This window comes from Xyrauchen texanus, chromosome 36, assembly GCF_025860055.1.
Source record: "Xyrauchen texanus isolate HMW12.3.18 chromosome 36, RBS_HiC_50CHRs, whole genome shotgun sequence".
NCBI lineage: Eukaryota > Metazoa > Chordata > Actinopteri > Cypriniformes > Catostomidae > Xyrauchen > Xyrauchen texanus.
This window is the reverse complement of record NC_068311.1, coordinates 4,918,992-4,991,080: the sequence shown is the minus strand read 5'-3', so window position 1 is coordinate 4,991,080 and position 72,089 is coordinate 4,918,992. Positions and strand designations below refer to the sequence as shown.

The following is a 72,089-nucleotide window of genomic DNA, read 5'->3' as shown; positions in this document are numbered from 1 at the left end:
TGCTTGTTCACCAAGTCGGCAAAAGTGTCAGTGAAGAGCATGTTTGATATTAAATATGAGACAAGTGATGTTTGAAGAAAACAAAGAAAATTAAAGGTAATTATCACTTGTGGGCAGAATATGTTTATTAAGCATAATTTCCAATCAAGCTGTTAGTTTTTTCAAATTATGCAGAAACTGAAAATATTATTTCATTGTGTATATTTAGGATACATAAAATGTTAGCTATGATATTAGCCCTAGAGCAAGACAAAGGATGAGCCATTTTATTAAAAATAATAAAATGTATTTCCATCTGCGTCATTTCTACACTGAATTCTATTAAACACAATAAAGAATGGAGAAAATGACACTGTGGTGGGAAATTTCATAACTTTCAGAAAAAATATATTTATTTCCAAATGATACAAATCTTCTGTGGTCATGTACATACATGTTGGGCATTGTAAGTAGACAAATTGTTAAAAATAGTGTGTAAAAAATGTTTTAGGAGACTACTTGAAGTCCACTGTGCTAAAAGTGCCCAAAGTTAAAGAAACACCTAATAATGAATTTTAAAGAAAATACCTTTTCTATAATCTAACCATTTCATGTTGTACGTGACAAAGGCGGTCTGTTGTATCAAGTTGCTTTTTGTATGATGTGGTAGTTTAGTGTCTCAATGTCTTACTCAGAAGTACAGTTAAGTACATATTTGTATTGCGAAGTAAAAGTATGTGAATTAGGTTGCCGGCCATGTATATTTAGACTTCAGTAATTCTTTCGGCTGATGACAGAGAGCATGATGGGAAATGGGCATGGGATGGAAAAATCATGGCCAGTTGAAATGGCCAAACCATGAGAGATTATAGACACTTGAAGGGTGAGGGTGTTTGGATGAATGTGTTTGGGGGGATCATCACAAAAGTGGTCTGAGTTTTTTTTTATTTATTTTATTTATGAAAGTTATGTAATGGGTCCTTTCATATGACTCAACTCATTCTGATGTATATACACACACACACACACACACACACACACACACAAACTTAACAAGTAAACTGTATCCTACTACTTAGAAATTCCATTGCATTTTTTCCTCCACCCAATTTGCTCAATTCGACGAACACATAAACACAGCACCGTTATGCACAGCTAAGCAATGTCCAAACAGGATTTTACCCTCTGAGATTTTCCCTCCATCTATACAACACACAGGTGTGTAACCGAGGTTTCGAGAGCACAGGTGTTGTTGTCATGGATGTTACTATTGCTCCAGTGAGATTGTAGGCTCAGCGAGTAGGAATCCAGTCATTGTTGAATTTGTTTGCTGATTGGTGACTCATCACAGTGGTTATTGCTGCCTGCAAGTCATGTGGGAATGGTTGTATTTATGAGATGAGTGCACATGAAACTCGTGATTTTTGTTAAGCACTGACTTTGTCAATTCAAGAATCAAGGCGGAAGCAAATTGGTTTTGTTCAATGTCAATTGTGAATGTTGACGGTATAGTTTATTTTTGTACACATTTTGTGTATTGTTAATAAAGAATAGCGATTAAGCTTGACAGAAAATATAAGGTCAATCCATGTCAACTCAAGCAGAAATCTGTGGCTTTAAATGTATAGTTTGTTTTTTATAATAATCTCTATTTTATCTTTCAGCAGTAAAAAATAACCATTATTTTGTAAAGGGGTCAAAATGACCAATAACCAATGTGATTTTGGAAAAAAACTTCCAGTCAAAATATAACCTCAGAAAGGTGGCAGCATCATTATTTTATTTTTACATAAGTATAGGTAGATCTTTTACAAAAATAAGTTGACTTCAGCATTTTGTTGCATTATGCCAATATTGTGAGTCCAAAAATGGGAGTAAAACGTTTTTATTGTTTTCCAAAGTCGGAGTGCATATAACTACAGAAGCATTAAAGATATATTAATATCCTTAAGGCCCTATCTGGTTAAATCCCCAATATATTGGGCTCTAAATGTGGCTTCATTGGAAAATGTTAAAGGTTTACCAATTTTCAATGGCCCAATACTAAATGTGGGTCACATGCCATGAAGCTAGTTTTTCTAGTCCAACAAAACAAAGGCTTGAAATAGCTACAAATAATGTTAAAATAATGCTGAACTCTGAAATGTTAAATAATGTTGTTTAACATGGGATTTAACCATATAGGGTCTTATATAAAGATACCATATTAAAACCATCTAAAAGGATATTAAGATATCTTTAATACTTCTGGAGTTTTAGGCACTCCAACTTGGAAAAAAACAATCAAAAGGTGTTTTTCCACCTACTTTTTCTGTGTAAAATAAAATAATGATACTGCCACTTTTCTAAAGTTTTTTTGTTGTTTTACTTGTAGTTTTTTACATTATAGACTCTTCAGATCAACTTATTGGTTTCTAGGTTTCACCCGTAAACAGAAGAAAAGTAAAGCCTTCCTGGCTTCTCTGAAACTCAAGTAGACCTACTTTGATGGTTTTCTAACAAACTAAAAGGAAAGTTTCAGGTTCAATACATGTTAAGCTCTATTGACAGATTGTGTGTCATGCTGTGGATTACCACAGAAAACACGTTTGGCTCGTCCCTCAGTGTATAAAGAGTGAAAACAATGGAAGTAAATGGGAAAGCACAAACATTAAATTTCACATGTTTTCAAAAGTATAGCCACAAGACTTTACACACCAGAAGACAATTATGTCGACAAGTTGCCTTGAGACTACTGTGATAAAATCACTAATTATCCTTCTCTTTGCAAATTTAAGTAATCTTTCAACCCCTGTCATGACCTTGTGAAGCCTGTAAATACAGCAGCTTTCTTTTATTTTCTATTCTTTTCTCATTCTATGGAGATTGCAATAAGTGACAATAAAACCAAAATAACCGCAAAAATAACTACAAATCTGTTGTTTTGTGTTTTCATTGCTCATTAACCTCCAAATACCTTTCTCAGTCTGAAATGTAAAGATGTGTGGAGGTGTGTGTGTGTTGGGAACTGTCGGCTAATTACAGAACATTGGTGATGATGTAAATGACTATATCTGTTAGAAAGCTGTAATTTGTGAGTGTGCAGTTGTGTCAGGGTCACGCACTAACACACACTCTCATAAGAGTGTGACAATGGCAGAATTGTGCAGATATAGTACCACTAAGATAACCTAGCATCCGCATAGCAACGCACCAACAACCACAAAGTGCACCCTCGCAACTGCAAAACAACAAACCAACAGCAATGAAGAGCACCCTCGCAACTGCACAACAACACACCAACAGCCACTAAGAGCACCCTGGCAACCACATAGCAATTCACCAACAACCACAAAGTGCACCCTCGCAACTGCACAACAAAAAACCAACAGCCATGAAGAGCACCCTCGCAACCGCACAACAACACACCAACAGCCACTAAGAGCGCCCTCGCAACTCCACAACAACACACCAAATGCCACTAAGAACACCCTAGCAACCGCACAACAACATACCAACAGCCACTAAGAGCACCCTGGCAACCGCACAACAATACACCAATGGCCACTAAGAGCACCATGGCAACCGCACAACAACACCAACAGCCACTAAGAGCACCCTGGCAACCGCACCACAACAACACACCAACAACCACTAAGAGCACCCTGGCAACCGCACCACAACAACACACCAACAACCACTAAGAGCTCCCTCGCAACCACACAACAACAGCAACTAAAAGCACCCTCACAACAACACACCAACAGCCACTAAGAGCACCCTGGCAACCGCACAACAACACACCAACAGCCACTAAGAGCACCCTGGCAACCACACAACAACACACCAACAGCCACTAAGAGCACCCTGGCAACCGCACAACAACACACCAACAGCCACTAAGAGCACCCTGGCAACCACACAACAACACACCAACAGCCACTAAGAGCACCCTCACAACCGAACAACAACACATCAACAGCCACTAAGAACACCCTCACAACCACACACCGACAATCAGGGCTGGACTGGCAATCTGGCATACCCTGTCAGAATAGCAAAGATTCAGCCAATCATCACCTCCAGAAAGATCAAAGATGATCTAAAATTACCTGTAAGTACTGTTACAGTCAGAAGACATTTGATCAAACTAAGCTATCAGCAAGAAGCCCCCGTAAAACACCATTGTTGAAAAAACGGCATGTGCAGAATCGGTTCAATGTTTTTCTTTCTGCGGTTTTTCCGTATACCAGTGATCATGGATCAGTTTGAATACAACAAAATAGAGATTATGTTGCCCTATGCCGAAGAGGAAATGCCCCTGAAATGGGCGTTTCAACAAGACAACGACCCCCAAAAACACACGAGTAAACGAGCAACATCTTGGTTCCAGACAAAAAGGATTGAGGTAATGGGAGTGGCCAGCTCAATCCCCTGACCATTGAAAACTTGTGGGGTGACATTAAAAATGCAGTTACTAAAGCTAAACCCAAAAAATTTCACAGGAACTGTTTCTAGGTGCCAGAAGTTGGTTGACTTGATACAACACAGATGGCAGTTATCAAAAACAATGGTTATGGTTATGCAACTAAATATTGAGTTTGAAGAGAAAAATGTCGACACTGCTATCTTTTTGAACTGATTAATATTCCTTTTCTTTGCTTCTTGTAAAAGAATAATCACAGACTTGATCAAATTTGTTAATGATTTGATTTGGAATTGAATGTGTAATGTTTCCACTACATTTGAAATATGGCAATAAAAGCTATTAAAAATTATTTGCACTCTATTCACTTTTATTAACGCACTGCTATTTATTTGAACACAACTGTATGAAACAATAAGATCAAAATCACATTATAGGGTGGACGAGGAAAATTACCAATACATTTTCCAAGCAAATGTATCACAGTAATCATTGAATAATTGTGTTTGAACCAGCAAGAGATGTTTGCTATTATGAAACTCCTGGTGTGTGTGTATTGAGTTAGTATCTCACACCCCGCTGTTTTTAACTTAATTGAATATGTTTAATATTTGAGCTCAAAAGATTCCACTAGTCTGAAATATATTGATATTAATGTCATGGAACACATTCATTACTACAGTAGAGGTGTGTTGTGTTGTGTGTGTGTGTGTGTGTGTGTGTGTGTGTGTGTGTGTGTGTGTGTGTGTGTGTGTGTGTGTGTGACTTTGAAGTGGACTGTTTTAATTAATTTGCTTAATTATATTTCAAAGCTTCTAATGAAGGAAGACAGATTAGCATACAAAATAAATCCATCACCGTAAGCAGTGACAGCTCCACTCACACAAAGTGATATTAAAAGTTGGGCGTCCTCTCTCGTCTCAGTTACGACCTCCTGCGTGTGTTCATTGTAATTAGCTTTTATCTGAAAGGACACCCTGGCGTCTGCAGTCACTCATTGCTGCAGATACTGTCACAAAGAGTCTAAGAACATTCGCATGTCCATCGAGACGCACAGAGCAATGTGTATCCTCGTCTCCACCATTCTAAACTTCCTGTACTTCATTCCCATCGGTCTCTTAATTCTCCTACAGAAATGTACCTTGGTAAAAAGTTCCACCAACATACCATAGCTACTGCATTTATTGATCCTAGAGTAAAACTGTGTTTACTCCGTATTAGCCAACTCCAATGTCAGAAATTAACTTTTACATGACGGGGCAATATCTGTACATCAGATTTGAATTTAGGGGGCATTGTGGCTCACAGTTGGTAGAGCGGGTCGGCCACTAATCACAGGGTTGGTGGTTCGAATCCCGACCCACACGTCTCCACAAGCCGAAGTGTCCTTGGGCAAGACACTGAACCCCAAGTTGCTCCCAATGGCAGGCTAGCACCTTACATAGCAGCTCTGCTGCCATTGGTGTATGAATGTGTGGGTGAATGAGACACAGTGTAAAGCGCTTTGAATACCGTTAAGGCTTAAAAAGGCGTTATATAAGTGCAGACCATTTACCATTTGTGTGTATAGGTATATATATAAATTCAATAAAGAAGTTAAACCAAATAAAGATTTTGGAAGCGTCTTGCTCTGTTTGAAAGAGATCCCATTTTAAAGGCATACCTCACCAAAACAGTTTATTCATGTCATTATTTACTTACCAGCATGTCATTTAAAACTCGTTTTATTTTCTAAAAAGAAGCTAAGCAGAATGTATGGCAAAACGCAGCCAGACCAATGAAAACGAATAGGGACTAGGGGCTGTTGAGCGTCAAATGTGACAAAAAAATAACCATAAAAGTAGTCAATTTGGCTCGTATGCCATATTCCAAGTCTTCTGAATCCATACGATAACACTGTGTGAGAAACAGATCTAAATTTAAGCCGTTAAATCTCAAACTTCTTGCCTTCTGTTGTAGCTCCCAAATCTCATTTGCATTTCTGTATATTCAAACATCTCTCAATCGGTTACGATATATACACAGGGGCGTAGACTCCATTGGCGTTGGGTGAGGTAACCCCCTACTAATCACAACAAGCAAATACAGCCCCTGATTATTTATACCATGTACAATGGAAACATTCATACAAATAAATTGTCAAACTTTTACGTGGATACGGGAAAAGTTTTAAAAACAGACAGCAATGATGTTAAAGTCTAACTGCACCCCAATTTGTAAATAGCTAAACAGTGTCTCGGTTTAATCATAAATGTTTAATTATATGCTTCATAATATCAAATTATTAATTGCCATTAAATACTTACCGCCTTGTTAAATGCAAGCCGGAACCATTAATATTTTAGGAGACTCTGCAATGGCTTCAAGCCCCAACACATGTTGTACAAAGTATCTAGATGGCCTGATCAGTAAGCTGATGTGATTTTAGATTTTGCAGGTGGAGAATGCAGCGGAGAACAGGTGCAGCACAGTTGTTTAGCTTTAGGTTGTTGGGTATTTTATTTCAATATGTTTTCTATATAAGGAACAGTATAGATACGGATTTGGACTTCATTGATGCATCGTAGCACTGCAGCACTTAGGACTTCTGGGAGATAAGGATGGATGTATCTGAGCGTTTTTTGTTGTTTTGTCCGTACAACGACTCTCCGCTGAATGCTAACGACTGGTCCCACCACAGAAGATGAAACACAAACACCATTACAACAGAGAGCGGCTTACTGAGATAAATGACCGCTGTACAGCTGTTCTTGTAATTTATTTACAAATAAACAATGAGAAACTGAAGTCATAAAGTGGTCAGATCAAATCAATCAGTTCATTAAATCAATTATTTTAAACAATGCAATATAACTTAAAACAATGTATGTTTGTTTGTGTCAGGTTTTGCTACCAACCTCAAGTTCCCATGTGAGGAAAACAACTTCATAATGGGGCTAATTAATGTCTTATTTCACACCCAAAAATGCCAAATGTTCAGGGTTCAGGCACAGGAAGGGGGTGATTTGTCCCCCCAATCATGCATCTGTCCTTGTTTATATATTTGTTATCAAAGTTGAAAATAATTTAGTCATAATCAGACTAAAAACTTTGTATTGCCCAGCTAATGACATGCAATCCCCCTCTAGCATAGACAGCATTGTCACTGCAGTTGCTAACTTGTTACAATGGAAAGTAGCTAAAGCCTGCTGGAAAAGTCGCTAAATGTCGCTAGATGACGTCATACGCTAATTAACATATTTGTGACGTCACCGCGTCTCTGTTTGATTCTCTGTGCTTACCGTACATACTGTAATACCCTATTCATTCCCTGTATACAAATGTAGCAAAATGTAAAGTTTGTTACATGTTTGAATAAAGTACAATGTACTGAGTTGTCTAAGTAAGTGTTTGAATTCAGAGAATTCATAAACGGGAATGAACAACCGCCTAAAAATCTCCTGTGATTAAGTGCATGAAAAGAATAAAAATAAACGGTCAAATTAAACTCTTTAAATGTAAAACTAAAGGAGAGCAAACAATACAGATTCGTGATTGGTCCTTGACAACGCTCTTTGCACATGTGCAGCTCATTCACGTCTATGTCAGCTGCCGTGCGGTCAACTGATTGTGCTGCTCTGCCTTCTCACCTGCTCACCTCTCTCTCTCTGTCAGTCTCACTGAACAGAGTAGACGCAGAGAGAGGTGTGCCTCCGAGACTGGGCAGGAAAGAAAGTCCACGCGCTCGCGGGGCAGTATTGGCGACTTTCTACTACGGAAGGCGCTAAGGTTGTTCGCTAGTCGCTTTTTTGAATAAAAGTCGCTAAAGAGGTCTGAAAAGTCGCTAAATCTAGCGACAAAGTCGCTAAGTTGGCAACACTGGGTGTCACGTGGTACCTCTTACTTTTCTCTGTGCTGGCCAGAATGGGCCAATCCCAGTTGTTTATTATTACTGCCCCCTGCAGGAATAAAACTTTGTGTTTCACAAGATACAGTCACTTGCTGACAACATGTGCAATTTGGGTCTGTAGGTCTGTAACCCACACAAAACTGTTGTATGAATTCACCAAACATGAAATACATCACATGAGTCATATGTGGCGTCATATGTGTTAAAAGTTGTCCATAGAAATGAACAGTTGTTTTTTGTCAGGGTGAGAAAAGCAGACTTTTCTAAGAGTATGCAATTAATATAATTTACTATTTAACTGTGCATTCATTTGAACTGTTACTATGTACTGTGTAATGTGTTGTAAGTAAACATTACCCCGCCCCCCCAAAAAAAACCAAACCTATGACATTGTACAGCCTTCAGAGTTTGTTAGCATTGTAGCATTACATGTTGAACTGTAATACATGGGGTTAGGGGTTTTAGAACTAATACATTTGTTGACGTCACTGATAAAAAAATCACAAATCAGATTGCTTAAAGTAATAGCATACCTTTATTCTGTAGCACAAACAGTGCACTACAAATAACATGCTGAAATGTCATACTTAGGGTTAGCAATATCTTCTAAACTCCTAACTCTTAAGTATGAGCAATAGTGTAAGAATGGTTCTCAGAAATCTGATTCACGCCTGTTTTTCGTTTAAACGTGCTGAGTCAAGATGCATTTCGAAGTGTAATGTCAATGGCGATTAGTCATGAGACATTCGAAAACCAATTAGGTTTGTTGCCATTGTAAAACCTACCATGCCATGTCATTGTGACCCATTTTCAACGGTTTTATTGTCTACCGGGCCAAAAAAAATTATGTAATTGCTTAAATTCCACACATTTACTCCATAATACAAAAGCATGCTGAAAGAATTACAAGCTGTTATTTAATACTTAAGAGTTAGGGGTTTAGAACACATCCCTAAATCTTAACATCTTGTGGGATGGGTAGAACATGTCCCTACCACTTTTTGCTTTAGCCAATTTTGTCCAACTACTTTTTGAAATAGCTTTTGAAGTAAATTTCTAGTGCATGAGAAACATCTCCAGTTGAGCAGGAGTTTCCATTTTGTTCGTGTGTGTTATAATAAGTGGCAATCTAGCACTGGAGTTTGTTATTTTTATTGTTATAATGAGTGCTCTTTACGGATGTTATCAGTGGCGATGAGTGACCGCGGGCGGCGATGCCCTCTCGTGCATCCTGATGTGAAACTACTCTCACCGTTGTTGCACAGCTCATGCTACTTTCCAGTTAAAACACAAAGCAAATTGCAAACAGATGTGTCCCTGCTCATAATATACAGTGCATCCACTGACATACAGATGTAATTTTCATTTATTCAATTAAATAGTTATATGAGGGTGGATTAGAACCCAAAACTCCTTGTACTAGAGGTGAAAACTTTACTGATAGTGTTAGATGTATGGATCAACTTATCAAATAGTTAATATTCATTTCGTGAAATCACCACCCTCCATAAAAAACTGGTCCCTAGTACTTTATAAAACAAAGTGACACCCCTGCTTAACATGCCTTCGCAAACACCAATAATTAGCTTAATTATTAAGTCAATTGGAAGCCCCATTTAAATAGCTAGGTAATCTTGTGTGTACGAGTATTCCCCAAATGCACTAATTCCCAGAGCGATTCCCTCATTAGAGAGATGTCTGCTAATGAGCACACTTGATGAGCTCTCATCAGTGAAGCAACAGCCAATGGCTCTCTGTTCATCACATGCACAACGTCACAATACGGCCCACTCACTAACCCGCTGATATCTACCGCTGAGTGAATGAGAATTAATGAGAATTAATGAGAAAGAGGGCGAATTGTGTTGTGTAACCGACTCCTCAGTTTGAGTGACTTTATCTGATCAAAATTCCCACAAATTCAGTGCAGTGCAGTATTTGTGTGTGTGTGTGTGTGTATGTGTATTTGATACCAACACTCTAGTCAGAGGCGGAGCCAGAGGGGTGTCCAGGGTGGCACTGGACCCCAACTTTTTATTCGCTACTGGCAGTTGCTGATGCTGATTGACATCTAATTTAACCTCTTGTCAAAAGAAGAGTTTTTTTTAGTTTTTTTTACGTTCGCCGGCAGCCATAGACGTTGGAACAGGGGGGGCGCCACCCCCCGCGTCCGCCCCCTAAATTCACCCAAGTAGGCTACTAAAAAAACAATACATTTAACGTTAGAGTTTGTAAAATACAGACTGATGTCTATGTAAGAGGTAATAATAATCCTTTCCATTATAATTCGACACGTTTTATTCATATCAGATACACATTGTGTAAGTAACTTTAATGTTTACTCTATTCTTCTCCCAGTTCACCAGCCACTTACTTTTAAGTATTTCGGAAGTGGATGAATTCACGTGTTGTAAATCCAACAGATCCTATTCTCTGAACTGCGTCTGCGGCACAAACTAACATGGCGGCGCCCATCGCGCATACAGCTGAACTAACGCGATCGTTATAAAGGTGTTTAAACAACAATACACTTCCACTTGCATGTATTTGACAATCGGAATATCAGATATTTCATGCCATAGCTAACACATTTGTGAATATTCTGAATAAAAAAGGAAAAATGACATCAAAGCAGATCATCATTCATTCATTCAGCGCTGTTGTGTCACGTGACAAGCAATGATGCGTCACCATGGAAACCATAAAGTGACACATTCTAAATAATGGTCGCCTAGAAAAACTCAAGCTGGGGGGTCAGTTATATGTTGTATGCGCAGCCACAGCGGAGATATAATTTAAGGACGCGAGTCCCGGAAGAATATGATTTTATCCTCTTAGTGAAGAAAGCAACATTCCGGTAATGACACAAAAACGGATTTCAAATTTCTTTTCAAAAGCTCCCACAGCAAAGCGAATAAGAGAAGGGGGGGCAACATCACTGGATTTGACATCCGATTCATCGTTATGTGTAGTATCTCAACGCACGCATAAAGCTTGCCACAAAGAACCGGCCAAAGTAAGGATTATGCATTAAACATTTAAATTGTTTATTAATAAACTAGTGTTTTCTGTCAGTTTTCGGTTCATTTATGAGACGCGCTCCAGTTCACGCGCCGGCGCCTCCGTGTCCTAATTATATTGTCTACTATATTTGCTTCTTATTTATTAATCAAGTCAATTTGTTGATGAAAACATTGATTAAAATGAAGATACAATTTATACAAAACGAAATTCACTTAAAATAAAACTATAAGTGGTCAGAATTATGTCTGACCCATTCCAAATGTTTTCCGATATATGGTGACTGATGGAACAAAGAGCGCGCATTTCGACATTTGCAGTAAAAACTTGAAATATAAATTCTCAGAAAATGCATTTAATACCAATATATTGAAACGTCTGTTTATATACTCCATTAATAAATATCAGTCCACATGCGTTTTATATTTAATATTTAGGTACTTTTAGGTAGCAAAATATTTTTTAGTAATTCTGTCAATTACACTAAGGTTAGATTTCATTGAAGGTAAATTGGAGGGGCCACACTGAGCTGTGCGTAACGCCCACAGACATGAAGTGAACGAGACAGAGGCTGACCGGTACTGTCTGAAATGGTTAACTCTGTGGCGATGCATGTGCAAAACAGATTTTAACTAATCATAAAGTCAATCAGGATACATAACACAGCCTACTATAGGCCTACACTGAATGGTGACGATGGGGATCGTTCAACTAAAACAATTACCAAAAAAAGTAATCTTCATGACTTACAGTAGATCCAGTAAATTCCATGTGTTCAAGCCATTTAATAAGTTAGTATGATGAACAGGCAGAGATGTCGGCCATGGAGTGATGTTGCCTTGTGTATGCGTATAGTTAATGTGATATTGATAATATTCTCAACCTCGTTGTGCAAGAAATGAACACTAGAGTCGCTACGGCAACAGTTACTTTTATTCAGTTTTACACAAATCACGAGTAAAATGGCAGATTATCAGCTATCTTATAACATCTAAACACTTTTACGATAGTGTGATAGATTTTAACTAGTAATGTCAGTCGATTAATTGTTCTTAATCGCGATTAATCACATAATTTAAAACTGCTGACACTATATATACACTTGTTTTCCTGTCAAAATGCAATTAAGAAATAAATGCAAATAAGAAAGAAAACAAAACAATATGTAACAATTATCGTGATTAAGAACAATGAACAATTAAAATGTTTTAATTAATTGCATGCGTTAATGTGTTAACTTTGGCAGCTCTAATTTTAATACTTGCATTACATAACAACTACATTTAAAGCTTGTCAGAGTGTGATCCAATTGCACAGTAGCTCTTCTGATAGAGCGTTGCACTTGTGATGCCAAGGATCAGGGTACCAGTCCTAAAGAGCACGCAAGTCAACACGTGAACCGAAAATGTTTTTCCTCTTCCATTTGCTTTTTTTGACACTATCAGTAAGGTTTAGATTGAAGGTTTAGTGTAGGGAGGTTGGTTTTGTTGATTTAAAGCTCACTAGAGCATTTACCTTAAAAATCTCAAAGCAGTTCGAAGAACATTTAACTCGCTTTTAGCGCCACACAGTGGACATTTCACCAAGGAACTTTCGCGATACGTTTAAGGAACCTCATGATACCATTTTGCATAATTTTCATGAGATCAGACTAGGGATGGAAACGGCTAACCGATTGATTGATTGGAGTTTAGTAGTAGCACAAGTACAATGCGGTACCATTTAAAAACAAACATATGCAAGCCTCGATATCTAAGAGCATATATTTACAGCTCTGGTTGCATGGGAGACAGGAGTGCGATGCGCAGCGGGATGTCAGTGCTTATGGAGCCAGTTTCCGTCAACGCGCTTACCGTCAACCAGCGGCATACCATACTGACCCCTGCCTTGTAAATACATGTTGATTTTTCTAAACAAAAATTATTAGGATTACTACCACACCTGGAGTCGCAAGTTTGAATCGAGGGCATGCTGAGTGACTCCAGTCACGCTTCCTAAGCAACCAATTGGCCCAGTTGCTAAGGTGGGTAGAGTCACGTTGGGTTTGTCCTCCGCCGCCCGGATTGAGGCGAGTCACTACGTCACCATGAGGACATAGAGCGCATTGGTAATTGGGCATTCCCCTTTTTAGGATTGCCCAGCAACATAATTTATGGGTAGGCTAAGACTGTTTTTATTCTTCTATTAAACTGTTAAATGTATCACCTCGTAAGTTAATTTGGCATGCAAGTGATCCAATCAAAATTTGTTTGTCATGAAATATAGGAAGAAAAAAATAAGGTTGTTTGTTCAACTGTTGATGTAATAACTATTGCTAAATATGCACATCTGTCATGTTAGCCTGTTTTGTTTAAGCCAGTATAGAGCTTTCTCATGTCATACGATGGCTGTACAACTTTGGGGGCATGTTGAAGCATGTTTCCACAGGGTGCCAAACAAGCTAGAACCGCTACTGTATATACTTAAGTAAACATTTAGGCCTGCTCGTATTTTCTACAACTTTCAACAGGAACATTAACCTTAGGCTCTGAAAAGAACACAGTTCTCTTCGCTGGTTTCTGTAATCTATGTGTGAGAGAGAAATATATGGACAGAGAGGGAGGATAACTGAAGGCAAAGCGGTCAATCATTCAGCTGTCTGAGACTGTACAATCCAGCTGGCATCTTTCTCTCTCTATGTGTCTCTCTCACACACACACAGTGTCACAAGGGTTCAGTAAGCCATCTGCCTAGACACTGGACTGATAAAGACACATCATCCAAACAAGCATTACATCTCTCTCTGTCTGTCTCTCCCCAGTACACACAAACAAGGACAAACTATTGCCATTTTTTCAACTAAACATGGGTGACAGTTTACGTAAAATGTGTGATTATGTCTCCAAATTGTTAGTAATGATTTCCTTGGCTATGTTTCCATACAGAATGAAAAATTGGCAAGCCAGCAGAATGTGACTTTGACGAGTTCATGTATTTGATAGACTGCTACGGCTATTCATGCTGTTTTTTTTCTGCAGATTAATGACATTTCACATAACTAAAGACAAACAAGACTCAAAATGGGTCTGAAAATTCAGTTTCTGTGATGCAAACTATATTAGTTTATTTACTGCTGTGAATCTTTAACTGGAAAATCAATACATGACAGACGACTAAATCTCAGAATGCTGTTTTAAAGACAGATGTGGAGCTTAGTACGGCTAGACTGTGTCAATAATCCTCTTCGACTGTGTATTATGCAGTCCGGTCTGGTACGGTTCCTAACTCGCTGAAGATTTATTTGATGATTCGAGAAATTTCAAGGCGTGTGGGTACCTGCTCTTCAAGAATTAGATATCTGGTAAGGCATTTCCTAAATCAGTGTTCATGCTGTTCTTTTGTGCTGTTCCTGCCATTACGCTACTTTTTTGATGGTATTGTCAGTCATTATTGCTTAAAGGGACAGTTAACAAAACATTTTAATTCTATCATCATTTACTCACCCTCATGTTGTTTCAAACTCCTAACTTACTTTCTTCTGTGGAAATGACAGGCTTGAGAAAGTAAATACTTCAATGAATGACCGAATCTCATTAATAGTCCTAGCTATTCATTTAAACGCTAATTTTGACACATTTGTATAGACTCGGAATAAACAGAGCATCTAAAAAAAAAAAATGTATATAGATATTTTTACATATTTACTACTTAAAAAATATTTAAGAATCCTTAATATTCTAAATATATTTGTAAAGTACATTGTATATATATATATATATATATTTGTGTATATATATATATATATGTTCGACTGAAACGTTACATACTTTATCACTGAAAATGTAAAACGTACAAAATCTAACCGGCAAATAAATGTACAGTGATAATAAGTTTAGTTACAATTTTAAATATATTTATATAATGATTAAACAATTATAAAGTTATATAAAAAGTAAATATTATAAAAACTAAAATAATACAGATAATTAGTGCGTTGCAATATTTTGGCACAGAAGTATTAAAAAAAGACTACAAAAAGTGGCTTTAGATCGGTTGAATTACTTCAAAAACATACCATTTTGGGTTTGGCCCTACAAAAAAGCTGTGTTTGAACCACTGAGATAGATGTATATTTATACCAAAACTGGCCCAAAAGCTGTTGAGCGGGGTGGGGTGGTGGTGTTCGCAGTCCATATTGCGGTGCCGTTTTGTGGTCCGTTCTGCATAACGCAGCAGCTCAGTTTTCCTTATCGCTGCCCATTCGGCACGTTTCGCGGCCAACCCACCGGCCCGCTTGGTTATCCCACTGGCCAGTCCAGCCCTGTATGTGTGTATATATATATACACACACACACACACACACACACACACACTGTGTGTATATATATATATATATATATATAACTGGATTGCTCATGACGTCATATCAGTGAAGCCACTGTGCTGCCATATTGCTGTGCCCAAACATTCCAATGTCCCTATTGACTTAATAGGAAATCATCTCATTTGAGCAAGTAAACATTGGTCATTCAATCACCGATTTTATATCTGAAATCATAATGTACATCCCTACAATGCAAACGTCCTACACATTTCTTTATTTAAAGTCTGGAAATGTTCCCGTTTCTTGAAAGCCCGAGCGAGTTATGTGTATCTACTGTATATAAAACAGGATCCCCCTCTAACAAACTTCATCAGTGAACAGATCGGCTGAAAGTGAACAAGTTCACTGAAACTGAGGTAAAATACAAACAGACATTTTCAGACTTATTTATTGTGATCATTGAAGTGTTTGTTCAGAGTTACTCATATTATGTTTTTATCAAATAGTGCCTTGTTCTTAGTCACTTGAACAAGACCGTGCGCTCTCTCTCCCTCACACGCAGCGGACACTGGAGCGTAAATCTCTGAATAGTATATGCATTATTTACAAACATTTACATCAGTGTCTACAAAAACAGATAAACAGAAATTCCATTGGACAGAAATGCTGAAAAGCTCGATCTCTTTCATATAAAAGCATGGATAAACTCACCATGGTCCACATGTCTCTCTGAAATGTTCAGCAATCCTTTAATTACCAGCTGGCTGGAGCCCTAAAGCCCCTCGATAAGGTCGACCGAAAACGGCTGAAACTCAGTTATGCTTAATACAAAACCTCGGCTCACACCAGAGGCGTAGCAGCACATCACAGCAAATGCACTGGATTTTAAACTCAAAAAAGCACTCATTAGTTCCTACGAACCCTACATGGCCTCAGTCCCGGGGTATACTGTGGATGTCATTTATTCCCAAAAGGTACTAAAATCAGAGGCAATGTGCTCCCAAAACCAGGACAAAACATATGGTAAACTTGACTCACATTTTTAAATAAGGGCCTCATGGATCAGTTAAGGACATTGGACAGGTTGAACACAGTACATTTAAGTGAACACTAAAAGACACTGAGGGATTGTTTTGAAAATATTAAATATGAAGACATGGTTCTTGGTGCAAACAATTTTTGAAATAAAAAAATAGAAGCAAATGAGACAATTGTTGAATTACAAGAAGAGTGTAGAGATAATACTTTAATATGTATAGTATACCTCAGATTATTTTACGAGAAGTGTTCTTATTGAAATGAAGATGTTTGATCACAGACTTTGGTATATTGGCAAATCTGAGCAGTAACATGTCAATACCATTGGAGGGAGGGTTGAGATGATCATTACTATATATGTTGCATGCAAAAACAGACCACAAGTACCATGACATTTTTGACCATTTGCTACTAGGGCTTGGCGATATTTCTTTTTCATATTGTTCGATATCGATATTTATCACAATATACATTTACACATTGCACTTTCTTTTTTATTTCAAAGTTGACGGAAGAAAAGAAGAAAAAATAAATTCTAAACAAGGGGTCCAGAGACGGCCAATGCAGTGGGGTCTGCGGGATCTTTTACCAATTTTACCGTCTTTTACTGTTTAACAATTGAAAATGAATGTTAAAAGATCTTTGTTCTGAAGCATAGTGACATCAGTCCAGTATTTGTTGGAATATTCTTTACATTAAAATGAAATATTTTTTATATTTCTTTAGATTCAAATACCCAAGTATGGGGCATAGAAGCCCTTGTGATTGTGGAATGATGCTGAATGTGGGTTCAGGAGTGTCCCGAGAGAAAATTTAAAAAACATTTGTATATTTTCATTAAAGTCAGAAACTAGTCTACCAACTAGTAATTTTAGTCTTTCCTTATTCATTCCAGACATATAATTAATTTTCACAAAGTTAGAACCGAAATCGATTTGTTTATTTGATTTGTTTATTATTAAAGGCTCGTAACATGCTGATTAATAAAGATACATTTAGAAGGGAAAAACATTATGGTCATTAGGTGCTTTGAAACCACGTTAACTCGTGTGCCGCTTCATGTCTACACACATGCAGGGTAAAGAGGTGACACGTGCGGAGCGGGACAGGGCATAAATGATGAATGTTTGGTGCTAGAGAACAATATTCAAGATTACAGTGCAGAAAGATCAGAGCTGTTGGATGTAGGATTGGCAGCAGTACGGAGCAAGCTCTCTCCTAGCGCTGTGAGCGCCCCAGAGGAAACGCAGCCTGTGAAAGCCAAACTGCTTGTGTTTTAAAGACACACTGTAAATATCGAAAATTCATAAAAAGCTTATCGTGGATTTTCTTTATCGTGATTTATATCGATATTGTTTTATCGCCCAGCCCTATTTGCTACACATGACAACCTCGCGTTGTCAAAACGATCCCATTTCTCTCAACTGAGCTGATGAAAGTGTGTAAGACTTTCCAGACGTGTTTGTATCTTGTGCTGTAACTCGTACCATGAACCGTGCATCTGGAGACGCAAATTTAAATGAGCAAGAACAATCTCCTGTTAAACCAGCGCATATGCCAGCTCTTCCTCCGATCTCCCGTAGTGACCTAATTTTGGGTCAGGAAAAAAGATAGAAGTTTGGCAAAGTTGTTTGCTGAAATTAGACCCAACGAAGATCTAGAAAGTGCTGCTAGTGGCTATTTAATGTAAGATGGAGTGTTGGTTCATACATTGTCGCCATGTAATGACGAACCAGTGTTTCAGATGGTAATACCAGCTGACTTGCATGACTTGGTATTACAAATCACTCATGGTGATGTAACTGGACATTTAGGGGTTAAGAAAACCCATGATGAAGCAATGGGTCTATTTCTTTTGACCTTGCTTGAAGAGAGATGTGGCTAGCCCTCTAACGTCTGGTAGCTTATAATAAAGCAATTGTACTGCAAAGCAATTGTATACCTCACGCTCATCCGCATGAGGTATAATTTAAAAGCTGTGCGCGCACAACTGTGTGCAAGATGGAACGAAACACATGTGAAGTGTTCACAAAGTGAAGTATACCTGGGCCTTTAGACAGTTTCCACTTACCTTTTGACAGTCATGTGTCAGGCGACATGTTATCCAGCTGCGAATCCATTATGATCCATTAACACCAAGTCAGTTGTACAAGTTTTAACCCAATTAATTTAAATCTTTGGTATTCCAAGAACTATCCAAAGTGATAGGGGGACATCTAAAATGTTCGCTCAAATATTGCCGCAGTTGCACGTTAATCATCAGAAGAGTAGCTAATGTCATTCACAAAGTAAAGGAGTCCTCAAGCATTTTCACCAAACCTGAAGCAGTTATTGCAGGTGTATTGCACTGAGCTTAACAAAGACTGGGAAGAGGGACTAACATGGTTATTGTTAGCCGCATGAGAAGTTACCCAGGAGAGCACAGGCTTTAGCCCCAATTACTTGGTAATTGGGTGTAAGGTGAGGGGTCCGTTGGCTGCTCTGCAAGATGACTTGGTAAAACCTGAATCAACTTTGAACCTGTTGGAATATGTTAATGAGTTTCAACGCAATTTACTTTTAGCAGGTAGGGATGGCCAGTAAAAATTTGAGCAAGGCCCAATCAAAAATTAATGTCTGGTTTGATCGTAGGACTGAGCACAGGGAATTTAGCCCTGGTGATCAAGTGATCGTGTTGCTCCCTGATAGAGCTTCACCCGATTAAGCAAAGTTTGCAGGTCTGTATAACATTGTTTTTCAGGTCTTGGTACAAGATTATGTAGTTTTTGACCCCTGACTGTAAAAAGTTGACACAGCTCTGTCATGTAAATCTATTGAAACCTTATTACAGTCGTGCATCCAGGTTGGAAGCTGTTGTCCAAGGTGCTGAAGTGAAGTCGGTTGCGCTGGTCACAGGAAATGTATCCGCCTCTTCCTCACATATGGTGGCAGCTTGCGCTGAGGAGGGGAATGCTCCTAATGACCAGCCTCGGCTTCGTAATTCAGAAAGAATTGTCAGAGTTGGGAAATATGTTCGGGCATTTGTCGAGTGTAGTGAATATCTCAATGAAATTTAAAACATACCAATTGAATGATCCAATAGCTGAAAGAGAAGCATTGGCATTGATTTGGCATTTCAACATTTGTTCGTATATGTGGGTGGAGGTACGGTGCCTGTGGTGGTGTTTTCAGACCACAATCCAGTCACATTTTTACATTCTTTGCATAGCACAAATCAACGTCTTATTCACTGGGCTTTGTTCTTGCAGCAGTATAGTTTAGAAATCCGTCATATTCGAGGACAGGACAATGTTATGGTGGATGAGTTGTCTTGTTCCCCGACTGAGTGATGTGGCTGGTTTGTTCATTTCTCTCTCCTATTGCTCTCCTATGTCCTCTTCATTCAGTATTTTTTTAAGGTGCCAGAAATTGATGGAGGATGGGGTCTATGGATTTGCTAGCTGTTAGAGCGAGTGATGTTGATGGCAGCTGGCTAAAAGAACATATTCCACTCACTATTTAGAAGTCCTCCATTTGAATTGATAAGTAGCCGTTTGGACGAATTGAATTATAATTTTATATATATATATACACACACACACAAATTAAATATGTATGTTTTTGTATATGTCCTGTGTTTACAGTGTTCCTCTTTGAGGGGTCTCTGTTTTAAGGGGGGAGGAGTTACGGCCCTGGGTGTTAGTGCTGTTTTGTCCTCCAGAGAGCACGGTCTCTCTGTTTATAGCGTGGAGTCACGGAACAGGTGTAGCAGGTTACCTGTGATCGAGTTTGGGACTGAACAGCTCATAAAATGGCTCTTCTCCCCATATAATGGCTCTTCTCACCAGTGTGTTGGCCTCTCTTCACCAGCACCTCCTGGATCTGCTTTTGGTGTTTTTGCTGAATTTATTTTGTTATTTGTTTTTGTTTAATTAATAAACATTTATATTTTGTTAAATTGTATTCACATGTGGCCTCTCCTTTATGTTACTCTGACTTGAGCCATGTGGTTTGTAACACATCTTACAGTGAGTGGCTGGTCCCCAACTTTTTCCACTTTTCATTTGCAAAACGTTGTGAATTTCTCAACTTTTGACTATCTCAGCTGCTATAAACGCTTGCTCCGCTATCAGTCTCACAATGCACCTCGCAAGCATTGAACTTGAAAACCATAGGAATGACTTGAAAGCGCCTGATTGGCTCCACTCAAACCCACCCCCAATGATAGCATCTTAGTATCGGCCCTGTTCCCTACTATATAGAATGCCAAAAGAAGTATGTCAATTCAGTAGTATGTCTGAATCTTCAGTATTCATAAAACGGCAGGAATATAAATACCTGAATGACCTACAACATCCGGTGAGATTATATTTTGCATCCACTAGACACATTGGCTGCATCTGAAAGTTGGAAAATGCTACTTTCAGAGGCTGTATACAAAGACAAGGTAAAAATAGGACAGCTTGGTCTCATGAACATTACATGACCTTGGCAACATTTCTGCTAAATTAATTTACGTATTATTACATGTTTGGCTGCAGTTTCTCAGCTAAATTTCCAGCGGGGGGCGCCAAAAGCGAGTGAAATAGTGTCGTAATCAGACAAGGTTATTAAGGTGAACATTTGATGGAGGTCCACATAATATAAAGCCTTACACTGGTTTGGAACAACATGAGGGTAGAGAAATGACGACAAAATATTAAATTTTGGCTGAGCTATCACTTTAAAGAGATGAAAGATGAAAATTCTCTCATCATTTACTCACTCCATAAGACTCCAGTGGTTTAATCCATGTCTTCAGAAGTGATATGATAGGTGTGGGTGAAAAACAGATCAATATTTGTCTTTTTGTGCTAGACAGCAGGGGGCGATATGCAGAGAAGAATGTGAATCACCAAAAACACAAGAAGGATGTGAAAGTGATCTGTTTCTCTGTTTCTCATCCACACCCATCACATCGCTTCTGAAGATAATGATTTAACCACTAGAGTCTTATGGATTACTTTTATGCTGATTTATATTTGTTTGTTTTGCTTTAAAATGTTGCCACCCATTCACTTACATTGTATGGACCTACACAGCTGAGAAAGTCTTCTAAAAATCTTCACTTTAGTTCAGCAGAAGATAGAAAGTAATACACATCTGGGATGGCATGAGGGTGAGTAAATAATGAGAATTGTCATTTTTGGGTGAACTATCCCTTTAAGGGCTCTTGTCAGATCTGGATGAATTTGTCAACAAGAAGAGAGGTTTGGAAACATTTCTAGCAATTTTTACAGTGAAAATGTCCCCACAAGGATATTATATATAATGCTGAAATATAATGTCTTCTTTTACTATTTCATAGCTTTTAAAGTGCTGTATGGATTCTTATTTCAGCGTAGTTACAGTTTTCAGTGTCGTAAGTATTTAGATCGTTAGTCCTGTACAGCAGTACCGCTACTCTCTAAATGCAGAGAACGCAGCCTATGTAGGCCACCAACCCTGATTGTGGAACATTCACGGTGTCTGAAACCGCCCCCTATCCACTGTGTAGTGCACTATATTGGGTCTTTGCTATTTTGTAGGAGTGTCTGAATTCTGTGTGAGCCACTCCTTCCCTACTTTTGTTCACTCATTCTTACCCACAATGCACACTCATTTCAAGTGTACATTTCAAGTACACTCGATAACGGTTAATTTCCCACAATCCACCATGGGGAAGACCTACGTGCTAGGAGTTTACTGCTTCCTTCACTCCTGCAATGTTTTATTTCATGCTGAATGTAGTAAAATACAAATCATTACTTGATTAAAATAACATAATAACATATAGAGAGAAATCATACAGATACATTTTAAATTGAACTCTTTATTTTATCAAATGTGTTTATTATTTATATTAACACACAGCATGTATTAAAAATGACAAACAGAATGAAGATTTATTGTATTAATATATTATTTAATAAGAATAACAAATAAGGCCAAAGTATTTTAAAATGTCATATGTGACGCTTCTGCACCATCCCCAGAGCTCCGACACTCTCGTCCGAATTCACTCATTTCGTTCACTTACTGCTGAGATAAAGTGCACTAACTGCCATTCACTATATAGGAAATAGTGAATGAGTGAACGATAGCGGACACAGCCACTCTCATCTGCACGATTGTGTAGCGCACATCTCACACGCGCGCTCCCTGCGCACCTCGCGGTGAACTCGCGGAAATGCTGTCTGTTCGCGCTCCAGTTGTCGATCACGCGAATGGCAGTGATTTACGCTCAATTTGGATGTTTAAATGGATTTATACAGTTAATCCACCTGAAGTAGCTGCGATAGTTTCCAGTACCCCCGCGAGGACAGTCTAATTTGCATTGCATTGTGGGAAAAATAAGACACTGAACAGCTTTAAAAAAATGGCCGACAGTGGACGCTCAATACATTTTTTATTCGCTGACAATATTTGCTTATTAGAGGACTACAATGCTTCGAAATGTATTTTAATGAGCACATTTAGTGATTTAACCCAAATGATTAAAAACACAACATTTTGTTACCATTTTTTAAGTCAAAGTCTTCAACCAAGTCTCAACTCAAGCCCCTTTCAGCCCCCACTGGCTCAGCTGAGTTATTTTCAATGGCAAAATGTAATGTAAACAAAAGTTAGCCTGAGGTGTGCTGTCTTACATTTTGGTCTTTAATTAGACTGATCTAAGTTTTTATGCAACTGACTGAAAAAATTAAGACCCAACATTTTAGACGACTAACTAGTAGACTAGTCTAAAACAGTTTTATGCAACCGGCCCCAGGAGTCAGAAAGCACGTCTTTCTGTTATATGGATTTTAAATCATGGCTGGCTTGACCGCAGTGACCAGCGTGCATAAATAAACTATAAACAAATGAATAACGGTGAGTGATTTCAGAAAAAGAAAGAAAAAAAATACCTTTATTGGTATTTGCCATTGCCAGCTCGGGAAGATGCTCGTGGAAGTTTTTAATTTTTTTCCTGCTCGGGCGTCATTTTCCACCAATGGAGGCGCCCAAACTAGCTCTTCTAATTGGCCAAAATTCTCTGATCTCTGAACAGTGCCCGCCTGCTGCCTCTACAGATGCACAAATCACTATTGCTCCATATTTTACACAGACATGTGGTGCAAAAGGGAGAGCGCGCGAAAAACAGTGTTTGAGACTCGTAGCAGCAGATTCAAGCAGTTGTAGTTTTGTACTTGTGTTTGTGCGAGAAAAATATCAAGGAAAAAAATAATTATTTAAGAGAAAATATTCTACAAGTGTGCAACTCTCGTTGGATGAATTCACATACTGATTAATGAATGAGCAAAATTTGTCCGCGACTTCACATTTTTTGATGCGGGTGTGTGAATGTGTTTTGCACCATATTTATTTGAGTTTCTTAATTTGTGATTCGTAGAAAAGGATTTGTGCACCTGCAATGAAGAATTTGAGAAGGTGTTGTGTTTGTGGGAGAGAGATAAAATCTACAAGTTTGCAATTTATTAAAATAAATTACTCTGTGACTTCAAATTTACTGATACACATGTGTGGCTAATCTCTACAACTACAAATAACACTGTCACAGGCGCTCATTTGATTTGCACCCAAATTACCTTCATATACAGCTGCTGCTGGAGGTGCTGGTGGTGGGTTAGGGTGGGTGCCGTTTCAGAAATCATTTCCAAAAAAACAGGCAAGTTCTTTCTTACCGTGCGTTCAGACCAGAGGCGGCGAGAGCGTCAAAATTCGCTATGGCTGCCCTGCCAACAACACTATAGAAGATTCGTTGACGCTCTGACGTAGTTGAATTAGGCGGCAACGTTCGTTGAGAATTCTTTGGTTTTGTGAACTATATTTAAAGGGTCCGCAAAACATCCAGACATGTCGACAGGTATCTTTTTGCCGACATATCACAAATAGAGTATTCTCATGAAATCTTTTAATATATTATTATATAATATTATATAAACCATAATATCCACTTCATCAACTCACATGCCACATCAACAATTTCAGACACCTTTGTCCACACATTGTTTTATATATATATATATATATATATATATATATATATATATACACACACTCTCACACTCTCTGATGTGTGCTATATTTAGCTCGAAGTCTATTTCTGTCCACACGTGTCAGACAGACTACCCTCACGCACTCCTTGCCACCCCCACACTCGTGCAAAGTCTCCCCCACCCCTACTTCTTTCGTTCTCCCTCTCCGCCTTGCTCTCTCTCGCCCCGCACTCCATCTCCCTCTATTTTTCAGCTTGTAATTTTCTCTCTCTGATCAAAGCATTTTTCCTCTTGCTTTTTCATATTCCAACTCTCTCTCTCTCTCTCTCTCTCTCTCTCTCTCTCTCTCTCTCTCTCTCTCTCTCTCTCTCTCTCTCTCTCTCTCTCTCTCTCTCTCTCTCTCTCTCTCTCTCTCTCTCGTCGGCTCGCGTGCCAGTTGTCAGGTGTCCAGTTTTCTGCAGCACGCATGAAGAGAATACAAACAAGGCCCAACTAATGAGCCAAAATCAGAGAGAGTTGTTTGGACTCACGACGAAAGCTCTATCCAAATCTAATTAAATAAAAATAGGACTGTCCAGACCTAAGGTGAAGGGACAGATCTGTATTTCTATTAAAAGCAATATTAAATCACTGTTGCAATGAGCTGACACATTTCAATCGAATGAGAGTGGCAATTGTAGATGACCATTTTGATATTATCAACAGGCGTTTCATTAGTGCACATTGATTTTCTTTATCTTTTTTAATGTTGCGTATTCAAACATTTATTTTAATAAACCATTTTGCATGTTTAAAGTAATGTTCTGGATTCAATACAAGTTAAGCTCAATTGACAGCATTTGTGGCATAATGTTGATTTCCACAACAATTATTTAGACTTTTCTTTAAAAAACAAAAAAAAAAACAAAAGGAAAATTGAGGTTACAGTGAGTTACTTACAATGGAAGTGAATGGGGCCAATTTTTGGAGGTTTTAAACTTGTGCGATTCCATGGACGTTGTATTTTGGCTTTGCTATACGCAACACATAATTTAATTTAACTGACTGATCTCAGTTCAGGAGACTCTGTGCTGTCAGTAAAGGGTTTAACTTTCAAAGCACCTAGTCAAGTGACAAAACATGGCGACGATCGCAGAGGAGATTGTGTTTGGCTTGTGTTTGTGAAACGCCAACAAAACTACATCTGGTAATAAACAATTAAGTTTTTACATTGAAACCAGTTTGAGTCAAAAGATTAGAATCTCTAGTTTCATCCGATAATGCCATTTTTTAAATGTGAGCGATTTATCGCAAAATGGCACGGTGTTAAACACAATGACCACATTCATGGACTGTATGCTCAGTTTCAGTTAAAATATCCTATATTTACTGTGCATTATCACATTGAGAATCAATTATACATCCAAAAAATGGAAAATGTTGATTTCAGAGGCTTTATATAGAGTTAGGATGAAAATAAGGTGTATTTCAGACTGTTCTGAGACCAGTGCAGACAGACAGCACACTGGAGGTTAAGACGTTCACTAAAGAGTGGTGGTGGTGTAGTGGTCCAAGCACATAACTGGTAATCTAGTAATCAGAAGGACGCTGGTTCGAGCCCCACAGCCACCACCATTGTGTCCTTGAGCAAGGCACTTAACTCCAGGTTGCTCCAGGGGGATTGTCCCTGTAATAAGGGCTCTGTAAGACGCTTTGGTAAAAGTGTCTGCCAAATGCATAAATGTAAATAGGGAGCATCCTATAGCTCTCTATGCAGCTAAGTGCATTCAATCCAAACTTCCTTTTTTAAAGTTCAGTTTCAGGCTGCAGACGATGTTTGGACCACTCAATATGTTTGTTAGATATGGGACAATGGTAATTAGTACATAGATTCAGAATTTATGATGTATTATTATAGTTTAACATGGTTGGCAGTGATTGGATGATGCTGGCCATTACTTTACATAAGACATTAGCATAATTAATGAATAACATGAATAACTAACACTCCTGGAAACATAAACAATTTGATGAAAAATAACTAAATCTGACTCTCTAAAGCTTGGTATTATTTAGAATTGCACAATTTAGTCCCGCTGTCCACATGTAATTTTTTTTTAGGGGTTTCTTAGTGGTTACAAATCAAAAAGGGGAATTGAAAATGCACACATTAGTCACGCAGGGGTCTCAGGAGGTTAAAGGCAAAAAGTGATGTAAAATAACACAGAAAAGTTTTATAGTTTTGAGAAACTGCACCCTCCTTTTGTCTGGGTCATTTTTGACCCGTATTGAAAGCCATTCAAAATGCATAAATCCTTGATTACTGTACAATAACACACACACAAAAAAACCTTAATGAAATTTTTTTGTTGTGGTCCCAAAGTATATAAATATTGGAAAATAGTTTGTAAAGAATAATAATACGATTTACGTTTATTTCAATCACTTTGGACATTTTAGATGATCTCAACAACTACAACAATTGTAGAAAATAGTGTATATGTTAGAGTTACATATGCATGCCTATTTCAGGAATTAACAGCATTTAAAAAGGGCCAAGTTTGCAACAAATCTATTCTTTACCACTAATTTAAAAAAATTTGTTGCAGTGTTACAGGGGTTTAAGAAGGTGCTCCAACAGTTCATTCTGCCATCTATTGTTGTAGAAGAAAATAACATCTGAATGGTCTTTTCACATTGGGGAAAGACCAATGTGAAAGGTGTTTCAGAGAAAAAGAATGCAATTTGTGTAAAATATGCATTGCCCAGTGGAAGTTAGAGAACAGTATGGGGTTAGGAGCCAAATTTGAGAAAATGTGAAATATTTTCTGGTCAAATTTGATTCATATATGTACAAAAAGCTATTATCTCCATAATCTCCAGAAAGTCCAAATATGAAAGGTCACTACTGTTTTTTCTTAATGCAGATCAAAATTGACCTGTTAAGACAATGGAAGAAACAATTGGTTTTAAATGGTTATTTCACTTGAACAATTGTGTACAAAATATTTTTTGTTTGTTTTGACAGTCACATCATTTGGTTCTGGTACCAGAAACTATGTAGTATTAGTAATGTATTCTTTACCTGTGCCAGGTCAAAAACTTCCCTAAGACATTAGAGGGGTTGACAGCATTTGTGGCATAATGTTGATTACTAAAAAAAAAAAATCATTTCGACTCGTCCCTCCTTTTCTTAAACTATGAGGTTACTGTGAGGTACTTACAATGGAAGTGAATGGGGCCCATTTTTGGAGGGTTAAAAGACAAAAATGTGAAGCTTCAACTTTATATAAGCACTTACATTAACTCTTCTGTTAAAACTCATGTATTATTTGAGCTTTAAAGTTTTTTAAATTGTAATTTTTTGTCATTTTATGGTTTGTTGATATTACATTGTCATGTAAACAAAGGATATAACTTTACACAGAAAACGCTGACGTGATTTTAATCACTCTAAAATCATGTTAACATACTTTTGAAACCGTGAGTATTTTTTGCTCCATTCTCGATCTCAGTGCTGCATTCGATTCAGTTGACCACGCTGTCCTTCTTAAACATTTAAGGGATGAGGCTGGCATCAAGGGCACTGCTTTATATTGGTTTTCATCATACCTCTCAGAGAGGACTGTGAGGGTTAAGATTGGAAATGATATCTCTTCCTCTGCATTGCTCACTTGTGGGGTATCCCAAAGGGTCCCAATTGGGACCCATTCTATTTTCTCTCTATATGCTCCCATTGGGTTCAATCATGAGGAAATATAATATTTTGTATCATTGCTACGCAGACGATACTCAACTATACATTCCTCTTAGTTTTGATTACTTATGATCTGTTCTTCTAAAATGCATTGAGGACATTAAATGCTGGACTGCAAAAAACGTTCTCCAATTAAATGAGAGCAAAACTGAGGTTGTTGTGTTTAGTCTCCCTGGTGCCGTCTCGGTCTTCAAATAGTCATCCTTTTGCAAAATACCAAGGTGTGATTTTTGACTCAGAGCTAAATTTTGGAAAACAGATAAAGGAGTATCTTTTTTCAACGAAGGCAAATAGCCAAATTAAAACCTCTGCTCTCATTTAAGGATCTGGAGATAGTTATCCATGCCTTCATCTCATTTAGACTTGGCTATTCCAATGCACAGTATATGGGTCTAAATCACTCATCTCAGTATCACTTGCAGTTGGTACAAAACGCAGCTGCAAGGTTGCTTACTGGTGCTAGGAAGAGGGAAAACATTTCACTGGTTTTAGCATCTCTCCACTGGTTACCGGTGCAATATACAGTAGGATCCATTTTAAGATCTTGTTATTATGTTTTTAAAGCTTTAAATGGTGTAGCCCCTTCTTATCTGTCAGATCTTCTGCGCTATCAACAAGAACCCTCAGATCCTCGGAATCCAAATTTCTCCTGCAAATGCCTTGCTCTCGCCTAAAATTTAAGGGGATTGTGCTTTTTCTGTTGCTGGCCCTAGATGGAATAGTATACCTCTGGATGTTATGTCTGCCCATTCCCTTCCCGTTTTTAAATCATGCCTGAATATTTATCTGTATTCCTTGGCTTTTACATGAATGTTTATTGTGGATTTTAAGGGTAATTTCTTGGGTTATTTTTCTTATTAGTCTTTTATTCCTCTGTATCCTGTTATTGTTATATGTGCATATGTACAGCACTTTGGTATACACTACCTCGACCTTGACCATGACCCATTCACTTCCATTGTAAGTGCCTCACTGTACCTCAGACTTTTGCTTTTTTTAAAGAAAAGGAGAGGCAAGTCAAAATTCATTTTTGTGGTAATCAACATTGTGCCACATAGCTGTTGATTGAGTTTAACTTGTATTAAACTCATAACTTTTATATATCTTAAATAATACCGTTATGTATGCACGAACATAAGCTGCACATTTCTGCTTTTAACTGCACACAATTTCTTCCACCATAGACTTATTTTTCCCCCAGCATTATTATGACAAGTTGGAATCGGTGCGTTAGTTACTTAACAGTTTGATTGCTTCCAATATATATATACTGTAATATTTAACTTTTTTTAAGTATTTAAAAACTTATATAACATTAGTTTTTCCTCATTGAATATTGCACCACTGGAAAAATAAATAAATAAATAAATCCCAAATATCACAAGCCTCAGGAGGAGTAAAGATTAGTTTATTAATAAAAACTCTGAAGTTAGCAAGTATGTCTGTACATTCTTGAGGGTCCACATTCTAGTGTGCAAAATATTCTGCTGTTCAGTGTTACAGTATAAGCTGACGACTTGTCATGCTATATGGTCCTGTCCCAGAGACCTGACCGAATGAAAGCTATTCCATCTGGAAATGGGGTAGAGCCATGGAAAGTCCACAAGGCCATGGAGGAAATACTCACCGAACAATGTGCATACACACATACACACAGCATACTCTCATACAAATACACATGCATGCACAACACACCTTGGGGCACAGTGTGTGTGTGTGTGTCTGTGGAATGAAATACAAATTGAGTTATAAAAAAAATTCTCAACCACTATAAGCCTCATAATTCACCTTTAAAACAAGTATTCCATTCCTATGCAACTGTTTGTCCTCACGTTTGATTGGTCCTTAGTTTATGCACTTGGTCTTCAGGGTGTTGAGGTAGTGGATGTGGTCCAGTTTCCATAGTCATGGAGACGGGTCTGTTCTTGGTCATCAGGATAAATAAGCTCCTCCACCGTCACGTAGGTTCCTGTCAGGAAGCCGATAAAGCCCAGGATGGCTATGGAGAGATCTTTGAGGAGGAGTAGAGGAGGAGGGGGCTGGCTGGGGAGCGCAGATGAGCTCCACCAGCGGCGGGAAGATGAGGGCTAGTGCCGAACTGCTCACTGCACCGACCAAAGAGATCACCAGGTCTAACCGCGGTATCATGACAGCCGTTGCACCTGAAAGAGAGAGAGTGAGAGAGAATTATTAAAGTGTTGTGAGTGGTTGCCACAGCATTGCTACTCAACTACACACTGAAGTTTTATATTTTCTGACCATTTTGGCGCCCTAGGTGAGATTGCGGTTGTCGGGGAATGCGCAGACGCGGCGGTGTATTAGCACGGCAACCCTGTCATTTGGCACCTCCCAGCTGGTGGCACCCTAAGCGACTGCCTAGTTCGCCAATGCCAAGAAACAGCCCCGTTTAAGGCCAAAGTATACTTGGTTTTCCATGTGATGCAAAATTTGTCATAAAACACAATACGTGCAGACTGTACGGGTGCATACTAGTTTTTCTAGACACGTGGACAATCCGCATCTTTGAGTGTGAATTGAGCATGCTGCAGCCACTGACTGTGCTAAAAAAACAAGCAATAGTTGTGCAAATGCATTGTACGCATCCATTTGGGCTTGTGTTTAAGAGTAAACTTCAAAAGGCTTAAAGCGCTTGACTGTGTGCGAGACTGAACAGCATGTGGAAAACCCAAGTATACCACAGCCTTTAGAGGTTTGTTCAAATCCTTAACCCTAAACAGGAGCAATAATATTTATTTTAGCTTGCTTTCATCCAACCATCCATCCATAGATTAAAACTGCAGTGTGTGTTTCCCGGATGTGCTGACTGGTTTAGTGGTTTGTGAACAAATGTACGAAGAACGTTGCGGCTGAAGGATTAAATAAAAAATCAATATTCATCTTTTCTCCTGACATGGAAGACAAAACTCTTTATTTTCGCTTGAAAACAAAAGCGCACACACACACACACACACACACACACACACACACACACACACACACACACGTTGTGTTTCCATATTTTATGGGGACTTTCCATAGACATAGTGGTTTTTATACTGTACAAACTATATATTCTATCCCCTAAACCTAACCGTCACAGAAAACATTTTCAAAAAACATAATTTAGTATGATGTATAAGCGGTTTTCCTCATGGGGACCGACAAAATGTCCCCACAAGGTCAAGAATTTCGGGTTTTACTATCCTTATGGGGACATTTGGTCCCCAAAAAAATGATAAATACATGTACACACGTACATCGCATACACACACACACATACACACAGTAAACATGATTCATTCATAGACTGGTTCTCACACTCGAAACATCACAAATGCATGAATGATTTGGTTTCTCCACTGTCTGCTGCTGCCACCCTCAGGATGAAATGTTTGACACTGCGGCATGAGCTACAATGTCATATAAAAGAAACCATGAGTAACAATTGGATTAATATTCAGGCTAGAAAGAGAAAATACATTTAAAAGACAAATTTATAATGATATAGCAAATAAAACAAAACAAATTCATATCAATAATATAATATTCGAGGAATGTGATGTTTTATGGGTTCTCATGAGAAGTTGATATCAATAATGAGTGGAGCCAGTTTGTAGTAATTATCAGGGAAAGGACCACATATTTTCCTTTTTAATTGACATTTCTGTGAATATTTTACTATAAAAAGGTTTAAAAGATCATCAACAGTTGTTACAAGAACTGATTTGTTTCTAGATTATATAAATTATTACTTTTATATCAAATATTCTTTGAGAGAAAGAAAATCCTTAAAAAGCATTTATAAGAAAGAAAATAAATAAACCTGGCACAGGTAAAACCTATTAGTTACTAGACACTATATATTTTAATACAAATACTCCATTGTGTATGTCACGCCATATGAGGATAGGACGTGGGAACGGCGAGCTCTGCACACTTGCTAATTTGAATACTTTTTATGATATTAACCGGTGAGATTTCATACACTCTGTTCCATAACTGTTCTAGGAGGACAGTATGTAAATAAATTTAAAATCCTTGAGCTCTGGAGACATTAAAAGACACTAACATGTTCAAGCTGACACCCCCGAGCAGGCCGTGGTCCTGGGAGTCGATTTGGTCGGAGTGGTGTGGGAAATGCAGTGGGAAATGCAGTGGGAGATGCTGAACGTGTCAGCAATGCTGACGAAGGTCGTTGCTGACTTGGAGGAGCTTGCTGTGATACATCAATCGATCACTGCCATGGAGGCAAAGTTTATTGATGTGGTTACAAGAGTAAGGGATGTCGAGAAACAGACCGATTACCTGGAGTCATCGGAGAGGGAATTATCTGCTAATCCGCTAGCAACCAAGGTGTATTTGGAGTTTGTCTGGGAGAAGTTGGAGGACATGGAAAACGTAGCCGGCGGAATAACATCCGTATCATGAGAGTCCCGGTGGGAGTGGAGGGACAGGATATGGTGGAATTCCTGGATGGGATCTTTCAGAGTCTACTCGACATAGCAGGCCATAAGCTGGAAATAGAGCGAGCTCATAGGGTTTCCGGCTTGGTGATCCACAGAAGGAGACAGGCCCCGATCTATTCTGGCCAAATTTCTGAGATCATCTGATAAAGATCTTGTGTTACGCGAGGCGAGGAGTAAAGGAAGGCTTTCTTGGAAGATCCACAGCATTTTCTTGTTCACAGACTTTGCAAACTTGGCAAGAGAGAAACATGATCGATTCAAGGAATGCAAGAAACTTTTACATCAATGGAAGGATGCTTTTGCACTTATATTCCTAGCCAAATTGAGAATAGATGCCAAGGATGGCCGTAAAACATTCACATGCCCACAGCAAGCAATGTCCTTCATAAAGTCAATGGAGTAAGTCATCTTGTTGTACTCACATTGCAGCCGAGTGAACCGGCTCACTGAACATTTGCTTGACTGTTTGAAGAATCTGTGTGCTCTTTTTGTGCTGGTTCTGCCTAGCGGCTAGAGTTTATTTGGTAGAATAACACACCTTCCCCCTTATTGTTCTGTCATGCCCTAGCAGCTGCGATAAGAAAGGAGGATGATTTTCCAGGGGTGATGGTGGGAGGTGTGGCGCATAAGCTTCACAGAATTATTAATTCCTTTTCGAAGTTCTCAGGATACGGAGTTAATTCGTCTAAATCTGAAGCTTTGGCTCTGACAGTGTACTGCCTGGTAACGGCTTTTCAGCCGGGCACCTTTCAGTGGCCCAAACAGGGCATTAAAGGAATAGTTCACACTTTTGCTTTTTCTTTAGCAGAAATATACAGGCTATATGAATGTCAGGAATTGAAGCCTCACAAGTTGTAGTTCGTGAAACCAAGTGCGAGAGCATTTACTAAGATTCACAGGGTTTACACAGTGAGATCAATGGTACAGATGATATCACACAGAAGAGAAGCTTCACAAACTGAAGAAGATATAACAGGCGAAACAGCAGAGTAAGCACTAAACAGATATCGACGAATATCAAGAGCAAATACAGACAGGTAATAAACACTGCGTGAGAGCAGCAAACTAGTCTTTTTTGTGAGACTTGACAGTGAAGTGGTGTGAAGGGGAGTTATTTATGCAGGCTTTGAGCGATGGAATTGAGTGCAGGTGCAGTGAATTAGAAATCAGGTGATGATGAGCCTAGCGCTGAGGGAGGTGCAGAGCCAGAGTGAGGTGTGACAATGACAACGTTTTCACACATACCAGAGTTCGCTGTAAAACAGCACGGGAACAGCCAATGAATTCAGAGATTGACCCTTTTTTTATTTCGATGGTCTGAAATTCTCAGGGGTAAAATATTCACTGCACACCCTCCAATATTTGCGAGAATTTTAGGGGCGTACTAATATCCAGGTTCAGCGTGATAAGCCATAGCTTCAATTGCTCATGATCATGTATAGGCAATCGATGAAAAGTTAATTTTTTTCCCAGCATGCATTTTCTTTTGGGTTTCTGAAGGTTGAAGCATCCAAGATATACAAGCCAAACTACTATTTTGAACAATACACTTATACAAATCTACAGCAAAGACAATGAAACTTTTGTACAGCTCTCCTTCCCTTGTGAACAATAATGTGCTTCCTGTCTCCTCCTCCACGTGACGCGGGATCTTACCAAAGAGCTTACGTCATCCCTCTCATGACCGTGTGTCACAGAGATGTATGGAAGTGAACATATGTAGTTAAAAAGTATATATACGATACATCTTGGATGGCCTGAGGGTGAGTAAATCAGCAGCAAATTTTTCATTTTTGGGTGAAATATTCCTTTAAGTATATGGGTCCCAGCAAATTTGAGTGATTTCATAAATTGTTACCTTTAATAAATAGGTTTGAGCGATGTGGGCAGGTGGGCTTCATTACATTTATCTATGACTGGAAAGATTAATGTTATTAAAATGAATTGTATTCCAAAATTCAACTACCTGCTACAATCTCTCCCTATAGATATCCCCCTCTCTTATTTCAAGCAATTTGATAGCATGGTACATTCCTTCATTTGAAATGGTAAACGTCCCAGATTACATTTCAGTAAGTTGCATAGGCAGATTGACAAATGTGGTCTAGGCCTACCCAAGATTTTGTTTTATTATTATGCATTCGGTCTCAGACATTTGGCCCATTGGTCAATTCCACCTGATAGAGCCCCTCCCTGGTTTTGTATTGAACAGGAAGTGCTTGCCCCCATTTCGCCATTGCAAAGCCTTTCTATCAAACTAACCGGAGAAGTCAAGTTACACCCAGTTATCTCGCATTTGCACGCGGTATGGACAAAAGTGTCCAAAATGTTTAATTTGGACATTTATTAAATGTTGCTTAAGCAAATGGCTGAACCCAAAGTTATGTAATAAGTCCCCTTTCTGCTGGACAGTGTGGATTGTGAGGGAGGTTAATAAGTTTGGTGACTTATATGAGAGTGGAGTGTTGAGATTCTTTGAAAATATGGTTCGGGATTTCGGATACAGCTGCACCACCTGCGCTGTACTATTTTTGGGAGTAGCATACACGCCCCCTAAAGTGGAAGATACTCTGGGAGTGGTGATTACTGCTTTTGGAAAAGGTCATGAGGCATCAGTGTACAGCCGTGGCCAAAAGTATTGGCAGTGACAAATTTTGTGTTTTGCAAAACAATGATAAGCATTTCACAAGATTTAAAGGCTTTTATGGGCAAAAACATTCAATATATGCAAAGAGTCAATATTTACAGTATTGGCCCTTGTTCTTCATAACCTCTGCAATTCACTCTGGCATGCTGGATATCAGCTTCTGGGCCAAATCCTGACTGATGGCGATCCATTCTTGCCTTATTAGTGCTCAGAGTTTATCACAATTTGTGGGCTTCTGCTTGTCCACTCGCCATTTGAGGATTGACCACAGGTTCTCTATGGCATTAAGATCCAGGGAGTTGCCTGGCCACTGATCCAAAATTTCAACGTAATGATCTCTGAGCCACTTCATTACTACTCTTTCCTTGTGACATGGTGCTCCATCATGCTGGAAAATGCATGAATCATCACCAAATTGCTCCTGGGTCGTTGGGAGAAGTTTGACTTACAGGACGTTTGATACCATTCTTTATTCATGGCAGTGTTTTTGGGCAGAATTGTGAGAGAGCCCACTCCCTTGGATGAAAATCAACCCCACACGGATGGTCTCAGGATGCTTCACTGTTGGCACGACACAGGACTCATGGTAGCATTCACCTTTTCTTCTCCAGACTATCGATTTTCCAGATGTCCCAAACAGTTGGAAGGGGGCTTCATCAGAGAAAATAACTTTGCACCATTCTTCTGCTGTCCAATCCTTGTAATTCCTGCAGAATTTCAGTCTGTCCTTGATGTTTTTCTTGGAGAGAAGTGGCTTCTTTGCTGCCCTTCTTGACACCAGGCCATTGCCCAAAAGTTTTTACCTCACTGTGCATGCAGATGCACTCACACCAACCTGCTGCCAATATTGAGCAAGTTCTGCACTGGTTGTGACACGATTCCATAGCGGACTCCTCAGTAGGAGACAGTCCTGGCGCCTGCTGGACACTCTGGTATGTCCTGAAGCCTTCTTCACTGCAGTTAAACCTCTCTCCTTGAAGTTCTTGATAATCCGGTAAATGGATCCTTGCATGTGAGACCATTTTGATGGTCATACAAAACACCGCCACGATATACAGAAAGCATATACAAGGAAGCCTTTGGGCCAGTTGTCATGTAAACTCCCGGGCCGATTTCTCTTCCCAGTCCATGTTAATTTAGTCTAAGGAACAGAGCTTCTCTCATGAGATTATGGGAGAATGATTTAAACTTGTTATTATCTAGAGATGCAAGTGTGTGCTGGCAATGCCAATCAGAAGATGGGGACACAACCCATGCTTTTTGGTGGTGTGTTAAGATCAAAGAATTTTGGTTGAGGTTTCAGAGTTTTATGTGTGATGTATTGGGCACTCATAATTTCATTTTGCCCCAGATTCTGTATTTTATGCGATGGGGCAGTCATTAATATAGGGGATAAGTACATACAAAAAAAATTGGGTCCTAGCCAGTTTTATTATTGCCAAACAGGTCATCCTTAGGGGATGGAAGTTGGCTTGAGCGCCCTCATTTCAAGAGTGGCACACAGAGATGGGCAGGGTAGTGGCATTTGAGGAGATGTCATGTAGAAGGCTATGCAGCCTAGATTTCTTTAATAAAAAAATGGTGCAGTTATTTGTCCTTTTTTTGGGGGGGTGTCTCGTGGAGGGGGTATGTAGTTTTGAATGTTGTGTGAAACCTTTTTGTTTTTTGGTGGGTTTCTAAATGTTTTCTGCTGATTTGTTGTCTATTTGTGTGTCACTGTCAATTTAGCGTTTAACCACTGGAGTGCTTGTGTGTGTGTGGGTGTAGGGGGGTTCAGGGGAATGGTTTTAGTTTCATATAATGCGATTCAACATTTTCAGTTATGTCTGTTTGGCTTGTTGTATGGAATCAATAAAAAAAATAAATAAAAAAAAATAAATAAAAAAAAGTTAAAGAAAAAAATACAAATATTGTGTAAAAATGTAATAAAAATATGACATACAAATATATTTTAAATATCAATGAATATTTCTTTTATATAAAATATTTTTATAAATTTTAAGAGAAAAAAAATATACTTTAAAACACATTTATAAGAAAATGAAATAAACATGGCACAGGTAACATCTATTAGTTACTAGATTATATATTTTAATACAAATATTTGTTCAAATTGTGTCCATCAAGCATTTAAGAGAGAGAGAGAGAGAGAGAGAAACAAAAACAAATATTAGGCACAGATGAAATTGATTTGTAACTGATTATACGAATACATTTTTACATCACATTTTTTGTTTTTTAATTCTTTAAAAAAAATATTCTTTTTATAAATCTAAATATATCCTGACAGCCCATAACAATTTTGCCATCTCAGGTGAAAGATGTCTTGGAGAATGTCTCCAAATGAATCTCAGAGATGGGCCCCAGCATGGAGCTGCGTGATAAGCCCCATCATGGAGCTCCACAACAGGCACCTATGGAGAGCTCCGTGATGGGCCTATCTCCGTAGGCAGACAGGTAATAACTCACAGAGCCTCAGGAAAACAGAGATAAATGACCAGACACTAAATGAGTTCCTCAACTCTGGCCCAGCTCTCACACACACAATATTGACATATACCGGAAACAAACACGCTATATAAAACAACACCAATACACACACATATAAATACACACAACAGTCCCGCTAATCCATCACAGGCTGGGAGAGGCTGGTGGCCTTGGGCCAGGGAACAAGGAAGGAAGCATGTCAGGCAGAGCGAAAGAACAAGAGATACACATAGACAAGATGAGTGATTGAATGAGGACTTCATCTCTTTATCTACCAGCACGGGCCACAGACCTGCAGCCTTCAGAGTTCATTACCCCTCTGTCCAACAGACCTTTCATGGACTTCTTCTAGTATGTCCTCTAATATGCCACATGTAGTACAAAACCATCCGAGAGATCCGCAAGATTCAGGGCTACATGATATGGCACAAATTTTTAGTGATGCTCTTTATTAGGAACACCTGTAAACCTACTTACTAGTGCGATTATCTAATCAGTCAATCGTCCGGCAGCAGTACAATGCATAAAATCATGCAGACAATGGTCAGGAGCTTCAGTTTATGTTCACATAAACCATCAGAAAGGGGAAAAATGTGATCTCAGTGATTTCAACCGTGGCATGATTGTTGGTGCCAGACGGGCTGATTTGAGTATTTCTGTAACTGATTTTCACACACACAACAGTCTCTAGAATTTACTCAGAATGTGCCAAAAACAAAAAACATCCAGTGAGTGGCAGTTCTGTGGACAGAAACAACTTGTTGATGAGAGAGAGAGAGAGAGAGAGAGATCAACAGAGAATGGCCAGACTGGTTCGAGCTGACAAAGTCTACGGTAACTCCAATATAACGAACATGGGCTATAACAGCAGAAGACAATGTCGAGAACTTTATTAGGACCAAAGTGTTCCTAATAAAGTGCTCAGTGAGTGTATATCGTTTATTGATATGTACAAATACATTTTATGCTTTACCACACTGTAAAGGGATCAATGGAAAGGAGGAGGCGAGAACCGGCTTTTCAATATAAATAATAGTTTAATGATAAACTTAAAATACAACATAAACACACACATGGCAGGGCAGTGGTGGCTCAGCAGTTAAGGCTCTGGGTTACTGATCAGAAGGTCAGGGGTTCAAGCCCCAACACCACCAAGACACCACTGTTGGGCCCTTGAGCAAGGCCCTTGAACCTATCTGCTCCAGGGGCGCCGTATCATGGCTGACCCTGCACTCTGACCCCAGCTTAGCTGGGATATGTGAAAAATAAATAATTTCACCATGTATATGTAGAAATGTATGTATAATGTGTGACAATTGATCAATTCAATTTAATTTTTAACATGACGGACATGTCCGTAAACGATCTCTCTCTGCAGTCGACCTTTATCCCTCTCGGAGAGTACAAACATTATCCAAATATATAATAACCAAACATCCAATCAAACCACAATGGACAAAATTAAGTCACATGTCTGGAGAATACCTTAATCTCTCACACATCAGTGGCACTGCAATGTTTTTAAAGGGACATTACACAGCTTTGCAGCTTAAAACATTGAGAGACAGAGAAAAGGTGGAGATCAGAACGTGACCGACTGAGGTCAGGACAAAAGACAAAGAGAGACATGAAAGCAATAAAGGAAATCTTATAAGGGGAGAATGTGATCCGTCCAATGAGAGGAGAGAGATGGATATAACATAAAAGATAGACAAATGAATTGTGAATAAGGACAAAAAAGGTCAAGAGAAGTGGTTGAAAGAGACTGAGAAAGAAAGAATCTAGATGGAAATATAGCTGCAAGCAGCAAATATGGACCAAGCACTGCACCACACTAAAGCCCCGTTCACACCACCAGCGACAGAGCCACAAAGGGACAGAATCTCATTATTTTGCAATGAGAGCCGAGCAACAGTGAGTGTTGGTGACAAGATATGGGTGTAGCAAGCGACAGGACCAAATTGAGAAATGTTGTCACTGAAGGTGTGAACAGGGCTTAACCAGAACACACAGAGTGAATATGCAGCCCTCTACATTGAAAGTAAATCCCTTGCATATGCCACCAAATTTCATGCCATGTAACTCAAATTTGCATGTTATTAGCCATTGGCAAGTAAATGTTCAGAAAAAGCTGGCGTTTAAGTCTCGTAAAAAGGTAATGCAACTTGTTTGGCTGCAGTGGGTCCTGAGGTGTTGTGATTGCACCGTCACAATCGCTTTTGTTGAGCCACGATATGTCAGTCACATTTACATTGCAAAAACTTTTCCACTGACTGTTTTCACAACATTCTCCATTTTAAAGCAGGGACAATAGTTGGAACACAAGACGGATAACAAGAATGTTAGATAGTTTGATAGATTCTGTTTACTGCATAGGCTTCAACAGTCAGTGCTTCACACAACCGCACACCATTTTTCTCAGTTTCAAATAGAAAAACACCATCACTCACTTTTTCATTCACTCTCTGGCAAATGCATGCTATTCTTACAACACACACTCTTCCTCTTTATCAGAGCAACCCTCTCTCACTCGTACCTGCATGACTGACAGTGTTAAACAAATATTTATTTTCATATTTAGGGCTTTGGGAGGTTCACGGTTCAGTGGCAGATTCAATTTATCCAAAGGTAAAAAAAAATATCACTGTAATCCAAAAGCCTTTAGGTTTGCACTCGTTCACAGGATCTATCCATCATCTATCTCTTCTCTGATCACCAATGAATACTAAATGGAGGATTAGGAGAAGATAGAGTGAGGTGGCAAATGAGGAGTAGAGGATGGATGGTGAGGGGCGGGGAATGGAGGAAAATGAAGAGGGTGATGATGAAGAAAGTGTAATACAACAGAATGTTGTACAGTGAGGAAAATAAGTATTTGAACACCCTGCTATTTTGCAAGTTCTCCCACTTAGAAATCATGGAGGGGTCTGAAATTGTCATCGTAGGTGCATGTCCACTGTGAGAGACATAATCTAAAAAAAAAAAATCCAGAAATCACAATATATGATTTTTTAACTATTTATTTGTATGATACAGCTGCAAATAAGTATTTGAACACCTGTCTATTAGCTAGAATTCTGACCCTCAAAGACCTGTTAGTCTGCCTTTAAAATGTCCACCTCCACTCCATTTATTATCCTAAATTAGATGCACTTGTTTGAGGTCGTTAGCTGCATAAAGACACCTGTCCACCCCATACAATCAGTAAGAATCCAACTACTAACATGGCCAAGACCAAAGAGCTGTCCAAAGACACTAGAGGCAAAATTGTACACCTCCACAAGGCTGGAAAGGGCTACGGGAAATTGCCAAGCAGCTTGGTGAAAAAAGGTCCACTGTTGGAGCAATCATTAGAAAATGGAAGAAGCTAAACATGACTGTCAATCTCCCTCGGACTGGGGCTCCATGCAAGATCTCACCTCGTGGGGTCTCAATGATCCTAAGAAAGGTGAGAAATCAGCCCGGAACTACACGGAAGGAGCTGGTCAATGACCTGAAAAGAGCTGGGACCACCGTTTCCAAGGTTACTGTTGGTAATACACTAAGACGTCATGTTTGAAATCATGTATGGCACGGAAGGTTCCCCTGCTTAAACCAGCAGATGTCAAGGCCCGTCTTAAGTTTGCCAATGACCATTTGGATGATCCAGAGGAGTCATGGGAGAAAGTCATGTGGTCAGAGGAGACCAAAATATAACTTTTTGGTCATAATTCCACTAACCGTGTTTGGAGGAAGAAGAATACCATCCCAAGAACACCATCCCTACTGTGAAGCATGGGGGTGGTAGCATCATGCTTTGGGGGTGTTTTTCTGCACATGGGACAGGGCGACTGCACTGTATTAAGGAGAGGATGACCGGGGCCATATATTGCAAGATTTTGGGGAACAACCTCCTTCCCTCAGTTAGAGCATTGAAGATGGGTTGAGGCTGGGTCTTCCAACATGACAATGACCCGAAGCACACAGCCAGGATAACCAAGGAGTGGCTCTGTAAGAAGCATATCAAGGTTATGGCGTGGCCTAGCCAGTCTCCAGACCTAAACCCAATAGAGAATCTTTGGAGGGAGCTCAAACTCCGTGTTTCTCAGCGACAGCCCAGAAACCTGACTGATCTAAAGAAGATCTGTGTGGAGGAGTGGGCCAAAATCCCTCCTGCAGTGTGTGCAAACCTGGTGAAAAACTACAGGAAACATTTGACCTCTGTAATTGCAAACAAAGGCTACTGTACCAAATATTAACATTGATTTTCTCAGGTGTTCAAATACTTATTTGCAGCTGTATCATACAAATAAATAGTTAAAAAATCATACATTGTGATTTCTGGATTTTTTTTTTTAGATTATGTCTCTCACAGTGGACATGCACCTACGATGACAATTTCAGACCCCTCCATGATTTCTAAGTGGGAGAACTTGCAAAATAGCAGGGTGTTCAAATACTTATTTTCCTCACTGTACTTTCTATATAGATTCAAAAGGAGCCATTCACACAGAACATGTTAAAAAAAAAAAAAAAAAAACAGAGACAGAGTTTTTAACTTGACTAGATCATGGCGTAGGACAATGAAAAAACAGCTAGATGTGAAGCAACAGCCAAATGTCCGTCTGGTGCATGTGTACAACAAAGGCCAACATTAAAACTTAGCATGGAATCTAAGGACGTGTTCTGTGTGAACGCCCCTTACGGCAGCATCCAAACGTCAAGATTTGGAACACAGGCGGCAACAAAACTAGCTCCTCTTGTGAAGCTCACAACTGACTGCTGCCACAATACTAATAAAAACAGGTATTGGGTACAACTGTCCGTTTTTAGCATTACTTTTCAGTTTTGAGTGCAATACATGTTTACAGTAAAATCAACAATGTGTTCTACAATTGCATTCAAATGCAATGCTTTTATTTATTATTCTTTTAATGCCATGTCAGCATCAATGGCTATTTTCATGGCAAGAGCCGATGCTTCCTTTTATTTTGTCCAAAATTAGGTATTTTAGGCAGCAACATAATTCGCATTAGGGATGTTAAAAAGAAGGATGGGCATTTTCATGTAATTTGGTATTCGAGTACTCGAACTCACATATAATAATAATAATCAATTACTCGTAAATTAAAATGTCACTTTAAAAATGTCGTCAATTAATTTTTTTGGTTTTATGCATAAACGTTAGCAAGAACGGTTGCAAAATAATCTACATTTAACAAACTATTCTTTTCTTTTGAGAGAATTATATATTTTTTTAAATAACAGTTAAAAACACTCACTTTGCATTCACCTGGAGCTTACATACAGTAGAAACCAATACTGACGGCATTAGGGTAATTATCATATATAAACTACATAAAAAGGCACATTTCTATAATTTCACTGTGGCAGGGCGGAGGGCCGGGTCGTGATTCTACACACCCAGTCCCTTATCAGGCTAATCAAGTCTACGAGAGGGATAAAGGCCGACTGCAGAGGATGGTGCGGGAGAGAGAGAGAGATCGTTTACAGGCAGGTCCGTAATGTGTGTATGTTTGTGTCTTTTGTTTCAGTTTATCATTAAAATATTATTTATATTGCCAAGCCGGTTCTCGGCTCCTCCTTTCCATTGAACTGCGTTACACTGGTGCCGAAATCCGGGGAGGAGGAGGGATGCCCGTTGCCGACACTGCCGTCCATCCAGGGGAGCGCTGCTGCCATCTACCGGGGATGGGGACATCCCGGGGACCGCCCGGACGCAGGGAACGGCCGGCGTCCATGGGGCGAGTGGGGACTGGACTCCCCGACCGCCTGGAGCGATGGAGCCGCTGCCAGGGGCGGAGGAGTACCCCCACGAGGTGCTGGGAATGCGGTGGGACGCGGTGGGACGTTCTGTCCGCCGGGGGTCGTGGGTCTGACTCCGGTCCACCCGGGGAGGAGCGGCTGGAGGAGTGATTGAGGACCATGCGACGGTGTATCAGAGAACCGGCGAGTAAGTGTTTTTTTTTTCTTCTCTCTCCTCTCACTGTCGTTCCGCGTTGGTCTTTTCCCTCTCTTTTAAATTTTACAGTGTTTTTTTTGGGGGGGGTACTACACTGTTAAAGGTTACCCGAACAACTAGTTGACTTATCAGTCTTAATGCCTGTATAATTTACATTTATGCATTTGGCAGACGCTTTTATCCAAAGCGATAAGAGCCCTTATTACAGGGACAATCCCCCCTGGAGCAACCTGGAGTTAAGTGTCTTGCTCAAGGACACAATGGTGGTGGCTGTGGGGCTCGAACCAGCATCCTTCTGATTACCAGATTAGCAGTTATGGTGCTTAGACCACTATGGTGCTTACACCACCATCTCATTATTAAGTGGGCGTTTACACAAGACACTTTCTGGTGTTCCAAAACAGCAAATTGACTAGTTGGTTGTTGGTGAACAATCATCTCTACCTTTGCACTGGGAGCGCACCCATAATACCAAAAAGTGGTGCCTGCGGAGGCAGCTCACTAGGTTTTGAAATGGTGTGTATGTGTGTGTGTGAGATCACTCACAGGTGAGGCAGACGAGCAGCGCTCGAAGGCTGAGATCAGTCACTCGTCTCCATTTCTTTCTCACATGCTCACACACGGGCGGAACCAGAATCTCTGCCGGCACGAAGAACTGCACTGCGAAACTCACAAACACACCAAACGAGTACAACACCTTCACCAGCAGATTAGACCTGCAACACACACACAAAATATGAACACAACAACAGTGCAATGATTAAGTCAGAAACCACAGAATGTGCAAGAATGTTAATGATGTAACCCACCATTTCAACATGTGACATCAAAAAGGCAAGTTTGACTAGAGTGTAATATCTATCATTTTCCAAAACCTATTAACCCACGTGGTGCTGCCTTCACATTGAGGTTGGAAATTAAGAACAAGTTACATTTTTAAACAAATATTGGGACCAAATGATTTTATGATGTTAGGTGAAATGACAGCCTCAAGTTAAAAGGAGTTTGGAACAACATGAGGGTGAGTAAATTACAGCATTTTCATTTGTTGGTGATCTACCCATTTAAATAGCTCAGTGGTGTGACTATTTATTTTTATTGCCATATCAGAATCACTGGCAATTTTCATGGCAAAATCAAAGTAGTTTTAAAATGTAATATACACAATATATTATATAATACAGTAACATACACGATGACTCAGCAGGGTGACAAATACATTTTTAAAATATAGCCGCAAGCGACAATCATCACGGTTCAAGTACGTATGGCCAGGACATTGCTGGACAACAGCACATTACAAGAGCATAAAGTTAAGTCAAAGAGGACTTAAGGATTTTCAGTTTTGACACTCCATCTAGTGGACAACATTGGAAATACATACTTGATTTACCAGGCATAAATTAGATTTTGGGATTGCTGGACAGTTAAATCAGGAAAAAATGAACTTGATAAAAACAGATTTCATTCTTCCATTTGTTGGATAGTTGTTGCTATTTTTACTGCACAGATCTTACATTACAAGAGTAATAAAATTCAGAGTATTTAATGGAATTTCTTAACTTGCTGCTCCATCTAGTGAACAAAATCGGTAGTACATCCATCGTTTGTCAATTATAGTTGAAATAAAAATTATTTATTTTTTTGCTGTTTAGACGATTGAAGGAAATTGATGAAATTTAGCACATGTGTTCGGACTATCCTGGTGTGTTTATATTTTAAGTTTTGTCATGTTTGGACCTTGTGCACAAAGGCATAGTAGTTAGTTCCAGTTCAAACCCAAAGAATTCATAGGCTTATATCTTCTGAAGGATTTGACATATCAAAAATCAGAAAATTATTTTTTATTTTTTCAGGATAGTCCCTAGATGATACGTGCACATTTTTGAGACAATTGGACAAACGTCCTAGGAGGAGTCAAAACATTTTTTTCCAAATGGCAGAACAGTTTTCGGGGCAAAAATAAAACATTTTTGTCTTGAAACAATGAATCAGAGGAAAAATAAAAACAAATTATGGATAAGAAGTTATGAGCAAAAACTTAAAAGTGCTTATTAGAGCACCAACAAGTGTCGGGGTGTGTGTATGCGCCTGAGTGGGGGGGGGGGGTTTGGGACCATTCTGCCAAGTTTGGTGTCTATAGGACTTATGGTTTTGGCTGCCCATATGCTTTTAGGGCAGAAAAAAGAAGAAGAAGAAGAAGAAGAAGAAGAAGAAGAAGAAGAAGAAGAAAATAAGAAAATCAGTATGGATACTAGAGGGTTCCAGCAGCTTTGGTGCTTGGACCCACAATTATTTTAATTTCAAATTAAGTCCCCATTAATATAAGGTCACAAATACAACATGCATAATTGTATCGAGGAAGTGGATAGTCAAATTCATAAAAACATCAAGGTGGTACATCAAGCTTGAATGGGTCTGATGGTAGGAACATTCCTTATTACGGAACATACATATGGATCAGGGGCATGATTAATTGCGTAGTTTATTTCATATAATAACATTACACCAAATTAACACTGTAAATCGACAGCCCTAGTTATAACATAATAGATGCTTCGCAAGTGACCGATATTTTGGAGTCCTCCTAATAGTGTAAATTAAGTTCCTGTTAAATCCCCTGTCTGCTGATCGACGTTACAGCATGGAGTTCTAAAATCTAGATAGTGAAGAGCTTGACACTGTGCGCATTATTGTGGTGCCATCAGAAATTCAGTGTTGTCATTGATATATGGGCTTTTTAAATGTGTGTGTGGTCATAGTTACCAGGAGTCATGTGGAAGGTTAAGTGTGATGCTTCCTTTAATGTCATCTCTGAAACGGAGGTAGCCCAGTGTCGCCAGAGAAAAGTACAGGATGATGACGCCGCCCATGCCAAAATTGAGAGCTTGAGGAAAGCGTTTTGGCTCTCTCATTTGATTCTCTAAGGGAAGAACCTAGACACACACACGCGACAAAGAAAGTAAAATTGGTAAAGAGTAAAGCTCTGGGCACACTTCATGCTATTTCTAAGCAGACCAGAATAACTATTTGTACCTATGGAACCTTCAGTGAGAGTACACCAGGTGTATCTGACGTCATTGAAAGTAAATGAGTGCAAAAGGAATCGAAATCTCACCACTCCAATCCCCTCAAAGGCAAAGATAGCTGTTCCAAAGAAGAACGGAAACTTCCGCCATGTGGAGGCATATGGCAGGTTTCTGGGATCACTGATATCCTATAGAGAGAGATGATAAAAGACCCCAAAAAGTATCACCTTATTGGCTAAAGTTTCAATCTTACTCTTCCTAATATAAAAAAGACACGGTCAGCAAGGATATACATGTAAAAAATTCTCAAAGTGGACTGGATTTTATGCTGAAAAGTATTAGCAAAGATCCAGATAATGATGACGCGCACTTACGCCGAGTATGTACGTAAAGATCAGTACGAGGCTGATGGCCATACAGAGGTTGGCTATGCCAGACAGAGCGGCCATGTTCCGCAGATCTCTGATGAAGGTCAGGACGATGATGAAGGGAAGGAGGAAGACCATGTAGAGCCGCAGGTCCAGCCCTGTAGCCACAGCAACAGAGGCTGGGTTTGGGGACATGGCGCCCTCTACTGAGCTATTGGAATATAACACCACAGTCTCCATGGAAGTGTTCAAGCGAGTACCTTCCATCATCTAAACACACACGTTAAATGAGAGGCATGTCCAAAAAACGTTTTATATGGCTGTTGTTTTTAAGCCATATTGAAGCATGAGCGCTCTGCTAAACATACCTGCTTAATATTCTCTCCCAGGAATACAAAGTACACACTACAGAAGCCTAACTGGGTCAAAACCAGGAAGAAATTCACCAAGTGCCTATAAAGGAAAAAGTTAAAAACAGTAAAAGACAAATACACCAATAATAACAACATGCTAACATATAAGTATGGGACAATGTACAGTCAGTCACTCATATCACAAAATAAGCCCCAAGCATGAAGTGTAGAGTCATGCAGCATGATAATTTACTACTTAATACACAATTACTGAACATGAAATATTGATTTGAGCTTTTTAAATGACGTTAAATACTGAAATTGTTTTATTATGCAAGAAGAAATGGCGGAGTGATACAAGAGACATGAAACTAAGGACACCAGCTGATTAGACCTGCAACACTCACAAAATATGAACACATTAATACAACAACAGTGTAATGATTTATTCAGAAACCTCAGAATGTGCAAGAACATTACTGATGCAAGCCACCATTTCAACATGAGACTTCAAAAGGCAAGTTTGACTCCAAGCACAGTGGAAACTGTCAGCGTTCGAAAACGTATCAGTGTTGATGTGGCTTAATGGGATGATGGACAATTATATAGTTTAGTGGTCATTATGCAAAAATATCTGGCCGCACAATACTGCGATTGACCAATCAGAATCAAGTATTCCGGAGAACATGTAATACTTTACCCTTTTTAAGGTCCTACAAAGCCACTATGCCTTATAAAACGAATAACCGCTTCTATAATTAGTGCTTTATTTTTCAGCACGAAGGTCATTATTGTAAAATAGTGGTGAAAATAAAGCAAACCTTTCATGGTAAGACAGAAGTGTTTTTAGGATTCATTGACGTGAAGTCTCCATGTGTGCGCAGAGCATCAGATCTGAATTCCTGTCTTACAGGATGAATATATACATTCAAGCACACACATTTGCCCTCTTGCCATCTATCTCTCTTACATATGCACAAGCTCTCTCGTTTACGGGTGGGGGTGTGCTGTCATGCCAATGAGCATGATGGGATAGCTCACCTCCCAAAATGAGCACCTCTCCTCAGGCACTGGGAGGAACTCATCTCCATGGCAACTGCGACTGTGTCACTATAACCGAGGGGGGCCCGTTTAAACCTGTGAGAGTACGAGAGAGAGAGAAACAAAGAAATAGTTCAGATAAACACTTTTTTTTTGCAATTCCTCTGGGGGGCTTTGGCAAGTCAAAAACCTCAGATACATGAAGATAAAAAGGACATAAGGGGAGAGGGAGTGACACTAAAGGGATCGTACACAGAAAAATGAAAATTCTCTCATCATTTATTCACCCTCATGCCTTGCGCAGACGTGTATGACTTACTTTCTTCTGCTGAAAACAATTGAAGATTTCTAGAAGAATATCTCAGCTCTCTAGGTTTAACTCTTGTGGTTAAATCCATATGCGATATGATGGGTGTGGCTGAGAAACAGATCACTATTTATAAGTCCTTTTTACTATAAATCACTTTCAATTCCACATACTTCATTCTTTATTTTGATAGGTGCATATCGCCACCTATTTGGCAGGGAGTAGAATTTATAGTAAAAAAGGTAAAATATTGATATGTTTCTCAACCATACCTATCATTTCACTTCTGAAGACATGGATTTAACCACTGGAGTCTTATGGATTACTTTTATGCTGCCTTAATGTGCCTTTTGGACCTTCAAAGTTCTGCTTCTATTTTTCTAAATAGGAGGTATTCATCTGGGATGGCATGAAGGCGAGTAAATTATGAGAATTACAATTTTAGGGTGAACTATCCCTACAAGCTTTAAAATGAGTCATTATCAACTTCTATTGGATTAAAATCAGGGATCGGAGCATTCTTAAAAATATGACCTTTTATGTTCTGCAGAAGAAAGTTAGTCATAGGTGTTAAATGGCATGAGGGTGAGTAGATGATGACATCATTATCATTTATGGGCAAACTATCCCTTTATTTGTCATGAAACGATCCTAAAAATAGACTTCATTTTCACACAAAGTAAAAATATTTTTTTCTGTCCTTCTTATTTCGGGTGACGTGATCTGTACATGTTTTCGTGAGATGCAAACAGCAAGTATAATTGGCTTTATGTAAAAACAATAGAACTCAATGATACAGTATGTAACACATTTAGATCATGACCTTATAGTGTCAACAGTATAAATGACAAACATGAGGTTGACAGTCTTCACTCCAATACTGCCACACTTGGTACATGGTAAATAACTGTGTGCCCACATCTAACAGAAGCAGAAGTCTCCCGCTTCCTGTTGTCAGACCAGAGGGAGTGTGCTTTGATCACGTTTGAAGAGGGACTTCATACAAGAAGCAGCTTTTTTATAAATTGACAGATTTTCACAATGGTGAAGTCTAAACACTAGAAACGACTTCATTCAGAATGCAGAATATGCACGTTTCAAATCTTTGCAGTGTTGGGCAGGAACTAACTAAAAGTAGCCAAAGTACTAAATGAACTACTTTATTTCAGTAGCGTGATAGCTGTTTTTATAATAGTTTATCTATCGTTTCCATTAACAAGCTTCTCTATTAAGTAGCACTGTAGTATGACAAAAAATGCTTTTTATTATGTCACAGTTTCGTGCATGCAGCTTTTCAGACATGTCTGCTGAGGTAAATACAGTTGACTAAAATATCAATTTCTTATATGTGTGAATTGGTTAATTCAGACGTTAATACATAAATATACACATTTAAAGATATATTGCTTCTTAAGTCACCTCAAATGTAGTTCGCTACATTTACTAGCTTGTATTGAGGCTAACTACTTATTAAAAGAACAGCTTGTTGGGGTGAGAATCTTAAGAATTTGATTCAGGTTCCTTAATGATTTAATTCACGATTCATTTTGTACTTTTGAGGAAGAAATCTTTTGAAATATGAAATGCAATTCTTGCATTTACTGCTCTCAGCAGCCTGAGGACCAAATGATGAGATTTTCAGATTTTGACACAGCCGATATAAATAAAATACAATTAATGTAAAAGGTGTGTTTACGGGGACTCCAATAATTGATCCCAACTACATAAGGGAATGTTCGAACACAAAATGGCTTTTAAATGCGATGAAACGTATTTAATTTATTCTTTTATAAATTCCACTGATTACAACAAAACTCAACAATCTGTCAGTAACTTTATTCCAGGTTTTATACAAGTTAAGCTTGTATTAAACCTGGGCAGCATTTCTGGCATAAAGTTGATTACCACAAAAATTAATTTTGACTCGTCCCTCCTTTTCTTTAAAAAGCAAAAATCAAGGTTACAGTGAGGCACTTACAATGGAAGTGAATGGGGACAATTTTTGGAGGGTTTAAAGGCAGAAATGTGATGATTATAATTAGGGCTGCACAATTAATCGAAATTAAATCGAAACCTCGATATGACCTTTTGCGATTATTAAATTGCAAAGGATGCAATTTAATTAAATAAATAAATAGCCTGCTCAGTCCAGTCTATTTTAAGTTAGAGCATTGTTACCACGCGTTCACACCAGAGGCGGCGAGAGCGTCAAATCGACCGGAAGTCATTCATTATCAATGACAGCCAGCGAGTCTTGGGCGGTGTGGGCGTCAGATGAAAGTTCAAGTGCAGTCAACATTATGGTAATGAGCTGTGACGCGATTCGGCGGCAACGTATTGGAATATAGAAGTGCTCCGCTCAAGCGAAGTCTAGAGAACACAACAGTGTAAACTTTGGTTCCCACCAAACATTAGTTCCGAAGATAAAATGGAGAAACGAATTATTGCCGTGGCGGGTTTCCCAGTAATATATGATCTGTCCCTGTTTGCTTACAGGGATATGAAACAACCAAGACCACAGTTATTATTACAAATGTATTTTATTTTGATAACAAACAACTATAATTTTTATTACTTTCTGCCATCGATCGATTTCTTATTTTCACATTTTAAAGAGGATATACGCTACTTGTGATAGGTCGGCAAAAAGTAAATGGTCGACATGTCTGGATGTTTAAATTGCGGCCCCTTTAAACATAGTTCACAAAACAAAGCATTCTGAACAAACGTTGCCGCCTATTTCATCTACGTCAGAGCGTCCTCGAGCGTTGAAGGCAGGGCAGCGGCGATTCTGGGGTGTACGCACGGTGTTTTCAGAGTTCTGCACTCCACAACTCCCTCTCATGCTTAGAGTAACATAGGTGCTCAGAGTTCCGTTTGCTTACTTGCGCTAAACGCTTTATTTACACTAAACTGGCGCGTCCTGCGTGAAGTTTTTTTTATTATTATCTGCGGTAACAGCATCTCAGTCTCCGCAAGGCACAGGTATCATAATAATATCGCAGAATACAAGATGGGTATAATTCAAACATCTTTATGAAATGATTGCCGATTTAACAGTAACACCTGTAGAGTCCAGAAACATGCGCACTTCATTCTCCTGTCATTTGTTTACCTCACGAGAGAGCGTGTCGCCCTTATTTCACTCCCCGCGGAAACAAGTGAAAGCGGAACTAATGTTACCAACATCCAACAAAATGAAAAGGAAGGAACATATAATAAATCTATATAAAATATTTAGTTACTATAATATAATGCATTGCTAAATTAAATATAATAAAATAATGAAATTAAATGGTGACAAACTAACCAAAATCTTCACTTTAAATTTAATTACACCAATGGGTTATCAGTTCAACTTCAGTTTGACATTAAGCCTCATTCTTTAGGATTATCTTATATATAAAATAATAGTTTGTATAAGCTAATTAGTTTTTAGGGGCCTAGAATAAAGAGTAACATTTATATTTTGTGTATACGGAATCATTCAATCAATCAACATTATTTTTGACAGCAAAAACTAGGCATCAACTATGGTTTTACCAACAGGGAAATTTAGTTAACAGTGACATTGAGCAGAAAGCTTACATATAACCAGTTTTGACAGAGCTGCTGATAAAAAGTTAAATGATCAGTATCGATTGATGAGATGAAAATTGGAGAGCAGTATCGGATGTTAAAATCCTGATTGGAGCGTCCCTAAAATTCAGGTTGACTGTGTTTCAAAAACTAATGTTGATGATTAGTGGGCTGAGATCCTGTAACAGAATGGACAAAAACACGTACACGGTGGATGGTATCAATTGGATATGAAGAAGACTTTGTTTCACTGTTTATATATTTATTTGTTTGTGGTTGAACTGAAAAAAGGTCTCAGTTTGGTTCTTTTCAAGAGGAGCTTTAACACTGTTTTAACACTCTACATTTTGTCGGTTGCTTAGTGTCTACACCCATATTTCTCAATTCAAATAATAAAATGTGTTCTGTAGGGGACCCACACCTTTAAATAACATACCAGGGCAAAGTGTTTGTTTAGAAAATAAGACTGCAATGCGATTGGCTGTTGGAACTGAAGTGGGGTGGAATCTTACCGTTCACTGAGCTGATGGCTACAGTTAACCAGGATGTGCATGCAATGAACACACACCACGCCCATCAGTATCAGACAAACTGGACCGAGCTTGAGAAAAAAGAGAGATAATGTCATATCTGCAACGTTTTAGACATACAGAGAAAAATATATTATCTTGTGATCTTTTTAACTGTGTATACAGTGCACAAAGTGTCAGTATCTTTTCGCAGTGACCAAAGTTTGTTTTTTAGAGCAATAGACCCTTATCTCGCTATCTCTCGACATGAACTTTGCTTACATATGATGGCTTTATGACAGCAATGAATTAACACAATTGAAGTCTGTGGATGGACACCTTTACAGAACAAATAACACTTAGCCTTTTGGCAAATAATGCTGCCCATATATACAAACAGGGCAAACATTTAGTTTAAAATCCAGTCAGACCAGTTTTTGAACTCACTTTTTAACCTCTTCACTCATGCGAGTCAGTATGATGCGTTTAGAATATGAGAGCGGAAAAACAACAAATTGACCAAGTAAATCTGATACTTTTGGCTCGAAATTGCAGTTACACACACACCTGTGACCGCACATTGTATAATAATGAGGCAAGTTGCTACAGTACATTGTTTGGCAACTGCAAACAGCTTTCAGCTAGGCTTATGAACTATACTGCATAGTTGACTATACAGTATAATAATAATATATGCATTTATTAACCCTTAACAGCATACCTCAGGTCTTTAGTGACCCAGAACCTCATTCCACCCCCTGTACCTCATCCATTTTTGGGAATTGTGCCCACACCTATTCAGTATTTCTCTTATAAACAGTGTAACACCCACCACCACCCAAAAAAAAAAACAATTATAAATGGCATATGTACCAAAAGTGTAATAAGTACTGTAAAATAAGTCAAATCAAAAGTAACAGTCAGTATCTGGTGTGGCCACCAGTTGCATTAAGTACTGCAGTGCATCTCATCCTCATGGACTGCACCAGATTTGCCAGTTCTTGCTGTGAGTTGTTACCCCACTCTTCCACCAAGGCACTTGCAAGTTCACGGACATTTCTGGGGGGGGTGGCCCTAGCCCTCACCTTCCGATCCAACTGGTACTAGATGTGCTCAATGGGATTGAGATCCGGGCTCTTCGCTGGCCATGGCAGAACACTGACATTCCAGTCTTGCAGGAGATCATGCACAGAACGAGCAGTATGGCTGGTGGCATTGTCATGCTGGAGGGTCATGTCAGGATGAGCCTGCAGGAAGAGTACAACATGAAGCAGGAGGATGTCTTCCCTGTAACGCACAGCATTGAGATTTCCTGTCTCCCTGTAGCGCTGTCTTAGGCGTCTCACAGTACAGTTGTTGCAATTTATTGCCCTGGTCACATCTACAATTTGTGTTGATGCGACAAAGCAATCAAAAGCCTGCAGGAAGGGTACCACATGAGGGAGGAGAATGTCTTCCCTGTAATGCACAGCATTGAGATTGCCTGCAATGACAACAAGCTCGGTCCGATGATGCTGCGACACACCGCCCCAGACCATAACGGAATCTCCACCTCCAAATCGATCCCGCTCCAGAGTACAGGCCTCGATGTAATGCTCATTCCTTTGATGATAACCGCGGGTCTGACCATCGCCCCTGGTGAGACAAAACGTGACTCGTCAGTGAAGAGCACTTTTTGTTAGTCCTGTCTGGTCCAGTGAAGGTGGGTTTGTGCCCATAGGTGACGTTGTTGCCGGTGATGTCTGGTAAGGACCTGCCTTACAACAGTCCTACAAGCCCTCAGTCCAGCCTCTCTCAGAGTATTGTGGACAGTCTGAGCACTGATGGAGTAATTGTGCATTCCTGGTGTAACTCGGGCAGTTGTGGTTGCCATCCTGTACCTGTCCCACAAGTGTGATATTCGGATGTACGAATCCTGTGCAGGTGTTTTTACACGTGGTCTGCCACTGCAAGGATGATCAGTTGCCCTGGCCACATCTGCAGTCTTCATGCCTCCATGTAGCATGTATAAGGCACATTCACGCAAATGAGCAGGGACCCTGTGCATCTTTTTTTTGGTGTGTTTCAGAGTCAGTAGAATGGTCTCTTTAGTGTCCTAAGTTTTTATAAGTGTGACCTTAATTGCCTACCGTCTGTAAGCTGTTAGTGTAACAGGTGCATGCGCATTAATTGTTTAAGAACTTTACAGTTTATCAAGTCTGCTTTTTTAGGAACTTCAGTGCAAACCTCCTCTCACATGCCACTTGGGCAATGCCAGCATAATGAACTTAGAACTTGTAGGCAAGCCCAATTGTAGATTTTTGCATCCATCCACGCTGTTTTTCAGTTGTTTTACTATATGAGCTAAAGTTAACGGATGCCTTTGACTGTCGTGAAGCGTCTCGCTGTTGTTCAACTTCTCGTACAGGTGCGCCACATTTCTTAGAAATTGTGACACATTAAAAATAACTTAAATGGTTAAAAATGTGGCTTTAGACACCCGTGCCCTGTTCCGGTTGTTGAGCTGCATCTAGCTTTTTTGTAGCGAAAGGGCATGTTCGATGTGAATGCCCCCTCTTTCTTCGATGACAAAGATGGATGCGTGAAACTTTCAGGAATTTTTTATTTGAAAATTAACTATATTGTACATATGCAATTTTGTAATATTTTAAAATGTGTTTAATTTTGGCTTTTCACACACACACACACACACACACACACACACACACACACACACACACGTTGGTCTACCTATCATTATGAGGACTTTCCATAGACATAATGACTTTTATACTGTACAAACTATAGATTCTATCCTCTAAACCTAACACAACCCCTAAACCTAACCCTCACAGAAAACTTTCTGCATTTTTACATTTTCAATAAAACATTGTTTAGTATGATTTTTAAGCGATTTGAATTATGGGGACACTAGAAATGTCCTCATAAATCACATTTATAGCATAATAACCTTGTAATTACCAGTTTGTAACTTACAAAATTGTCCTCGTAAATCACAAAAACACGCGCACACACACACACACACACACTCACACACACACACACACACTCACACACACACACTATGTATGTATCAGCCAGCTAGTGGCTCAGCTGGAAAAGTTCTGCATCTCCTGATGACCAAACCGAACCTGCCCCTTACCCATGGTATAATCCCTGTAACGCAAGGCTCTTGTGGCTCATTGCTTTTTTTAAAGACTTTTCTTTAAATCCCTCAAGTATATCTGTTTTCAGAAATGTCTACTAGTCATAACTTTTCAGACCCGAGATCTCAGACATAGATGCTCAGCCTCAAAAAGTGTGCCGTGTTCTGATACAGGGTCAGTGTTGTACTTGGAAAATAATTAAAACCAGGGTCTGTATGCATTAGAAACTCATCTAGAATCAGTTTGGTCTCTTTCATAACCAATCACATAAAAAGGTGAGATGTTACGCACCACTATCCCAGCATTTTTCACAGCTAGAGGAAGCCCGAGCAACCCTGTGCCAACATTCCCCTTTAAGAGATGCAGCAGAGTCTGAGTAAACCTGAAAAAAAAAAAATTAAATAGAGAGAGAATGAAAAAAGACAGGAAGGTATAGTGAGAAAGAAGTGATGTGATCAGAAGTGGTCAGGCGACTCCACTTGTATTTTGAGCGAAGGCTCTCTGATTTCATGACTACATAAATCAATCACTTCGTCAGCATTTTACCCCATGTTAATAAAACGAGAAAGTCAAGAAAAAAAAAATCTTCCAAATATACTTTGTTTTTTATTTATAATTATGTATATCTGTTTATAATTGTAATTGTATATAATATATATACATTACTTACAGTATACAACCCCAATTCTGAAAGTTGGGACAGTATGAAAAATGCTAATAAAAACAGTGATTTGTAAATTATTACAACTAAACAACTAAAGCACTACAACTAAACATTAGATTATGTTTTACCTTGTGAATTTTATTTAATTTAAATATGTATAGTCATTTCAAAACAGTTGATTGCAACACACTCAAAAAAGTTGGGACAGTCGAGTGTTTTCCACTGTGAAACATCACCATTTGTTCCAATAACACTTATTAAGCATTTGGGCACTGAAGACACAAGTTTGTTAAGTTTAGAAAGTGGACTTTTCCCCCATTCATCCATGATGTAGGCCTTTAGCAGCACAATTGTAGAGGGACTTCATTGCCGTATTGTGCGCTTCATAATGCGCCACACATTCTCAATTGGAGATGGTCAGGACTGCAGGCAGGCCAATCTAGCACCCGCACTCTCTGCTTATTCGGCCAGAATTTGGTTTGAAATTGTCCTCATGAAAATGCCAGGACGTCCGTGGAAAAGATGGTGCTGGATAGCAGTATATGCTGCTCCAAAATTTGTCTGCATTAATGGTGCCCTCACAGATGTGCGATTTACCCATGCCATGGGCACTGACACACACCTGGCCCATACAGACACTGGCTTTTGGACCTGAAGCTGATAACAGCTTGGATGGTCCTTTTCCTCTTTGGCCCGGAGAACTAGTTGAAATGTGAACTCATCAGGCAAAAATGAAACGGAGCCCTGAGAAGTCGCTTCAGGACAGTGTTGATGTATGGCTTCTGCTTTGCACAGTAAAGTCTTAACTTGCAGCTGTTCATGATATCCATTACAGATTAATTAAGTTTTAGACAGTGATGTCTGAGGGATCAGAGGTCACGCGCATTCAGAAGTGGTTTTCGTCTTGCCCTTTACTTTTTTCGAATTGAGATTGTATGTATACAACATGTATATCTGTTCTAACTATACTTATATACTGTATGTGCATCACATGATCTGTTACAGCATGTTGATATCATGCCGACTTGTGCACAACTATCAAAATGTTTTGATCATGCCGTTAGTTCTTTTAAAGCTGGACTTAACCAGCAATGTTTAAAACCACTGTTTTAGTGCAGTGGAAAATTGACAGGTGATTGGGCAGTCCTTTAACATTGTCTGAGACGCATCAGGAAACATGAGCATTTACAGTATATATTTGTTGTGGCTACACATGTTTTCACATGTGGTTAGAAGGATCAGACCAAACCTTTTTGGTCCATGTTTACACTGTAAACCCTGATGTTGTCATTACTGGAAAAATCAAGTTATCATAATGAAACACTGCTTGAAATGTCAAGTTTTGGTGTTCCAACTTATTTTTCTTTCAAATCTATAGACCTAAGATTTTAAGTGTTAATAACTCAAACTATCAAGTACACAATTGATGCTTTGGGGAATACCCATAATGCATTGCGCTTGCATTATTTAAAGAAATGTCCTTGGTCAAAGGGAGCTTACGTTGGAATTGAAATAGTTATTAAGACTTCATAGAGGTTGAGCTCTTTTGTAGTATCATTTATGTTGTTTTGTTGCAAAAAGGTGTTTTGTGTGATCAGTGTCCCCTTTGGTCAAGCTGGACACTATTCCAGATCTCTTTAACCCCGTTTCCACCTGGTATTAAGATGCATTTCGGGTGATTTCCGATCACATGTGGTCAGCCCTAAATATAGGTCTAAACAGGGTCGAAATCTTTTTGTGATCGGATCACAAAAACCACATACGAATGTGGCCAAAAACGTATGTGATCCGTCCCGCATGTGTCCTGGCAGCAGTGAAGCACCACCCCCTGTCAATCAATTAACGCTATTGCTTAACAATAGTTTAAATATTGCTGTTTACAAGCGGCTTTAAAAGGAAATAACCATCCGACCGGAACATTTTCAAAAGTGGATACAGTTCATACGCAATCAAAATGGCTTCACAGATCTTCTTTAGTGTGTCTGATATAAACATAGCAAAGAAGCACAAACACCTGAAGCTCCTTTAATACAGGCATTTGTGCTTGGATTACATTTCAATCGCATCTGGGTGAACAATGTGCCATTTTGTTCACGTCTTCTTTGTCTTCTCTGCGCTTTATCGTGTAGTAACAGACTGACATAGTGATTGGTGTATTTCGTCATGAAACGGAGACCCTCCCCTCCAAATCCAAACACAAGTGGTCACAGGAGATGCATTTAGGCTACCAGGTGTAAACAGCGATGTCTTGCCTGACCACATGATCGTATCACCCGAGACGCATTGTAATACCAGGTGGAAACGGGGTCTTTGTGCATGTGCGACTGAAGTGCAGCCGTTTATGCATTTCTGTGGTGAAATAAGTTGATTTAATAACTGACCTAGAATCATCTACAATCTTCTTTATTTAAGCTTTTATTGTATGACTTAAACTTGAGACCATTTAATGAAAATTAATAAGTAGAAACAACTAAACTTAAACAGCAAATCTGACTACAATCTACTTAAATCTAATTAACTTAAGTTAATTCTATATTATCACCAAGTTAAGTGAACTTAAACGTTGTTGGAGACACTGTTACTCAGTAAAGTAAACTTATTAGGGTTTTCGATGTACAGATGTGTAAACAGGGTCCTGATGTGGAAACCACTTTAATTGGATATTTTTTATTTTTTTTTCAATTCTATAATATAACACAGTAAATATGAGTTAGGAAATCGTCCCATTGTCTCAAGCAATATTTGAACCAATTGCCATTAAAAGCATAAAATCATTCATTCTTTGATAGTATGCTTTCATTCCGGAGCCATCGCTTCAAATTTGTAATTTTTTATATTTTCCACCAGATGGCGCCACTTTTATCATGTTTGGCCTATGGAGCAAATACATGCTTTTTTCCCATTTTCTGTTTGCTGTATTATAGAGCACTGCAGGCCAATTGAATAAAATGATGCAGCTAAAATTGTGTGGGTGTGTTGGTATGGATGTCAGAGTGTGTGTTGTATGTGTGTATTGAGAAATATGTGTGTGTGAAAAACAACAGTGGAATTATGTAAACAAACTGGCATTTAGAGGGTTAAAATCCTGAAAATGTTATGAATATTTGGTAGTTATGATAAGGACTGGTGTTGGTTAAAAAAAATCAATCAAATTCAAAAATCAAGTCTGTGAAAGTGGAAAATAATATGAATATATAATATTTTTATGGCAGTTTTTTGACGCAGACATTTGTTCATCCTCTTGTCCATTTTGGACCTTTTTTTAAATTGACGCACAAGAGTTAAACCTGAATCACATACTTGAGCACTACTGCTCTAAGGTGTCTTGCACTACATCACGGCTCTGTCTTATTCGTTTCGGTCTCACCTGACAGAGGACAGGTGATACTCACGTTATGCCTTGTGGCTGTTGCTCAGAATCTTCGTCTTCATCCACATCCTCCTCCTCCTCCATAAGAGGAGTCATCACCTCCATATCTGCTCCATGTCATATTTAAAAAAAAAAATGGACAGGTTTTTCAAATGCATATATTACTTTGTAGTAAGAGCCAAGTAGTGGCCTGATTAAAAATGGATCTAACACAAGTATTGAAAGAGAATAACAGATCTACATAAGGGTAATGCCATAAGAAGAGAAAGTGAGAGTGAGAGAGAGAGAGACTTACAATAACAATAAATGACTGAGGCAGCACTACAGTATAGTACAGTGATACCAGTTGACACTGCCAGAGAGTCTGGGAGACAAAAGTTTGACAACCCCTCCTCTGTCCGACGTGAAACAGACAATATTACCTAGTTGTTCGGCTGATGTCATCTTCTGCTGCTCACCTGGAGACTGTTTACATCCAGACACACTGAAGCTGATTATCTCACGAGCACCCACGCAGACATTTGTTAGCTCAAAATATAAAATATACACCATATAAATATATTTCCTAAAAAACTATAATATTGTATAGTAGTAATAATAACACAACGCTAAACAATAACGGTAAAGTTTATCAATAATGCATCACATTACAGTGGATGTGTTTTACCGAAGGAGTGCAGAAATCACAGCCGCTCCTCGAGGTCTCTCTCCGGCTTCATGTGAAACCATCACCGGCCGTGTGCTGGAGCCGATATCCGCACCGTACCACCCGAGCGTTTAGATAACTAAAGCCTAACACGACGACATGCCATCGGGAATTTGCGACCCGTCAATGATAATGAGCCCGGGTCAAGATTGGTACAGAATGACACAGACGGTGGATATCATCATACTGACCGAGACGGTGACAAACTATGAGGACGTCACAGCCTTCATGACGGAGAGACTCTTAAAGGGGCCGCGAGGCTCAATTACAGATCGCTAAATAATAAATAAATGTCGTAAATAAACAAATAAATTTAAGTTGAACCAGCGAATTTCTCTCCTAATGACAAAACCGTAATTAGTGATACAAAAAAAATGGTATCTTATTTATTTATTTACTGTGTTTATGGTACGTTTTAAAGTTCTTTCTTACACAACAAAACAAACTGCCACATAATTTACTTTTTTTTTCTTCAGAGTAGCCATATCATTTTTGATGACACTTAACGATCAACACAACAGCCATTTCAGTAACCTTATAAAAGCTGTTTTATTCTACATGGAGAGGGTCCACACATGGGGGCTGCCATGTTAGAATCACATGACCAGCTGAATACTACTGGCTTAATCTCTGTAACCGTCCTGTTATTGGACACTTTCACTCATTGAATAAAGTAATCATGGCTGACTGCGAATAGGCTACTACATTTCTGCAATGGCATCTGAAACTGAAAACGATTGATTTTAAATGATGCTGCATTCAAGCCGCTAGGTGTCAGTGTTCAAGTCCAAGATGACACAAAGAAAAAAGTTACAGAGTGCACCTTTAAAGTATAAATATAAGGTCAATTTGGTATATTTAAGGTAAAAGGTACATTACAAAACAGCATTTAAAGGTGCACTCAGTATTTTTTTCCTAATTAAAAAAGATGAACTCCTTAAGAAATTAATTGTAATTTTGAAACATAAGTATAAAACCATGACCACTTACAAGAGATGAAGATGCCAGTCACATCAGTAACCTAAAAAAAAGCTGTTTTGAATGATGCCAGTGTAAGTCTAAGATGTCATGACCAAAAACTTACTGAGTGCACCTTTAACTTTTATCACACTAAAATCATGTTAGCATGCATTGTTCGTGTCTTGTGGCTATACGTATGAAACAGTGAGTATTTTAGCTTATTAATTGGCCCACACTCACTTCCATTGTAAGCGCATCACTGGAACCCAGAGTTTTGCTTTTTCTTTTTTAAAGAAAATGAGGGACGAGCTTCAATAATTATTTATGGTAATCAACATTATGCCACAAATGCTGTTGATCAAGTTGAACTTGTATTGAATCTGGAATATTCCTTTAAGTGACATAAGATGGGGAAAGATTGATTTCTCAAATCGTTTCAAGAATATAGGATGATGGTGATGTCTGGGTGAGACAAAATGATGCTTACAGAATAACAGTACACATTTACATTTATGCATTTGGCAGACGCTTTTATCCAAAGCGACTTACAGTGCACTTATTACAGGGACAATCCCCCCCGGAACAACCTGGAGTTAAGTGCTTTGCTCAAGGACACAATGGTGGTGGCTGTGGGGATCGAACCAGCAACCTTCTGATTAACAGTTATGTGGTTTAGACCACTACACCACCACCACTCCCGATATGTTTAAAACAATTGGAGGGTGCAACAGAATCTAATTCACTGCCTAGCCAAAAAAATAAATAAAAAATATGTTGCTGTTTGGATTTAAATAAGCAGATAATTAAGAACTTATGATTAAATCATTATTGCAGTGATTAATATGTTTCAGCTGGCAACAATTGTTTTAACCCTAACTGATGCAATGTGTAGCTTCTCAATTCTTAATCAACCATGTTGGAAGACATATCCCATGGTGATGGAAAAGATGTCCCTGTGTTTCAGAAGGGGCAAATTGTTTGCCTGCATCAAGCAAAGAAAAAACCGAAATAAATAGCTGAAATCACTGTAATTGGGTTAAGAATTGGCCAACACATTATACAAATCTGGAAGGACAGAGGTGAACCGTCAGCTTTGTGGAAGAAGAGTGGTTGGAAAAAAAGGTTGAATGATCGTGATCGAAGATCACTAAAACTCTTGGTGAAGTCACATCATTAAAAATCAACGATATAACTTGCGGCTATGTTTATTAGCGAAAACAAGAGCATTTCTACATGCACAATGTGATGAGAACTTACAGGATTGGGACTAAACAGCTGTGTGGACACAAGAAAGCCACTTGTTAGTGAGGCTAATCTGAAAAAATACTTTGGAGCATAAAGATTAGACTGTGGAGTGATGGAAAATGGTAATTTGGTCTGATGAGTCCAGATTTACCCTATTTCAAACCAATGGGCACATCAGGGATGCACATGAAACGATGCACCCGACATGCATAGTGCCCACAGTACAAGCCTCTGGAAGCAGTGTTATGATCTGGGGTTGCTTCAGTTGGTCAGGTCTAGGCTCAGTACGGCAATTAAAATGAAGTCAGCTAACTACCTGAATGTACAGAATGACCAGGTTACCCCATCAATGGATTTTTTCTTCCCTGACGGCACGGGCATATTTAAAATTGTGAAAGAGTGGTTCAAGGAGCATGAGGAATCATTTTCAAACATGAAATGGCCACCATAAGGCCGGAGTCCTGACCTTAACCCCATTGAAAGTCTTTGGGACTTTACGGAGTGGTTAGACTCTCCCGTCATCAATACAAGATCTCGGCCAAATATGAATGCAACTCTGGATGGAAATAAATGTGATGTTGCAAAAGTTCGTCAAAACAATCCCACAATACGCTGCATATTAGAGTATGCAACTTTCTTTTGGCTAGGCAGTATACAATTGAAAGAGGTTTGATTTATTATTCAATTCAGTGGCAAGCTCTGTTATCCTGCAGCAAGTATGTTTTTAATATACGTCTTATTTTAAAACAGTGCTTCCAGCCACAGCACACCACAATTTAGCACAATGGAATAAATGGGCCAGCCTACATAGTGTCATACATTTCATAAGTGCAAACTAAAGGGTGCCATTTAGTTTAAAATATTTTGTAATGGAATCAAAAAGCTAAATTTCTGAATGATGTTGGACTTCCTCTGACACTGCACAGAGTTGCATACAGTATGCCTATTCTTTTCCCGCAAACAGAAATGTTGAAGTGTTTGTCTACAAATGCAACCACAAAACATTTCACTGTCAAAGTCAAAACTTCTTCATTAGTGAATAAAGAGCATTTATTGAAACTTAATATTCATTAAAAAAAACACACATGATATGACCCCTTTAAGGTCTGAAGTGCTCTTGAGAAAAAACTCTCAGAAATGTGATATCACAGGATCTTATAAGCATATTTGAAGCAGTCAGCATGGCTGTGTATTTCTTTATTAATACTTTAACCACATTGTTAAACGTTTTAAGGCACATTTATAGATCCAAGTCCTGCTGGAATTCCATTTAAAATAAGTGTATCTTTGCCACTGAGATTTGTGCACTTCATGGTGCATTTGCTTGCACATAAACACACAGTTTAACCATAAACAACAGCGACTGACTTTAGAGGCATTCGGTATTGAGCATTTAAAAATATACATTCTGGGAAACATTCGTTTCTTTCATTAATTGTTTCAAGACACCCATCAATGTTCATTTGCGACATATCCACAGGATTACATCAATGGATGTGTTACAGGGCAAATGTGAGTCAATGTGTGATTGTGCATGCTACAGACATGTGCAATAGTACAGTAACTGTGTACTTCTCATTTGTACTGACTTTGTAAATCTGAGATCAGAGGCATCAGGCCTGGCCCTGATCCAGGGTCAGCCTGAGGCCTGCTGCATCTCAGGTGCTTTGGCATGAACTGGAACCCTGTAAATGCAGTTGGAACCAACATGGCCCCTACAGACACCAGGAACAAATGCTGCTGGCTGGAAGAGGCGCTCTGTTTGAAGCCAAAATGGAAGACTCCTTTATCACCCTCCATATGTGGAACGGGAAACCACATCACTGCTTTTCATCAATCAATCCATTCATTCATCTTTACGATTGTGTCCAATTTATCCACCAAACTAGGCATTGGAAAAGAATGAGGGAAAACAAAGGTAAAAGACAAGGACAGGGGACATTTGGCACATCTGTTTACTCGATGGCTCCAGGTCTGGTCGCCACATAGACGAAGACTATGATGAGCAGTACAAGTATGACGAACGTCGGTAGTACGACGGTCGCCACCTGCTCCCGTGCCTCTTGCATTGCCTGTTTGCGCTCCTTTTTATCTTTCCACGACTCCTTCTTCGGCTTGCCCTTTAGCTGTCGCATGGCTCCGTTCCGTGCTTAAAGACGCCCCTCCTGTGAAAGACATAACTAGTTGAAGAGTTTTTTTTATCACAGCACATTATATTTTTCTTATAGAGAGGGGGGGGGGGGGTTCCCCCTTTTCACCCAATTAGGAATGCCCAATTCCCAATGCGCTTTTAAGTCCTCATGGCCACGTAGTGACTCGCCTCAATCCGGGTGGCGGAGGATGAATCCCAGCTGCCTCCGCGTCTGAGACTGTCAACCCGCGCATCTTATCACGTGGCTTGTTGAGCAAGTTGCCACAGAGACATAGTGCATGTGGAGGCTTCCCGCCATCCACCACAGTATCCACACTCAACTTACCAAGCACTCCACCAAGAATGAACCACATTAAAGCGACCACAAGGAGGTTACTCCATGTGACTCTACCCTCCCTAGCAACCGGGCCAATTTGGTTGCTAAGGAGAGCTAGCAAACTAGCGAACTCCAGGGATGGTAGCCAGCATCTTTACTACTGAGCTACCCAGGCCCCTACTTTCTTTTAACATTAAGATTTGAAGCTACGATTTATGGTAGTTCACATCAACAGGTCAAAAGGGAAAGTAACAAAAAATTTGAATCTTAAATCTTTCCTCATTTCAGCTCAGATTCAGGCAGATTTCAGAAACGTAGGATGGAAGGTTAAGACTCATTCATATTTATGAGGAAAGCTCTACCAGATTGGATAGGGTTAGGTTTAGGAGTAGGGTTGGTGTTGGGTTATAGATTCTCAGACCAATCAGATATTTATTTTCTAAAGAATATTACTAAATTGTACAATTGTCGCCTACATTACAGTCAAATACAATTTAAAATGCCTGCCTTGGGAAGGTATAATTAGAAACACAGTTAGATATGTCTAAAGTAAGCACAGAGACAATAAAAGAGGATTTGAATCACAATATCAGATTTGTGCAATATATAGTTGTCAATATTATTACTGCAATATAAACATTATGGAAGTCAATAGAAACAAATGGGTTCAAATGTGTGTGTTCGTGAGGTTCAAGCAAGATCTGACCCACACCCACCCACTTCTTCCTATTTGTTTCCATTATTTTTATATTGACAGCTTCAGTTTATGTTCACATCAACCATCAGAATGGGAAGTCAGTGATTTTGACTGTTGGTGCCAGTCGGGCTGATTTGAATATTTCTGTAACTGCTGATCTCTTGGGATTTTCACACACAGCAGTCTCTAGGGCTTACTCCGAATGGTGACAAAAACAAAAAAGCATACAGCGAGCGACAGTTCTGTGGATGAAAATGGCTTAATGACTCAAAGGAGAATGGCCAGACTGGATCAAGCTGACAGGAAGGTGACAGTAACACAAATAAACACTTTACAACAGTGCTATGCAGAAAAGCATTTCTGAACACACAACACATCGAACATTGAGGTGAATGAACTACAGCAGCAGAAGACCCTTTGGATATCATTACTGTCAGTTTAGAAAAGGAAACGGAAGCTGCAGTGGGCACAGGCCCACTAAAACTGGACAGTAGATAATTGCCTGCTCTGGCAAATCTGGATTTCTGCTGAGGTACACAAATGGTAGGCCCACTGCAGCCTCAGTTTTCTGTTCTTGGCTAGACAGGAGTGGAACCCAACGTGGTCGTCTGCTGCTGTAACCCACAGGACTAAAGGTTCGACGTGTTGTTCATACGGAGATGCTATTCTGCTCACTAAAATTGTACAGCGCGGTTATCTAAGTTCCCGTAGCCTTTTTGTCAATTCAAACCAGTCTGACCATTCTCCGTTGACCTCTCATCAACAAGGCTTTTTTGTCCACAGAACTGACGTTCACTGGATGTTTTTTGTTTTTGGCACCATTATAAGTAAATTCTAGCGACTGTTGTGTGTGAAAATCCCAGGAGATCAACAGTTACAGATATACTCAAACCAGCCCATCTGGCACCAACAATCATGCCACGGTCCAAATCACTGAGATCCAATTTTTTCCCCATTCTGATGGTTGATGTGAACATAAACTGAAGCTCCTGACCCGTATCTGCGGGTGGTACTTGATTGCAATGGTGATACTTGATTGCCAAGAGCAAGGAAGGGTTAAGAAAGTAAATAGGATACATTTTGAGTATATGTCGACTACTAATTTCTGTGTAATTTTTTTTTTCACATTCTCAAATTGGACCAATATTTGTTAAATCATTTAAGATGTAACTACTACCCTTATATAAAATATACATGAAGAATTTCAACCTGTGTGGCTTTACAACTGTAGTAACTTTTCCCCCAGTAGCCATGGCAACTGAGCAAAGGCCAGCACTAAGAAATCTCAACGTGAAAAAATGCATACCAGCAGCACACATACAGAACGATCGCAAAACAGCAGCCTAGGCCACAATTTCCCACTCAGGCAAACAGGAAATGGGTGTTGTATCCTGAACTCTAAGATTGTGCGATTATGTCAAGTTGTGAACACACTAAATGAGTTCACAGGACACCATACACCGTTAGATCAAACACTTTTGTTCAAATAAACCAGACTGACAATTTTCTCTTTTGTATCAGTAAAGCTCTTATGTGAATTTCTTATTTCATCACAAACAAGTTTATGTTAACAGTGGCTGACCTATATGGGTTTTTTCAATAGCTGATATTTACATCATACAATTTAAAGACTGCTGAAATTAAACTAGAACTTATCAACTTCACAGAGCTGTCAGTGGACTCGAACCAATGGTAGGTAACATTTATTTTAATTGGCCAAATGAACAGATATATTATGAAAATATTGATTTCACAAATTATATTTAATTCATTTTCATAATTTTGGTCACATTTTAGCTAAAATGAACAAATCCATGCATTAAATCAAGAAATAAGATATTATATTTCATGTATTATTTTTTTGTTACATGCTTATAGTTTAACTGCATAATTTGTACTATTTACAGTTATTTACTTTGATATGTTGAACAAGTGCAAAAAGTGGTACTGTCTCTTTAAGAAAACCAGCAGTTCTGTGTAGAGTGTCTGTAGATGAACACATGTTAACGAGATAGACTCGAATGGCTGTTTTATCTGCGCTACTCATGATTAGAATGAATTGTTTATTTTTTTTGATCAACAACTGACTGTAAAGAACAGGGTATTAAAAGACATATTATTCATTGACAAATGGGTCGCGTGGATCTCGTCTTTGGACACACATTACACAGAACAACTTTCTCAACACACAGTGAAAGGATCTCGCTGCTGAATACTCCACCACTATAGCACACAATTAATGGTGAGTGAAATCTAAACATTTCCAAATATATTCACTTTAGTCGCATGGCGTGAAATTTGGTTGCATATGCGCGTTATTTCCTCTCATTGAAGTGGAGGGTTGCGCATAGTGTAAAAGATCGATCTTGGGATTCAAAAATTAAAATCGAGATCGTTCAAATGAAGATTGCCATGCATCTGAAAATCTATATTTTTACCCACCCATACTAGTTGGGTTGTCATGTGATTAAATGTTATGTGTTGGTCTTGGAGGCAAACAGAGTAAATTATGTAAAGCAAAAAAGTGCGAAAGAATGCCCCAGAATAATTCAATTTATATTTACACAAAACAAAATCTGCAACAAAATACTAACAACCAATGATCAAAACATAAACTTCCCATAGACGATATACCGGAGGGATTACAGACAGTCATATTCACAGGCAATGCAGTAAGGAACATACTAGAAGTCAGCATGTCAGCATAAGCAACAGTTTCCCTTCTGTATTAAAGTTGCATGCCAATGTTTACAATGAATCAAGTTGTCAGAATGTGTCAAAACCGAAAACAAATCAAAGACCTGTTGCATGCAAATAACTTCAAAAGTATCCGTCTAGACTTGACACACACACGCATCGCGCTGCTGCTTTCGCTCACGCTGTAATAAACCACTAAATCTGGACTCAGTCTCGTGCACTCGCGCCGCGCGCGTGGGGACACTTTCACGCACTTTTCGCTTACCCCTGCAGTGCGTGTTCCGCCAAACCCGCGCGCACCCGGCCACAGGGAGTTTTGTACGGTATGTTTTTAATTTACCGCTGTTGCTGTCACGGTTCTCCAAGGCTCTGCTTGCCGTGGGAGGGTGAGTGTGTAAGCGTGGGTCTTGACACCGGGATTACGTGGCAGTACTGCAGCCTCGTGCACAGGAGGAGGCGCGAGCACGCTCTCGCCGCCGCCTCTGCGGGGGCACGAGAGAAGGGAAGGGGGTGAGAGAAACATGAAACCGCTGGAGTGACAGTGACTGCTCACCGCCGACAGGGGGAGACCAAGAGACGGAGAAGGCCAGAATGATTGGCCCCTAAAAGTACTTTTTATGTCACAAAATATCAAACCAAAAGGCATTTATTTACATATGACACATATGATATTAAAAACTAATATATATATATATATATATATAATTCTAAACTTTGTTGGGAAAAACAAATGACCCTTATTTGTGAGTAATTAAGGCATGTGGTCATAAAGTGCAGTTTTGTTTCCACTTTGTTTCCATCTGTTTAATTTATGGAAATGGAAAAAAAAACTTTTTTCTTATTTGACATATATCTCTGGGGGTAAATAAAGTGGCTCCAAAAAACTCCTTTTGATTTGTTCCCAATCATGTGAACTGTGAGTAAAAGTTTGTGTTGATATGACAAAGCAAACAAACGTTATAACATTACAAATATAATTTATCCTAGTGTCCAAAAGTCCCTCCAAACAAGTAAAAGATAATAATTGTAAATATGAACTAATTACACATGCAAACACAACAATGACTAAATGTATGCATTACATGCATTTTAGCAATGAGATAACACAGAATGAGATTCATTCTGTGCCATTGGAGTCATCATTGTGTCTGTGTCATGTACTTGGCACTATCTCCAGGTGGCCATATATAACAGTTATCAATCACATGTTTCTCTGCCCAAATATGGATAACATTTGCACCAATTTGAACATAATTAGATTTTTTCGCTGGTTGTATTCTCCACCAACATATGACACATTGCTATTTGATGAGTTTGATGTGTTAACTGATTTGCACTGTGCAAATTATTGTAAAACAATCAAAATGGATCTTCCGACTTTCCTGCAATTTTCAAAGCACTTGTACAGTTTTTGTCATAATGCATGCATGCATGGGAAAGTACAGCTTCTAAGCTTTCAAACTAAACCTATTTTGTGATAAGACTGACCAAAATGTTAATAACTACATTCTTTTTGTTTTTCTTGCAGGCCCAGCTGAACTTAGAGAGCTAACTATGTTTTACTGCATACGAACATCAAGATATTTCTATTCAAGTAGATTATATATTGAAGCCCCTCTCCATGACACATGTTCTTGAGACACCCCTGAGCTGGAGTGCTAAGTCAGTGTGTGTATGTGTCTTGAGGGTTTGTACCCACTGGTGCTGCATGCCAGCAGTTTCTTATTTGCCCAGCGCTGTAATGTGGAAGCCGAGGGCTCCAATTCAGGATCGAAAAAGCAAACATGAGCCTGAAAACACCCTCTGGACTAGAAATATTATTTTTAGAGTCAGAATATGTATTACACATTGAATACTCAACACTTCAAGGAAAGTGCTGCATCTATGTGTATAAAGAAAGCTGGGATTCAAACAAGGAATTTCAAGAAGCAGCTGAAGGTACAAAATTGCATATTACTACTTGTGGCCAATATTGGGTGTATTCTAATTACAAAGCAATCAGTTACTGCAATATAATCAGTCAAAAAGTAGTGTAGCACATTACAATTTAAACTCTTGTAATCAATAACTGACTTTCAATAAAGTAAATAATTACTTAAGTAGCACATATTTCTAAAATTATGTTCATGTATTTGTCTGTTTGTCAGCTGAAGGGACAACAACAACAAATATAGACATTTTGAATTTGTTGAGGGGAAAAAAATAAAACATTTGAAAGTACTTTTGAAACAGTGACTTAAAAGTAATTAGTAGTGTGATTTACTCATCCTGTCAGTATTCTGATTACAATTTTGGAGAATTAATTTGTAGTAGATTACTATTTTGAATAACTTACCCAACACTGCTCATGTCAAACTGATTTTCAGGACAATATTTGGCCATTCTTTGATTATTTTTGTTAACTTACATTTTACATTTAGTCATTTTGCAGACACTTATCCAAAGCAACTTACCACTGATAAACATAACAAGCAATTTGTCATACAAAAGCCAACAATATCTGCAGTAAGTTTCAACAGTTGCTAGAGTAGTAAAGAAAATATATATATTTTTAAATAAAATTGACAAATATATATTTTCATAAATAGACATTTAAAATGTATTAATCTTTAATAATCCAGTTAAAATGTAAATAAATAAAATTATAAATCATTTTAAATGCAACAATTAAATTGGAGTTTACAAAAGCCTCTTTTTTTATTTATTTTTTTATTCATTTGCTAATCTAGTATATTAAAAAAATGCAATTGCACAACTGATTACATGGGAGCAAACAAAAGAAAAATGAATGAGGTCCAATTAACACAAGTTTGATCTTCAGGGTTCATTTTTTCCATTTTCAAATGTTTTTGAATTTTGAAAATAGCTGATTTTGTGCACATCTCATCAGCTCATTTGCGACATCACCTTGCTTCTATCCTGATCTGGATTAGACGGTGTGTAATCTCCCATCCTCCATGAGCTCTCTGTGGCTCAACCTCACCATTAAAGCTCTTCGATTTAGAGCACAGATCTCT

The 72,089-nt window shown here is 38.9% G+C and overlaps 1 protein-coding gene and 1 long non-coding RNA gene across 3 annotated transcripts in view; both read right to left on the bottom strand.

The window, feature by feature from the left end:
• Positions 1-29,762: 29,762 nt before the first annotated feature.
• Positions 29,763-61,208, bottom strand: LOC127629573 (proton-coupled amino acid transporter 4-like). The gene is given in 13 exon segments (XM_052106673.1): positions 29,763-30,422; positions 30,424-30,530; positions 44,480-44,649; positions 46,700-46,869; positions 47,052-47,150; positions 47,337-47,600; positions 47,699-47,783; positions 48,725-48,820; positions 53,123-53,211; positions 56,557-56,647; positions 60,322-60,406; positions 60,722-60,827; positions 60,967-61,208. Coding segments are annotated over 12 exon segments (1,467 nt in total). The 5' UTR covers positions 60,744-60,827; positions 60,967-61,208; the 3' UTR covers positions 29,763-30,233.
• A 10,597-nt stretch (positions 61,209-71,805) lies between these two features.
• LOC127629577 (uncharacterized) overlaps positions 71,806-72,089 on the bottom strand; it is a 4,225-nt gene continuing 3,941 nt past the window's right edge. For both annotated transcript variants that reach the window (XR_007968778.1, XR_007968777.1), the window contains exon 3: positions 71,806-72,089. This exon is cut by the window's right edge. This is a non-coding gene — a long non-coding RNA (uncharacterized LOC127629577).